The sequence below is a fragment of the Lynx rufus genome, unplaced genomic scaffold (assembly GCF_022079265.1).
Source record: "Lynx rufus isolate CCGP_SWC_20201006 ecotype Redwood Valley unplaced genomic scaffold, mLynRuf1.p SCAF_16, whole genome shotgun sequence".
NCBI lineage: Eukaryota > Metazoa > Chordata > Mammalia > Carnivora > Felidae > Lynx > Lynx rufus.
The window spans coordinates 51629010-51701098 of NW_025814830.1; the positions used below are offsets into that span (position 1 = coordinate 51629010).

Sequence of the window (72089 nt, forward strand, 5' to 3'; positions counted from 1 at the left end):
CATTTTTAAATTTTATAAATAATTACACAACTTACAATCAATGCATATTTATATTTTCTAATGAATTTTTGCTGATTTTTGTCCTCACAAATTCTTCTTGCATGACAACAACTTTGTCTTCATTTTCCTAAGTTCATTCCTTAATATTTCTTTCATGGATGGTCTGTGAAGAATAATAGCTCTTGATTTCTAGGTATGTGAAAAAAAATTTCAATCCAGAATTGTATACCTAAATCAATCTCATCAAGAGTGATTCCATTTCTTCTTTTTTTTTTTTTAATTTTTAAAATTTTTTGAGAAGGGGGAGAGGGGCAGAAGCAGAGGGAGAGAGACAATCTTGAGAAGGCTCCACATACAGTATAGAGCCTGACATGGGGTTTGATCTCATAACCATGAGATCATGACCTGAGCCAAAATCAAGAGTTGGATACTTAACCGACTGAGACACCCAGGCGCCCAATCGTGATTCCATTTCTAAACTTGAGTTCAAAGTCTACCTCCCAGAGGTTTCAACTTGTCCAGATCCTCACAAGAACTACAGTTTTTTTGTGTGTGTTTTTTTGAAGGCATTCTTTTTTTCTTTAGAGAAGTTTTAGGTTCACAGCAAAATTGAAGGAAAGGCACAGAGATTTCATATATGTCCCTCTTTTCCATATTTGCACAGTGTCTCCATCAACATTCTCCTCTAGAGGGGAATATTTTTCACAGTTGATGAACCTGCATTGACACATCATAATCACCTAAAGTCCACAGTTGACTTTAGGGTTCACTCTTGGTGTTGTACATTCTGTAGGTTTGGAAAATATCTAATGACATGTAGCTATCACTGTCATATCATACATTGCCTCTGCCCTAAAAATCTCCTGTGTCCCATCAGTTCGTCCCTTGCCTCCCCCCCCAAGCCACTGATCTTTTTATTGTCCCCATAGTTGTGCCTTTTCTAGATTGTAATATAGATGGAATACAGTATGTAGCCTTTCCAGGCTTTCCTTCTTACACTTAGAAATAAGCATTTAAGTTTCCTCTATGAATTTTCATGGCGTCATTGCTCATTTCTTTTTAACGCTGAATAGTATTCCATTGTCTGGCTGTACCCCAGTTTATTTATCCATTCAACTACTGAGGGACACCTTGGCTACTTCCAAATTTTGGAAATTATGAATAAGATGCCTATAAACATCCACGTGGAGGTTTATATGTGGACATGTTTTCAACTCTTTCGGGTAAATACCAAGGAGTGTGATTGCTGGATCATACAGTAAGAGTATGTTTAATCTTAAAAAATTTTTTTTTCTTTGAGTATACTGACACACAATGTTATGTTAGTTTCAGGTGTACAACATACTGATTCAACATCTCTATATGTTACCATATGCTCACCACAGGTGTAGCTACCATCTATCACCATACAACCCTATTACAATACAGAGTAAGTTTAATTTTATTTTATTTTATTTATTTTTTTTTTATGAAGTTTATTGACAAATTGGTTTCCATACAACACCCAGTGCTCATCCCAAAAGGTGCCCTCCTCAATACCCATCACCCACCCTCCCCTCCCTCCCACCCCCCATCAACCCTCAGTTTGTTCTCAGTTTTTAACAGTCTCTTATGCTTTGGCTCTCTCCCACTCTAACGTCCTTTTTTTTTTTTTTTTTTTTCCTTCCCCTCCCCCATGGGTTCCTGTTAAGTTTCTCAGGATCCACATAAGAGTGAAACCATATGGTATCTGTCTTTCTCTGTATGGCTTATTTCACTTAGCATCACACTCTCCAGTTCCATCCACGTTGCTACAAAAGGCCATATTTCATTTTTTCTCATTGCCACGTAGTATTCCATTGTGTATATAAACCACAATTTCTTTATCCATTCATCAGTTGATGGACATTTAGGCTCTTTCCATAATTTGGCTATTGTTGAGAGTGCTGCTATGAACATTGGGGTACAAGTGCCCCTATGCATCAGTACTCCTGTATCCCTTGGGTAGATTCCTAGCAGTGCTATTGCTGGGTCATAGGGTAGGTCTATTTTTAATTTTCTGAGGAACCTCCACACTGCTTTCCAGAGCGGCTGCACCAATTTGCATTCCCACCAACAGTGCAAGAGGGTTCCCGTTTCTCCACATCCTCTCCAGCATCTGTAGTCTCCTGATTTGTTCATTTTGGCCACTCTGACTGGCGTGAGGTGATACCTGAGTGTGGTTTTGATTTGTATTTCCCTGATAAGGAGCGACGCTGAACATCTTTTCATGTGCCTGTTGGCCATCTGGATGTCTTCTTTAGAGAAGTGTCTATTCATGTTTTCTGCCCATTTCTTCACTGGGTTATTTGTTTTTCGGGTGTGGAGTTTGGTGAGCTCTTTATAGATTTTAGATACTAGCCCTTTGTCCGATATGTCATTTGCAAATATCTTTTCCCATTCCGTTGGTTGCCTTTTAGTTTTGTTGGTTGTTTCCTTTGCTGTGCAGAAACTTTTTATCTTCATAAGGTCCCAGTAATTCACTTTTGCTTTTAATTCCCTTGCCTTTGGGGATGTGTCGAGTAAGAGATTGCTACGTCTGAGGTCAGAGAGGTCTTTTCCTGCTTTCTCCTCTAAGGTTCTGATGGTTTCCTGTCTCACATTTAGGTCCTTTATCCATTTTGAGTTTATTTTTGTAAATGGTGTGAGAAAGTGGTCTAGTTTCAACCTTCTGCATGTTGCTGTCCAGTTCTCCCAGCACCATTTGTTAAAGAGGCTGTCTTTTTTCCATTGGATGTTCTTTCCTGCTTTGTCAAAGATGAGTTGGCCATATGTTTGTGGGTCTAGTTCTGGGGTTTCTATTCTATTCCATTGGTCTGTGTGTCTGTTTTTGTGCCAATACCATGCTGTCTTGATGATGACAGCTTTGTAGTAGAGGCTGAAGTCTGGGATTGTGATGCCTCCTGCTTTGGTCTTCTTCTTCAAAATTCCTTTGGCTATTCGGGGCCTTTTGTGGTTCCATATGAATTTTAGGATTGCTTGTTCTAGTTTCGAGAAGAATGCTGGTGCAATTTTGATTGGGATTGCATTGAATGTGTAGATAGCTTTGGGTAGTATTGACATTTTGACAATATTTATTTTTCCAATCCATGAGCAGGGAATGTCTTTCCATTTCTTTAAATCTTCTTCAATTACCTTCATAAGCTTTCTATAGTTTTCAGCATACAGATCCTTTACATCTTTGGTTAGATTTATTCCTAGGTATTTTATGCTTCTTGGTGCAATTGTGAATGGGATCAGTTTCTTTATTTGTCTTTCTGTTGCTTCATTGTTAGTGTATAAGAATGCAACTGATTTCTGTACATTGATTTTGTATCCTGCAACTTTGCTGAATTCATGTATCAGTTCTAGCAGACTTTTGGTGGAGTCTATCGGATTTTCCATGTATAATATCATGTCATCTGCAAAAAGCGAAAGCTTGACTTCATCTTTGCCAATTTTGATGCCTTTGATTTCCTTTTGTTGTCTGATTGCTGATGCTAGAACTTCCAGCACTATGTTAAACAACAACGGTGAGAGTGGGCATCCCTGTCGTGTTCCTGATCTCAGGGAAAAAGCTCTCAGTTTTTCCCCATTGAGGATGATGTTAGCTGTGGGCTTTTCATAAATGGCTTTTATGATCTTTAAGTATGTTCCTTCTATCCCGACTTTCTCAAGGGTTTTTATTAAGAAAGGGTGCTGGATTTTGTCAAAGGCCTTTTCTGCATCGATTGACAGGATCATATGGTTCTTCTCTTTTTTTTTGTTAATGTGATGTATCACGTTGATTGATTTGCGAATGTTGAACCAGCCCTGCATCCCAGGAATGAATCCCACTTGATCATGGTGAATAATTCTTTTTATATGCTGTTGAATTCGATTTGCTAGTATCTTATTGAGAATTTTGGCATCCATATTCATCAGGGATATTGGCCTGTAGTTCTCTTTTTTTACTGGGTCTCTGTCTGGTTTAGGAATCAAAGTAATACTGGCTTCATAGAATGAGTCTGGAAGTTTTCCTTCCCTTTCTATTTCTTGGAATAGCTTGAGAAGGATAGGTATTATCTCTGCTTTAAACGTCTGGTAGAACTCCCCTGGGAAGCCATCTGGTCCTGGACTCTTATTTGTTGGGAGATTTTTGATAACCGATTCAATTTCTTCGCTGGTTATGGGTCTGTTCAAGCTTTCTATTTCCTCCTGATTGAGTTTTGGAAGTGTGTGGGTGTTCAGGAATTTGTCCATTTCTTCCAGGTTGTCCAATTTGTTGGCATATAATTTTTCATAGTATTCCCTGATAATTGTTTGTATCTCTGAGGGATTGGTTGTAATCATTCCATTTTCATTCATGATTTTATCTATTTGGGTCATCTCCCTTTTCTTTTTGAGAAGCCTGGCTAGAGGTTTGTCAATTTTGTTTATTTTTTCAAAAAACCAACTCTTGGTTTCGTTGATCTGCTCTACAGTTTTTTTAGATTCTATATTGTTTATTTCTGCTCTGATCTTTATTATTTCTCTTCTTCTGCTGGGTTTAGGCTGCCTTTGCTGTTCTGCTTCTATTTCCTTTAGGTGTGCTGTTAGATTTTGTATTTGGGATTTTTCTTGTTTCTTGAGATAGGCCTGGATTGCAATGTATTTTCCTCTCAGGACTGCCTTCGCTGCGTCCCAAAGCGTTTGGATTGTTGTATTTTCATTTTCGTTTGTTTCCATATATTTTTTGATTTCTTCTCTAATTGCCTGGTTGACCCACTCATTCGTTAGTAGGGTGTTCTTTAACCTCCATGCTTTTGGAGGTTTTCCAGACTTTTTCCTGTGGTTGATTTCAAGCTTCATAGCATTGTGGTCTGAAAGTATGCATGGTATAATTTCAATTCTTGTAAACTTATGAAGGGCTGTTTTGTGACCCAGTATATGATCTATCTTGGAGAATGTTCCATGTGCACTCGAGAAGAAAGTATATTCTGTTGCTTTGGGATGCAGAGTTCTAAATATATCTGTCAAGTCCATCTGATCCAGTGTCTCATTCAGGGCCCTTGTTTCTTTATTGACCATGTGTCTAGATGATCTATCCATTTCTGTAAGTGGGGTGTTAAAGTCCCCAGCAATTACCACATTCTTATCAATAAGGTTGCTTCTGTTTATGAGTAATTGTTTTATATATTTGGGGGCTCCGGTATTCGGTGCATAGACATTTATAATTGTTAGCTCTTCCTGATGGATAGACCCTGTAACTATTATATAATGTCCTTCTTCATCTCTTGTTACAGCCTTTAATTTAAAGTCTAGTTTGTCTGATATAAGTATGGCTACTCCAGCTTTCTTCTGGCTTCCAGTAGCATGATAAATAGTTCTCCATCCCCTCACTCTGAATCTAAAGGTGTCCTCAGGTCTAAAATGAGTCTCTTGTAGACAGCATATAGATGGGTCTTGTTTTTTTATCCATTCTGATACCCTATGTCTTTTGGTTGGCGCATTTAATCCATTTACATTCAGTGTGATTATAGAAAGATACGGGTTTAGAGTCATTGTGATGTCTGTATGTTTTATGCTTGTAGTGATGTCTCTGGTACTTTGTCTCACAGGGTCCCCCTTAGGATCTCTTGTAGGGCTGGTTTAGTGGTGACAAATTCCTTCAGTTTTTGTTTGTTTGGGAAGACCTTTATCTCTCCTTCTATTCTAAATGACAGACTTGCTGGATAAAGGATTCTCGGCTGCATATTTTTGCTGTCTAGCACCCTGAAAATCTCGTGCCAATTCTTTCTGGCCTGCCAAGTTTCAAAAGAGAGATCAGTCACGAGTCTTATAGGTCTCCCTTTATATGTGAGGGCACGTTTACCCCTTGCTGCTTTCAGAATTTTCTCTTTATCCTTGTATTTTGCCAGTTTCACTATGATATGTCGTGCAGAAGATCGATTCAAGTTACGTCTGAAGGGAGTTCTCTGTGCCTCTTGGATTTCAATGCCTTTTTCCTTCCCCAGTTCAGGGAAGTTCTCAGCTATTATTTCTTCAAGTACCCCTTCAGCACCTTTCCCTCTCTCTTCCTCCTCTGGGATACCAATTATGCGTATATTATTTCTTTTTAGTGTATCACTTAGTTCTCTAATTTTCCCCTCATACTCCTGGATTTTTTTATCTCTCTTTTTCTCAGCTTCCTCTTTTTCCATAACTTTATCTTCTAGTTCACCTATTCTCTCCTCTGCCTCTTCCATCCGAGCCGTGGTGGTTTGCATTCTGTTTTCCATTTCCTTTAAAGCGTTTTTCAGCTCCTCGTGACTGTTCCTTAGTCCCCTGATGTCTGTAGCAAGAGATTCTCTGCTGTCCTGTATGCTGTTTTCCAGCCCAGCGATTAATTTTATGACTATTATTCTAAATTCACTTTCTGTTATATTATTTAAATCCTTTTTGATCAGCTCATTAGCTGTTGTTATTTCCTGGAGATTCTTCTGAGGGGAATTCTTCCGCTTGGTCATTTTGGATAGTCCCTGGTGTGGTGAGGGCCTGCAGGGCACTTCCCCTGTGCTGTGGTATATAACTGGAGTTGGTGGGCGGGGCCGCAGTCCGACCTGATGTCTGCCCCCAGCCCACCGCTGGGGCCACAGTCAGACTGGTGTGTGCCTTCTCTTCCCCTCTCCTAGGGGCGGGATTCACTGTGGGGTGGCGTGGCCCGTCTGGGCTACTTGCACACTGCCAGGCTTGTGATGCTGGGGATCTGGTGTATTAGCTGGGGTGGGAAGGCAAGGTGCACGGCGGCAGGGGGGGCAGGCTTAGCTCGCTTCTCCTTAGGTGATCCACTTCAGGAGGGGCCCTGTGGCAGCCGGAGGGAGTCAGATCGCTGCCGGAGGTTTGGCTCCGCAGAAGCACAGAGTTGGGTGTTCGCGCGGAACGAGCAATTTCCCTGGCCGGAGCCGGTTCCCTTTGGGATTTTGGCTGGGGGATGGGCGGGGGAGATGGCGCTGGCTAGCGCCTTTGTTCCCCACCAAACTGAGCTCTGTCGTCCGGGGGCTCCGCAGCTCACCCTCCCTTTGTCCTCCAGCCTTCCCGCTTTCCGAGCAGAGCTGTTAACTTATGACCTCCCAGACGCCAAGTCGCGCTTGCTGTCGGAACACAGTCCGTCATGCCCCTCCCCAGAGTAAGTTTAATTTTATAAGAAGGTGCCAAGCCGTCTTCCAAGGTGGCCATACCATTTTGCATTCCTGGGCCACATGGTTTTGATTTCTGCTTATTACTGAGGCTAAGTTCCCCTAGTGGCCACTGGAACATTTCACCTCTTGTTTTTAGGTCTGGCTATATGTTTTTAAACTTGGGGGAATGTCCTGTATCTGTTTAGTCCTCCATCTTGAGCAGACATGTTTATAGAGTTGGGAACAAGCACCACGCAGGCAGAGAAAACAGCATGTACATAAACCCTACTTGGGGAAAAAGGACAGGCAGAACTCATGAGGTGAGATCCAGCATCAGGTCCAGATTACACAGGGCCAGGATAAGGACTTTGGGGTTTATTCTCGGTGTAATGGGAAGCCATAGAAACATTTTCAACTCAAACATGATCAATTTCCAGATTCAAAAATTAATTTGGCATTTATTGCTGGCTTTCTTGTTCACTTTACTCATCCAGCTTCTGAGCGCCCTTGATTTTACTTTTATATACATATGTGTGCTTCCACAACCTCCAAGCATTTACATTTTGAGAATGCCTTGCACAATGTAAATAAAAGTTTCCAGCATTAGTCTGCAAAAAGAAACCATGTCAAAGCACTGCCTTAATTCTGGGTTACAAATTGCATGCCTCATAGGAAGTGAAAATGTAATTTGCATTAGATTTGACCAAGTTTTGTTAAAGTCATTATTCCACAAATGCATTGTGAGCAAAAGAGGGAGATGGGGTAGGGAACCTACAGATTAAAAGAAATTTAAAGAAGTAGCAACCAGTCACAATATACAGACTTATCTATCAGCCATCTAGCATCTATCAGCCATCTATCATCTATCAGCCATCTATCAATCATCTGTTTGTCTGCCTGCCTGTGTATCTATATCTACATCATCAGTAACACTTTAATTTTCAAATCCTGGTTCAGAGATGCTATCTTAGTTTGAGTTCCCCAGAAGCAGACCCTTGGATGAGGATTCAAGTGCAAGCAGTTTATTTTGGGGGTGCAGGAAAATCTTGTAGGGGAGTGAAGAGAAAGCAAAACAGTCAATAAGTTGCCTTATCAAGCAAGTCAGCACTGAGGGCAACTGGAGCTAACGTTCTGGGAAAATTCTCCAAAATGGTGTTAAACACATACCTCACTTACTTCCACATGGTGCCTCCCGAGTGGTGATGGGGTGTCTTGATACTAACTCTGATCAGTGGTTAGTTGAGGCTGCTCCCGAAGGAAGCAACGTCTGAACTCTCCAGCACAGCACTTCCGTGCTGTGCCCAGGCAGAATGCGGAAGGACATTTTCCTACAACTTTGGGAAAGGCTTTGGCACAGAGACATGGAACGTGCAGTTGGAAGCTGGCTGGGGCACCATGACATGAGGACTTGAGGGAAAGGGGCAGGGCCCAGTTTGTTCCTTATACCACTCAGACCTGCTTGTGCTCTGCATTAATTCCCTCCATCACGTCAATGCTTCTTCACGGTGGTGGCCAGTCACAGTGTACAGAATGAAAACTTTCAGTCGGAGGATTAGTGAAACTAATTATAGTCCTTGCTGCAGTTGGGTCTGATGTTCTAATAAACATTCATTATTTCCCTCCTCCACCAACCGTTCTAGATTCCCCTCTCACTTGGCAGTGCTTCTGGTGATCTAGGTCACTTTTCTAGCGAGGTAACAGAGACCTTCATCTCTGAAAATTGCAAACCTTTGCTTATCGTGCCCTTGTTGGGTAACAGTGTATCCAGTTCCCATTTATGGTTTTCCAGGGACATGGAGGTACCATGAAGAGCCCCCAGTGAATTCCTGGGGATACCATACATACTGTCTGTCCCCATTCTGCAGCAGCAACCTTAGAAGGATCTCGTGGGATAGTCCGTATGAATTACTCCTGCTGGTAGAGTGACTCTTTCCTTAGCCTGCTGGCATTATGCTGTACCTCACTCTTCTCATGATGGTGTGAGACGACACGCCTACGCAATGAGATGGACTGAGGAGAGGCATTGTGGTTTAGTATTAGGTTCCTACCGACCTTCTGACTACACGTCAGAAGGATCATCTGCTTCCAGACTGCTGACGACAACAGGTAACAGAGAGGGGGCACCACTGGACCTCTGTGTAGACTACAATGATCTGTTTTACCTGTTGACAGAGTGTCAAACAAAAACCTATATGGTGAAGAATTGGTCCCAAACTTTCAAGGGAGCTATTTTTAGAATCTTCAACTTGAAGCTAATCTCTTCCTGGGCCCCTTGTCAGGAGGTTCAGTGAAGAAAGAGCTTTCCATTTTCCCTCCTCCCTTTCTTATGAAAGCATTTACTCTTCATCAAGGAAATGAAGAGTGAGTTTATATTGGAATTTTTATACTCAGAGTGAATTTAATATGAATTGGAGTTTTGAGAATAAGACAATTCTTTTTTTTTTTTTTTTAACTTTTTATCTTCAAGCCCAACGCAAGGCTCGAATTCACAACCTCAAGATCAAGAGTCACATGTTCCACCAACTGACCCAGCCGGGTGTCCCAAGACAGTACTAATTTTAATACTTTTAAGTATTAAAGCCAATAAACTTTTGGTGTGCATAATTCATATTCATGAGAGAGCTTTTCTTAGCTTCCTAATTATTAGTCATTCCATCTTTGAAATTATTGGTTATATATTTTATTGACTTTGTATGTTGGAATCGCTTCATCTATGAGAAGCAAGCCCAGGGAGACTTCAGGCATTGCTTAGTTTTGCTCTTCTGTTCTCAGGTATAAACTTGGGCAACACTGAAATTGTGATTTGCAAATTGCTATCAATTCATAAGTGCTGGAGGTTGTTTTGAAGCCCTCTGCTGTCATCCAACTCTTAGGCTCCAGCCTTTTTTTTTTCCCATTGAGGCTGCTGACCTAGTGGTCTCCTGCCCCATTCTTCCTGGAGGCCCTGGGGTACTTCTGCCACTTTTGGTAGAGACAACAGTAGCAACCACAGAATTGTGGACCAAGGGATCCAGGCCATAATCAGTGGAGAAATTTTTCTGAAAGAGGCTGCAGCGTTACCACAGTCCCCATGTGAGGATGGGCCAGCCAGCAGCCCAACATTCTGGGATTATTTTCTTCTCAGGAAATTCCTCTCCAGAAATATCTACATTGAAATTTATCCCATTTACCAGATTTCTCCTGGCTAGGTCAGAGAACCGTTGCCCCCCACCCCCACCCCAAACCTTGTCATCCAATTCACAAGGGTGGGGTGGGCAGGAGGGAATCATGGGTATTCAAGAAAAGCTTCTCAGCCACACTAGCAGCCAGAGAAATGCGTATAAGACAGAGATGCCACACAGGTGCACATGAAGATTGGCAAACGTTTTACAGCTGGTATTTGTTATATATTGCTACATTGCTAACCAAACTTAGTGACGGTGCCCTTAAGATTCTGGGAATCCCTCTTATAACAAAGCGGGTCTAGGAGACACCCTCCTGACCTCTTATGGCACCTCAAAATCAGAAAATGGTCTCACAGCTATACCCTTGAGGGATTCCCTCAAAATTTATCCTGAGACCAAATTTTACTGACAACACTGCAGATTTGATCTTTGCAACTTCTTACTTGGAGAACCTTCTGCTTGCTAGAAAGACCAGCCTGGCTGTCAACATTTCTTTAAACTGTGCGGTAGAACTAATCAGTTCCTTCTGTCATTTATCTTGATCTTGTAATTCAACAGAGGCAGCCAGAAGCAGCCATCTGTCCCTTTTAACATTCTGCCTGGAACTTTCCTGGCCAGATCTTCCTAGATGTGGTGGGTCTTGGAGTTCATTTCTGGGAAGAACCAGCCTCAGATGCCTTGTATCTTATATTTGCCAGAAGTGAGTAGAATGTGGTACCTGGATTAAATAAGGGAGCAAGAGGTACATCAGAAACTGTTTTAGATTTAGGACCTGCTGGGGAAAATAGTGAATTCTACTTCATTACTCTTGAGGCTTGAAGATTGTGAGCTTGCAAACATATGCTTGCAGATAGAATTATCTTGCAAAAAACAATGTCGTATGCAAAATCTTTGGGGTGTCCAATATTTGTCAGGTGGACTCTCTGGAGAGTCACTAAAAATGTTTATGTGAGATTGGGAAGCAGGAGAATATTTTCATTCAATTAACTATTATCTATTAAGCACCTATTTTTTTTATAAATCCCCACATGAAGAACATGGGGTTGGAACCAGACAAAGAGTGAGGCATAGTCCCTGCTTTCGAACTGGGTAAGATTTTATGGGATATGATTTACAGGAGTATGTGATCACATATGGCTATATCCCAAGTAAGCACTCATTAAACAATTGCTTTTTTGGGGCACCTGGGTGTCTCAGTTGGTTAAACGTCTGACTTCAGCTCAGGTCATGATCTCAGTTTATGAGTTTGAGCCCTGCATTGGGCTTTCTGCTGTCAGCACAGAGCCTGCTTTGGATCCTGTGTCTCCCTTTCTCTCTGTCCCTCCCCCTCTTGCTCGATCTCAAAAAGAAGCATTTAAAAAAAAAAATGCTTTTTCAACTTTTTCTTGTTACCATAGATCCATTCTTCCTTAATACAGAATCACTAATACCCAGAATATCCTATTTACAAAATAAATCATTCTTGTTGGAAACTGATGGTTAATGTGAATTTAACTCCTCTATCATCTGTAAAAAGGAAATTTATAAAAAAGGAAGTAACTTAAAATGTTGTAGTACAATGATAGAGGTACTATGTATGGGTAGTACAATATGATTCTGAAAGACACTGTTTGGAAAAAAGTATGGACTTATTCTGGGGTCAGGCTATTTTCTGCCTGTTTCCCAATTCTGTTCTTTTGCTTTCCCCCGCAGAGCGACATCAGACAAAGAGCACGGGCTTTGGGGTCAACAGATCTGCATTCAAATCCCAGATCTAGCACTTAAAAGCAGTGTGGCACTGAATGGGCTACTGTAATGTCTCCTATCTGTTTCTTCATGGGTAAAGAAGAGATGATTCTTTACAATCCTAGCCCATAATTCAGTGCCCAGCCAAGTGTAAGAACTCACTATTTGTTCAACGGCACATCAGACCCAACTGCAGTTTTCTGGGCACATGGCTGGCATCTAAGGACAGCCAGCCCCTTGGCAGTGCTGTCATGCTGGTTATTCATTTGGAGAACATTCACCAGAACTGCTTCTACCTTACTTTATTTTCCTCCAGGTAACATGTTAGTCCAACCATTATCAGCTCTCTTCTAGATGAAATACCTGATAGGATCTCCAATGCTCAAGCACGCATTTGTGCTTCACACTCTTGCTGTAGTTCAGGTTTTCTGTTATCATTGCATTCAGAATCTGGATGCCATGAATTACAGGTCTGTGGGCTGAACTGCAGACTTGTTCCTATGTTATTCTTCATTTCTGACTTGTGGCCATCCCCATGAGGTTTAAATGAAGACTCTGAGGTAGGAGCAGAGAGGTGCCAGGTTTGAGGACAGAATCCATTTGACATGGATGTTACATGTGATGAAGTGACCATCTGGTATAATGATCAGGGCAGAGGTCAGAGAGGGGGATGTGGGTGTGAGAGCCTGCTATGAGTGGGAGAGAAGCCACTGGAACTCATAGTCTGCCAATATTTGTCAGATAATCCTATTTTATTACCTGAATGGTCTTGTTTGATCCTGTTACAGTTTTGCAACAGCACAGGGTTACCCCTGCCACTCATGGGCAGGCAGAGTTTTCTCCCATCCATACAATGCTGATGGAATAGACACCAGAGATACCAGCTCCGAGATACCATTCAGATTAAATAAATACGCCTTAAGGAAAACACTGTGACTTTGTACAAGAGAATCTCCCTAGATTCTCCTAATTTTACAATTAACACTCTAAAACCCTGTGTATTTTCTTTCTTGGGGCCAGTGAAAACTCAGGGCCCCACGGAAAAGAAGCAAAATATGTCAATATGTTGGAAAAAAACCTCTAGGATACACAAGCCAGCTGTTGGTTTGGAAAGTGGTGTCCCCTCAGTGCCAATGACTTCTTTGTCCAAACAGAGCTTACCAGGGTATATTTACGGGTTAATGATTTTCATAATAATTAAAATAAAAAGTTGATGATTGCTTTTGACCCATACAAGCCAATTTCTTACAGTTCAACCTAACACATTACCATATTCTAAGTTAATGGCTGTTTTTTTCAAGTTAGTATTTGGATTAAAGTTCCAATACTGAATTAGACTAAAATAATTAATTGAAAGCATAAGAGACAAGAAAAAGTATATGAAAACTTAATTTATTAGAGAATAATTTTTTTTTATTAAGTAAAAGCTTTAAACAAAAACCAATAATTCCACAAACCAACAATGACTCGGTAGCATGCAAGTACTGTAGGCTGGAGAGGCATGTCTGCTCTTGATGAATCTATATACAATAAACCCTCATTATGTTTGATTCCAGAATGTATGCATACATTGGCTTGGCATGATTCATAATTTAAAGTAAAATAGAAACATAAGGGCAACTTAAACACTGGTTTAATTTATATGTGCCAATTCAAGGTCAGTGACGAGAGCTCCATTAAAAAAAAAATCTTAAGTCAAAAAGTCTTTAGGAAGCAGCCACATCCCTATGTACATTTGAAACTCAAAGGCTAAAAATCCATTCTTGATGAACACCATGAAACAAAGGATGTATAACATCCACCACGTATCTGTTTCAAAAATGGAATGTTTCCAAAATTATCCACCTCTTTACATGTAAACATCACAGTTTGAATAACTACAGAGAAGCCATCAGAATGAGTTCCACAATACACTAACCCTCATGAGGCACCCCTGAGCTCTGTCTTAAAGCATCCACTTCAATCCTGGGGCTTTAAGAACATCTTCTTTGCTTTAACTGTTGGTTTTACGTGTCCATTTTCATCTTCTTCATAGTTGACCCGGTCTCTTTTTTTGGCAAACTTTTTTCCAATTGTCCCCACCAAGGTCTCATATCTGTTAAGACGGTATGCAGCACAAGTTTAATTAAATCCAAAAACAAATAAGATAGGAATCAAGTCTTATCAAGAATATCAAACTAAATATTCAGTGAATTATAACAAATATTCAATGATTATAAAAAAAAATCAAAGCTGTGATCAAAATAAACGGATTTAAAATTTATAAACTTTTCTGTGGATGATTAAATTCTTCACTGTGTTTTGTTTTTGCACTATCCTGAATAAACTGAGATGTATATTTTAAAATATGTATTAGAAGCAGTACCGGTCATGAGCCCTCAACTACCAGTGTGTGTGACAGGCATGAACCTGCCTGAGTCCAATTTAGAGAAAGGAGAAAGTCATCTTCCTGCTGGGGCACTCCAAGGAAGACGGTGGGGAAGAAGAGAACCCACGTGAGAGACAAAGAATGCCGGGCCCAGATTATAATGTGGTTCCAAGGTGACCGTTACCTTCTAGCCATTTCTTCATCTGATACATCGAGCTCCACTGTTTCACCTTCAACTTCCTCTGTTTTGTTCTTGGAGTTCATCTGAAGCATTAATTTCTGAAAAATGCAACAGCACTATCAGGGCTGGAACAGGCTTATTAAAGAAACTGGTATCAATTATATTTGAAGGTAGAGAAACAGAAGTCACAGAATCTACAGGAGTCACCAAAATTTATAGGGAATTCTCTGTAATACTTTACTCCACAATGTGCTAACAGAAGTCGGCTCTGAATGAAGAAAATAGTAAGACAAAAAGTGCCACTAGATTAGACTTCCTGCTAATAAGTTTAAATTGTATTTTAGATCATAAATCTTTTTTTTTTTTTTTTTGAAAGAGAGTGTGCACATGAGTGGTAGAGTAGGGTAGAAGGAGACAGAGAGAATCTTAAGCAGGCTCCATGCTCGGTCTGGACGAAGCCTGATGTGGGGCTCAATCCCAGGACCCTGGGATCGTGCCCTGAGCTGAAATCAAGAGTCGGATGCTTAACTGACTGAGCCACCCAGGTGCCCCTTGATCGTAAATCTTATTAGTTCCTTATATCTAAAGCAGGCACACTGCCAACATGTTCTAGTGAGCAGGGGAAAGAAAAAAGCAAACTTTCAAATTTCCTCCAAATGGGAATGAATGGAATACTACACTCAAGAGTAATACTAAATGCAATCTTTAAAAAAATTTTTTTAAGCTTATTAATTTATTGAGAGAGAGAGAGAGAGAGAGAGAGAGAGAGAGAGAGAGAGAGAGACAGCGAGCATTCCAAGAAGGCCCCATGCTGTCAGCACAGGGATGGATGTAGGCCTCAAACTCATGAACCATGAGAGTTTCAGCCCTGAGCTGAAACTAAGAGCCAGATGCTTAACCGACTGAGCCATCCAGGTGCCCTTAAATGCAATTTTTGGAGGGGGGGGGGCGGGCAGCACATTACTGGATGGAAGAACTGGGAGGCTGGCTCTGATATCCCCGGAAGGACCAGCTTCACTCTGGAACAAGAGGGTGAATAATACATTCTACATGATGTCCACGTGCCACGGATCTCTCCTCCATTCTTTTTCTCACATTAACCTTTTCTTGATAGTTACCCCCTGAGAAACTTTTTTTTTTTTTTTTTTTTTTAATGTACAATACCTTCTTTACAACAAAGGCAGGACAAGGAAGGGACAGCAGAAGAGAAACCAGATTCAGGTGCTTTTCCAACATTTATAGGACTGAAAAGAAAATACTTCTGGGAACAGAAGCTCTGTGAGGGCACAGACTTTGGTTCTCTGCTGCACTCCAATGCCTCAAGAAGGCTGATGAACCACAGGTACAGAATAAATATTTACCGAATAAATGAACTCCATGCTAGGTGCCAGTAAAGACACATGCAACATTAAAAATGTGTTCTAAGTACATCCTGCTTATAATGAAGTAAGTGCTCTCAAGTTGGTACCTTTTCATAACCAGCTGTATACCTAAATTTTCTCATGTTTCATAACAGCTCAGATCTGTAAGCCAAACAGTTCAAAACATTTTCCCAGAGAGAATGTATTCTGTGTTTCAGAGTACCAGTCCTGAAAGCCATTTTCTAATAGGCTCCCACATCAGAACCCAAGGGCCAGGCCAACTTCTTTTCTCACTGTACAAGACATACTGTGGAGGGCTTGCCTACCCCCAGCCCCAGTCCCTGGGCATCGAACACTCATAATCTTTGCTTCCCCCGCCTCCCCCTTTACCCCACTGCCCTCTTTCTCTTCCTCTAAATCTTTAAGCAGGCCAAGGCAAGGAAATTACATATTAAAAACAAACACTTTTAGTGTTGATTTTGTGTAAGGTAAATATAACATCTTAATTATCATGCATCCTCAAAAACGGAAAAAAAAAGAAAACCTACAATCTTTGAATAAAGATTTAGCTAATCTGGCGATTAGCGTGGTGAACTCTGGTTCTCTTCAGGCATCCTTATAGAGTGGTTTTCAACCAGGGGTAGTTTTGTTCACCAAGGGACCTTTGCAATGTCTGGATACATTTTTGGTTGTCACAAGTGGGCCATGTGTGTGCACATGCACACTACTGATATCTAGTGGGGAGAGGCCAGGGATGCTGCTAAACATCTCAAAATACACAGACAGCTACAAAGAATCATCTGGCTCCAGATGTCAGTGGTGGCAGGGCTGAGAATCCCTGGCTTCACGTGATAGTCATCAAACTAAAAATTTACATCATAAACCTCCATTTGGTTGGCCAAGTACCTGATACGATGGCTTCTGGTACATGTGCCAGAATGCTAATAAATATTTGTTAAATGAATGTCTGTGCTTCTCTACAAAACTGAGGCATGGAAATTCAAATCAACAGCTCATAAGGTGAATATTTACTTTTCAAACAAACTTTCCAAAGGATTCATTTAAAACTCTATTTACAAGCTCAGATTAAAACCTGTCCATTAAAAAGTCAAATTACTCGATTCTTAAGTAACGTTTTCCATTAGAAAAGATATGTTTCTAGATGCAAGAAAACAATTTTTCATAATAGCATCGCATGAATAAAACCTGGACGTTCTTGTAAAAGCCCGGAGTTGAGATTCTAACACTCATAGAAGCGCTGTCAGGGAGCGCGTGCTGCTGTATTAAATTATCTACTCAACTCCACCACAACGTGAGGCAGCAACACTGCAATTTCTTTAAATAGCTACGGCGGTATTTCAAGACTTGTTATTTTCTATATAATGAGAAGAAATGCTACCCGGTGGGAAAAAAGCTAAACCCAATTATTAGCAGAAAGAATTCAATTGGAAAATTTTAAAATGGGAAGCAATTATATTTAATACCTCAACCTCAGGATTAAATCCTCTGAATGACATTCTTCCATAGAGAAGGTCTTCACATAACAAGAAGCTCTGCTCTTCTATTATGAAACACCTAAGCAGGAAAATAAGCCTGTGTTAATGGCATGTCTTCTTATAACAAAGCACAGCAAATAAAAGTCAGGATTTCAAATGAAAAATCGATCTTCCGGTTCTTAGCAGAATCAAGTAAAAGTAAGTTAAGACTTCTATTTTTTTTTTAATTTTTTTAACATTTATGTATTTATTATTGAGAGACAGGGAGAGACATAGCGTGAACAGGGGAGGGGCAGAGAGAGAGGGAGACACAGAATCCTACACAGGCTCCAGGCTCTGAGCTGTCAGCACAAAGCCCGACACGGGGCTCGAACCCACAAACCGCGAGATCATGACCTGAGCCGAAGTTGGACACTTAACGGACTGAGCCACCCAGGCACCCCAGTAAGGTAAGACTTCTAAAGTAGGGGTAGAAATAAAAACTGATGACCTTGGCCAGCAAAGCCATTAGAAGACAAGAGCTGGAGGCTGCAGGCACAGCCTTGCCTAAACACATTTAATTGGCATAAATACCTACACAACATAGAGACCTAGACTATGATAAACCTGAATTTTCCGGGGGCACCTGGGTGGCTCAGCCGGTTGAGTGTCCAACTTCAGCCCAGGTCATGATCTCGAGGTCCGTGAGTTCAAGCCCCGTGTCGGGCTCTGTGCTGACAGCTCGGAGCCCAGAGCCTGTTTCAGATTCTGTGTCTCCCTCTCTCTCTGACCCTCTCCTGTTCATGCTCTGTATCTCTCTGTCTCAAAAATAAATAAATATTAAAAAAAAAACCCTGAATTTTCCAAATCTGAAGCAGTTTCCTTGATGTTTACATCCCCAACCCCACCAACTTCTTACTAAGTTCTGATTAAATACCCTGAAATCAGAGTCCCGGCCAGCTTTAAGAGAGCGTATTAGCTGGAGCTCTTAGCTATAAACAACAATGACTGACTTGAGCAGAGAAGGAATTTATTGAAAGGATAGCAGGTATCTCACAGAATCTCTGGGATAGCTGGATGAGCAGGAATGGAAAATAGGCAGAAATAAAGGTAGCTAAGTCGTCAACCCCCAATTGAAACATGGTAAAATCTATCCTGGTAAAAATGCTGCTGCACCTCAGGGGGCTAATCTCTGGACAGCAGAGGGCACTGGGCGGCAACTTGTGTTGCCCTGGAAGGAGGATGCAGATGTGTTTCAGACTCCAAAAGGGCTTCCTCTGAGTCACCAGTTTATTACCCCAGTCCCAGGTAAGCATATCTGACTACAGCCTGAAACCATAAAGGGATCAACCATAAAGAACACTGGGAAAGTAAATACCTGGCCATTTTGGCTTCTTTGGCAGAAAGCAGGCCCTCCTTGTCAAGATTCACTCACTTAGCTAACACCTATTAAGCCAAACTGTGTGCCAGGCAGTGTTCTAGAAGCTGGGGGGACAGCCATGAGTAAGTCTCTGCTCTCAAGGAGGTCACATTCGAGAGTGGTGCCAGATGATAAAGATTTACATTATACAGTGGAAAAAAGATGAAGGTTATTTCACTCCTGTCCTTAAGAGAGCAGCTGGTATCAAACTAGTCCTCTGACTTTAGCCAACGATAAAATAGGACTAAGTAGGAAACGAACAAGTCAAAGCACAGTGCTGTGATGCTTGAGAGAAAAAAAACAGATGAAGTAAGTTTTCTGACTAAAGGCAATGAATGCCCACCTTCTGACTGAAGGCAACATCTAGACTGTGGAGTGGGAGTGGGAGCCCAAACTAAGCCCGGTCTTACTGAAAGGAAAAGGGAAATTGAAGTTTGGGGATGAAGTATATGGGTCAAGAGACCAGAGATGGGGAGATATATAGAGGAATTCTGGGATCCTTTATGCAAAATTTTGCATATTTGTTTCCCTTGAATGTTTGGCCAAATACTAGACTGTACACATGCAGGTCAAGTCCAACAGGGTCAGGGGAAAAAAACAATTTCCAGGAGAAGAATTACCTGGTACATTAGTTTCCTAGGACTGCTATAAGAAATTACCACAAAATGGATGGGCTAAAGAAACAAGAAATTTATGCTCTCAATTCTGGAAGTCTGCAATCCGCCTCACTGGACCAAAATCAAGGTGTTGGCAGAGCCATCCATGCTCCCTCCAGAGGCTGCAGAGAATTCATTCCTTGCTTCTCCAGCTTTCTTTTGACAGCCAGCAGTCTGTGGCTTGTGATCACTGTAACCTCTGCCTTCTCTTCTGTCTCCCTTTTATAAAGATACACGTGATTGCATTTAGGGCCCACCCAGAAAATCCAGGATAACCTCCCCATCTAGAGATCTTTAACTTAATCACACCAATAAAGTCAACTTTGCCATATAAGCTAACATAGGTTCCAGGGACGAGGACGTGAATTTTATTTGGCGGGCCATTTTCTAGCTTACCATCCCTGAGAAAGAAAATTTACCCTAAAATTGTATGTTGAACAAATACAAGATTTGCACAAAGGAGGGAAATGTTTCAGTTGTGTCTATCTAGAGTGGGGGGACCAAGCTGAATATCCTGTGACATCGAAAAGAAAGGTCACCCTTCAGGAGTAGGACTCATCTAGCAAGACAGTCAAGGCCATAAAACCTACTCTAACAAAAACAGGGACCAAGCTGATTGGAATGTAAATCAACTGCCTAATGGAACAAATTCAACACTTTATTAAGGAAGGCAACAAATTCCAGGTACTCAACAAGGTAATACATAATGTGAGGCCACAGTAAAAAGTTGCTAAACATGTAAAGAAGTAGGAAAATGTGACCCATAAACAGGAGAAAAACAAATAAATAGAAAAAAAGGGATGATGGAATTAGTACAAAAAGGACTTTAAAACAGTTATATTAAGTATGTTCAAGGATTTAAAGGAACACAGAAATGTAATGAAGACACAAATAAGGAACGTGAATATGGAAATTATGAAAACTTATCAAATAGAAATTTTACAACAGAAAATACAGTATCTGATGTGAAAAATCAGAATTGTCCTCTATCTATTAAAGAAACTAAATTCATTATTATGAGAGAAAACTCCAGATCCAGATGGCTTCACTGGTGAATTTTATCAAAAATTTAAGGAAGAAACAATACCAATTTTACTCAAACTAAGAAATGAGAAGAGAAGGAAGGGACACTTCCAAACTCATGTTATGGCCCAAACTACAGGCATTGTAAGAAACCTACAGTGGAATATCCTTTATGAATACGAATGCAGAAATCATTATTAAAATATTAGCAAACTGAAAGAACTATATATACAAAACATGAATACCAAGGGGTGATTTGTTTCAGAAACATAAGGTTGTTGTGAAACTGAAATCTCAAGATAATTCCCATGTTAACAGAGGAAAGAAGAAAAACCATATGATCAACTCATTAAAAATCATTCGACAAAATACAACACCATTTACAAAAGTCTTCAGGAAACTAGGAAGAGAAAGGAAAATCTCTCATGCTGGTAAAGGACATTTAGGAAAACATACAGCATTTTATATACTTAACAGTAAAATAGTTAATACTTTCTCCCTAAGATCAGAAACAATGCAAGGATGTCCATTCTTATCATTGTACTGGAGATGCTAGCCAACAACAAAGGAAGAAAAGGAAATAAAAGTTTTAATTTTCTTCTCTGTAGATGACAACTGCATATGGAGATAATCTCAAGAAATCTACACAAAACCACTAGAGTTGGTGAATCAATTTAGCACAGTACAGAATACAAGGTCTATATACAACATTTCTACGTACGTAAATACAACAAACAATTTTGGGAAAAAGGCTATTTGCAATAGGAATTAAAAATATGAAATACATAGGGATATATTTAAGGATATATACACAAAACCTCTCCACTCCAAACTACTAGCAATTACTGACGGGTATTAAATAATAGCTAAATAAATGGGTATATCATGTGTATGGACTGAAGAACACAATTTTGTTAAGATACCAATTTTCCTCAGATTGATTTACAGAATCAATGCAATGCCAATCAAAATCCTATTTTTTGGAGGAGGAAGGGAATCACGGAAAGAAATTAGTAAGCTGATTCTAATATTTATATGAGAATACAAAGGATGCAGACTAGCCAAAACAATCTTGAAAATAATAAAAGAAAACTTGCGCTATCTGATTTTAAGACTTCGAGACTGCAAGATTCAAGATTGCAATCCATAGTAATCAAGCCGATAGGACAGAAAAACTTATGGTGCAAAAGAATTGAGTCCAGAAAAAGACCCATACTAATACAGCATATTGCTTTTGACCACAGCATCAAAACAATGAGTAAAGAAAAATATTTTCTTTAAATAAATGGTACTGGGACCATTGATTTTCTATAGAAAAACAAAACAAAACAAAAACAGACCTTGATTTCTACCTCACACCACACAAAATCACACACACATAAAAATCAAAGACAGATCATACATAAAAATGTAAAAGCTAAAATTACAAACATTCTACAAGCAAACATAGAAACTATATTTGCAAACTTGGTACAGGCAAAGATTCACTAGACAGGACCCAGAAAGAACTAACTATAAAAGGCAAAAAAATGAATGAAACAAAACAAAAGCTACTGTTCATCAAAGACAACATTAATAAATAGGCCAGCCCACAAACTGGGAGAAAATATTCCCAATATATACATCTGTTAAAGGATCTGTATTCAAAATATAAAGAACTCCTATCTCTACAGAAGTATGTAAGTTTTACCTAAAAAACAAAACGGAATAAAACCCTACATAATGATATGCATGCTGAAGTGTTCAGAGAGAAAATGTCTGCAACTTACTCTGAAATACACTAAAAATAAAATGGATTGACAGATGTATAGAGGGATGGATAAATATGTAATAGAAGATAGTAGAAAAAAATGTAACTATTTCATTTTTAAAAATGGGCAAAAGAACTGAATAGGGACTTCACAAAGGGAGATATAGAAATGGCCAATAAGCACCTAAGAGTTCTTTAACATCAGTCACCAGGAAAATGCAAATTAAAAAGCATAATGAGACACCACTAGAATGACAGAATAGGTAAAAAGAAAAAGATAACCTCAAATGTTGGAAGGACTGGAAAAATCAGAACTCTTACACTTCTTTAGTTAAAGTGTAAAATGGTGCAATCACTGTGGAACACGGTCTGAGAGTTTCTCATAAAGTTAAATATATATGCCAACCTTACAACCCAACAATTCCACCTTTACCGAAGACAAATTTTAAGCAGAAAGAGCTGGGGGTCCCCAGAAAAAGAAAGACAAAATCACAGCTTTCGTGATACCAGAGAAGTCATTCTAGGCCCCCAGCTATTTTGGGTGATTAATGCCCTACTAGCTCAAGCACACTTCTAGCAGAACTTCCTAGGAGGTGTCAGAATTACAAAGAAATGCGAAATTCTCAGTAAAGATTTTAAAGGAACAAAGAGAAACCAAAAACACACTCTACCAGGCCAGGAAATAGCCTAACCAGAGACAACAAACCACTTGTAAAACTCCCTGTGCTGTTTCAAAAGTAAGAAAGGCCCAGTATCAGGAGCCCAAGACCACCCATCCAGTTTATACTAGCTGTGGGAGCATGCCCATTGGTCCCTTCCCCTCTCCCGACAGTTCCCTTGGCCTCGGAGCACAAGCTTCATTCACATAACATAGGATGCATGTACAGGCATGTTTTCTAAGCACGCCTACACTGCCTCATGTCTGCCTTTACATGCAATGACAAAGTTCCCCTTTCTGAATATTCATCCTAACCCTAAGTAAAAGAAACCCACTTGCCCCTACTTGGGAGAGTCATGGCTTTGGAAGTCATTCCCTGTGATCTCCTTATTTGCTGCAAATAAAGTTTGCTTTGTGGACAACTCCATCTCGTGTAGTCCTTATCTGTAACTCAGCAAGGAGCGAACTCACGTTAGTTGTAGTTTTGTCATTTGGCTACAAAATGAAAATAGGACTCTATGCCAAGTTTGGAAGGCAATGAAGAAGAAAATGTGAAGACAGCTGGGGAAGAGCAGCTAGATAAAGGTCCTGAGAAGGCAGTGTTAAGTGACCTGTCTGAGCAACAGGGAGGAGGCCTCCGTGAGGGAGAAGGAGTGACAGAAGGGAATGCTGGTAGGAAGTCAGTATTATTTTCACAGTGACAGTAAGATGTTGTTTTCTTCACTGTGTTGACCCTTACACAGAGGGTGCAAAAGCAATTATGAGTAAAAGTTCACCTTAGCATGAATTAAAGTCGTGATACCATACTACACTAGTAGTCATTGCATTATTCACTGTTGGTTTTCAAAGCCTTTAAAAAGGGAAAGAAGCCAATAAGAATGTTCTTGATAAAACAGTAAAAAATTTATTTTCATTAATCTCAGTCTTCAACAATATTCTGCATACAAAATAGTAAATATATATATATTATATATACATATATGTATATATAATACATAATATATATTTGTATATATATATGTCACTTCAAAGGAACAACTGACAATACTTGTTGCCAGTAACAAAATTCAAGCTTTCAAGCAAAAATTAGAATTTTGAATAGCTTGTGTATGGCATCTTGGGTTTGATAGCTTCTCAATACTTAAAAGATTTTTCTGATGAAACCGATGGTAATATTAATGAATGTTTTTTGAAATCATACAATGAAATGAGTTAACATTTAGAAAATCTATACAACTCACCGAACTAGTTTCCAAACGAGAAATGCATGATGTTATGAAATCATGCATGGATAAAAGGTCTATTCAAAATGTAAGGTAGACTAATGATTATGAAAAATTTATTGATGCTTTGAGACTCCATGCTGCAGTTAACTGTAAAGAAACTATTTATTGGGTTCTGGAGTAGCGTCGAAGAATTACCTGGAAAAGCTATTATAATACTCCTCTCTTTTCAATTACATCATCTGTGTGAGGGTGGATTTTCTTTATATCCCTCAACCAAACCAACAGACTACAATAGGTTGAATGCGAGGGTTAAGAGAAATCACCCAGAGAATCCACACATCTTCTATTATGCCAGACCCTGAAAGATTTGCAAAAATGTAAAACAGTGCCATTGTTCTCACTAATTTTTTTTTTATCTTGGAAAACAGTTATGTTTTCATGAAAAATATGTTATTTGTGCTAACATGTTAATGAGGCTACCTGTAGAGTGAGCATTTAAAAAATTTCATTTTAATTTCTTACAGAGTAAATATCGACATGAAATAAACTACACAAATGGAATCTCTTCAGGGGTTCCAAATAATTTTACAAAATGTCAATGGTCCTTGAGCCCAAAACTTTGAAAACCTCTGTTCTTTGGGTTCCTCTCTACCTGGCTCTCTAGTCCAGCCAGCACCTCACCTCCTTCAGCACCTCCCATTCCCTGAGACAGCCTAAATTCAGGCACACATTCTCCTGAATTTTTGTTCAGCCTTTTCCACAAATGTGAGATTCCTTCTCAATTGCCTAATCTTGGTCCTTGGCCAGTGCAGCAGATAAAACCTCATCCATCTCCCAAATCAATTACCCCCCTCAGGAAAGCATCATAACTACTCTCACTTCAGACAAAAGAAAGAAGCAGGGGCCAGGAATGGATTCACAGCAGGACCACTGCTCCCTCAGAAGGCCTTTCCCAGGGGTTTCCATTAACACAACAGCTTTAATATAAAAAGGGACACAGATGTTATCTACAAGATAGTTTCAATAATTAGGAAAATTAATAGAGTTAGCAAAAAATTAAATATTCTAAAACTTAACTATAAGCATTCTGTATTTTAATATCCTAATTTTTATTAATGAGGACCCATAATTTTATTTTATTATTTTTTTTAACGTTTATTTACTTTTGAGACAGAGAGAGACAGAGCATGAATGCGGGAGGATCAGAGAGAGGGAGACACAGAATCTGAAACAGGCTCCGGGCTCTGAGTGGTCAGCACAGAGCCTGACGCGGGGCTCGAACTCACGGACTGCGAGATCATGACCTGAGCCAAAGTCAGCCGCTTAACCGACTGAGCCACCCAGGCGCCCCTATAATTTTAGAGTCAAAACACATCCAGGATATTACTGATTTCATCTATTTTTATAGATGAGAAAGTACTCGAAAAAACTCAGACTTGCCCTAAATCCACAAATAACATGCATGGCAAAGCAGGGGAAAAACACCCGGTAGGGAAACAATTCTCTATGGGTCTCTCCTGTGAATGAGGCGTTAATTGACCTTTTGCTCTGGAACATCTTTTCAGGGATGTGTGTATAGTGAGCTGCTTTGAAAGGCAGAGCTACTGTCTTCCTTCAGAGCAAAGTGCAGACTTGCTTAATGTCCAGTATAATAATGTCTCTCTTGGGGCCGAGGGTAAGTTGGCTTGTATTGTATTCCAGTATCAAAGATAACAGGAGTCCTAAGTTCAGGACTTCTCAGCTGTGATGCAAAACTACTGTGGGTACCACAAACAGGTGGGCCTCACCACATCATCCCCCACGGGATCTGGGGAGCAAGCAGGAAATGACACAAAACAGATACCCACACTGTGTGTTGTGCTGTGAGTAATGAAGTCCTTGCGTCTGACCCAAGAGTCTTGTACCTTCCACCAGCATCCGTGAAACTGTGGCAAGCTAACCTGTTAGTTTACAGTATGATCTCAGCTCTCACAGTTCCTAACATTCATTAGGCCACAATATGCAAGCACAAGAAGCATGGTAGCCAAATACATACTTTTAAAGCAACATCCTGTGGCAAAAAAGCAATTAAACTGGCTATTCTCTGCACTGGGGCACATCCTTTGGAGAAAATCAATATGGCAAAAATACAGTGAAATCTCTGATCTGGTAAATTCTTCTAGGGATTTATACCAAGCATCTCCTATCAGGTTCCCTGGAAACAGACTCTGAGACAGAGTTGTGTGCAGAAGTATTACTGGCCGGTGCTGTTTGGGAGATGCCCCTCTATGGAAATAAGGACGGCAGGAGAAGGTGACCAGCGATGTGGTTACACTAAGGCCTCAGCCCTTACGAACAGCTCTGGACTTCGGAAGGTCCTGTGGTTGTTCTAAGTTGAAGCAAAGCAACCAGATCCTCAATCCGCTACACAGTTTAGGCATTGGCCTGGGGTATCCCCTAAGGGGAGATGTGGACTGAATAGCCCTAAATGTCATCACTGAATTGTAGCGATATGGCTGACATTACAAATGGCATCCTCTAGACTTCTAGAGCAAAGTCCCCAATTCCACAGATAGCAGGGACCCTCTGGAATAATTCAGATGATACCACCACCGAAGGATTCGCAAACACAAAAGAGCAAGAAGGAATGGGCGGATTCCATAACAATCAAGTATAAGGAAATACATGTGCCACCAGAGTTTACTGTGCTTTATAGGGCTGACCTGCTGTGGTGAGTGCATCACATATATTATCTATTTACTTCTCATAAGGTATGATACTGTTATCACACCCAATATACAAAGGACATAAGATGAGTTAAGTAACTTGCCCGAGGTCACAAGTAAGAAAGTGGCAGAGCTGGGCATCAAACACAGGTCTGCCCCTTTGCAGAGTCCATGTGCTTAATTAACCAATCCATTCCACTGGCTCCCTATTCGGGATAAAAATACACATCCTGAGGACATACATCCATTTTCCTCTCCACATTTATTTCTCATTATCTTCCCCTACTCCATATCTTGGGAGGCTGATATGAATGTTATAAATGGAAGTGGTCCTTTGCAGTCTGGAACCAGGCTTCCTTCCTGTGGGACTACCTCAGACTGGCTGTGCCGTCTTATGAGGGTAGCAGCTCTTGTAAGATGCACTCACCACATGCCCTGTCTTCCGATTCAGTAACCACTCCCTCCCCTTGATCCTCTGGGCCTGGAGTGGAAATTATTCCCATCACACAAGCTATGATGAATGCACTGTCCCTGGTGGCTTCCCTGTGTCCTGCCCATACCTGTTACACTCTCCTCAAATTACCCAATTTGACAGTGTCATCTTTTCCTGACAACAACTTGACCCAATACACGCATCTATACACAAAACAGGTGCTGAATGATGGCAGAAGCTTATTATTTACCATTGGGGTCTGACTCTTCGTATCCCCTGCAAAATACTTATGTTGAAATCTTAACTCCCAAGATGATATTAGGAGGTGAGGCCTTTCAGAAGTGGCCGGAGTCATGAGGGTGGGGCCCTCATAAATGGGATTAGCACCTTACAAAGGAGACTCCACAGAAACCCCTAGCCCCTTTCACCAGGTGAGGACTTGGTGAGAAGGCACTAGCTATGAACCAAAGAAATGGCCATCACCAAAATATGACCACATCTTGATTATGGATTTCCAGCATCCAGAACTGTGAGAAATAACATTTCTATTATTTATAAGCTACCCAGTCTATGGTATTTTGTTACAATAGCTTGAGAGGATGGAGACATTTACCTCCTAGGAAAGGAACCTAAAGGTCATTTTTCTGGGAATAATATGCTGGGGGGATGGGGGGGGAAGAATACTGAAAACAGGATAGAAACCATCCTGCCTTTCAATAAAAGTAAGTAACAAAATATCTGGAATACTTTGTGTAAGTTTAGTCAAGGTATAAAATTAAATTACAGCTTCTTACCAGTAATGGTCCCTTCCTATGCCACCCTGCCCCCAAATCTGCACAGCCTCTGGCATTATCTTCCCCTCCTTCACTGCCATATTGCTTCCTCTGAGAAGCAGTGGAAAGAAGCAAACAGAGAAGCAAGCAGAAAAACAAAGTACCTTCCTTCCATATCTCCTGGGGGGGACATGCTTTCTGTCTTTAAAGGACACCTAGCCTTCCAGAAAAGATCCAGAGAAGGTCAGCCAAATGAACAAGGGAATTTTAACATGTTAAAAATGAAAAAAATTATTAGGTAAAGAAAATAAAAACTTAAATTGCCTGAATCAGCAACATCTTCAATCATCGGACAAAGTTTCAATAAAACTACTGTCCCATAGAGCTAAGGTTAAAAAAAAAAAAAGCAACGAGAAGAAATGAGAGTTTTAAGAAGAATTTAGATAAAATCAATGCATGATATGAATCTATCACTCCTTCACTGAAAGTTATTTATCAAGCACCAACCAGGAGGAACAATCTAGCATGTTATCCCAGCATTAGCCATGACCAGCTGGTGGACTCTGGGCAAGCTATTCTCTCTTAAGCTTCAGATGCCTCAGCTATAAAAGGGATGGAATCAGAGTAGCCAGCTCCTAAGTCGGCTCTGAGGATTAAATAATTAAGAGATACAAAGTGCTTAGCTCAATTCCTGATACATGCTAGAGACTCAATAAATGTTAGCTAAGATGACTGGTATTAACAGCAGTAAAAATTAAAAAAAATAAAAGAAACAAACCTACAACTCTTGAATTGCTTTTAAGAAGCTCAGCTTGATGAAGAACTCTATTACTCACACAGAACTGGAGAGCCTTAAAGTACACACCTTCAAACTTAATCTTCAAACTTAATATGACAGGGAGCACACCAGAGTCTTATAAAGGCCCCCCAGTTATTATAAGAGACAAGCGGGTTAGATTCATCTATTCAATATAGAAAAAGAATGATGTTATAAATGAGGGCCAGTAAAAATGTATAAATCCAAGTAAAACTTATATAGATTTAATAATTTTAGAAAACTATTTGCAAAGCTTACTCAAGAAACCGAACAGGTATTATTTTACAGGCTTTGTGTCACTGGAATGAACATGTCATATTTGCAGGGATTTCCCTCTGAATGCCCAAAGCATCACTGATATAATTTCTACTAAACCTACTCCTTTTCTTTAAGCTCTGGCAAATCCAAGTACCAGTGCTCTTCACTAATGATTTTCTTTTCTTCCTCTTCTAGTTGTCTCTTGGTCTCTGAGTCCAGTCCCCTTTGCATGAACTGTCAAAACAAAACAAAATCAGTGTCAGCAACTGGTTTTCCCAAGTTAGAGTGGAGGAAAACACAGATAACTTTATTCTTCCACATGCTTTCCCTCGTTTCTCCAAGAATCCCATCTCAGGGGTGAGGGTGGAGGTGGTGTGACCAAAGTAGCTTAGCTCCGCCCTAGACGGCATCACACCAGACTAGCAGGGAGCTGACTAGAGCACACAAAAAAGTATGTGGACTTCCTACAGAAGACTTCAGAAAGATCTTTACCACACTTTAGTTTGTCTAATTTAGTAAAACGAGCAATAGAAAACTGTATTCAATCAGTGCCCCTAAATATTTCAGTTTTACATAGTGGCCAGTGGGGAAAGGCTAAGACAAAAGACAGATCATGACAGGCAGGGGGAGACAGAAAGTGAGAGGGGCCAAAAGAAGGTGAGAGACTCAGTACTTTCTGAATCTCTCACCGACTCATGGAGCCCAATGGTCTTCATACCTGCTGATCTTAGTGTGGAATGGCCTTTCTCATGCTCCTCCACCTGGCCAACTCCTGGCCCTTCTGGTATACGAAAAACTACTCCATCCCTGTGAAATTATCTCTGATACCTGTAAGCAAAATCGGGATTTCTCTCCCAGATGCTTCCTATGACACCCTCAAATAGTCTCACCACATTTTAATTCCTTGAGCATCTGCCTCTTCTGGAGACCTTGAGGGCAGGGACTTTGTCTAGATTGTCTCCTTCCTCACTTTTACCATGATGAATGATGCATAGTAGGGGCTCTGTAAACACAGACCTGCTCTTCACGTATCTCTATCCTCTGAAAGGCTGCTCATCTCTACAGCTGCTCTTTATTCTAAAATGTGCAAAAGTACAATTCAAAATGGGGCAGTAGAGAAACCCACAGTCCAGCTGCTGGTCTCTTCCCACAACAACTACATTTCCTCAGGGGAACCAGTGAACACACTAAGAGGTTGATCACAGCAAACCAATAATTAGCTCTTGTCCAAGCTCTATATTACTTTTCCCTTCATTCCAACCTTCCCCCAAACATAAGCATTTTTAGGTATAAGGGCTTTGCCAATGAATGCTAAATGAAATGACGAAACTTGAAAAACATTTACAAATAAAATACAGTGATAACTTCCAGTTCTGCTGAGGACGTAGTGAGGCTGAATCACTCATACTATTGCTGGTGAGAATATGAAATGGTACAGCCTCTGTGGAAAACAGCTTGACAGTTTTGTACCAAACTAAACATGCACTTACCATATGACCCAGCAATTGCCCTCTTGGGCATTTTATCTCAGAGAAATGAAAACTTATGTTCACTCAAAACCTTATACAGGTATATTCACAGCAGCTCTACTTGTTAATAGCCAAGAACTGAAAACAACCAAAATATTCTTCAACAGGTGAATGGTTAAGTCCTAAGGTACTTCCAATGCATGCAATACTACTCAGTAATAAAAAAGGAAGGAACTATTGATATACTCAACAACTTAGATGGATCTCAAGCGAATAATACTGAGTGAAAAAAGCGAACCCCAAAAGGTTACATCTTATATGATTCCATTTACATAACATTTTTGAAATAACATAAGTAGAGAAATGGAGAACAGACTCATGGTTGCCAGAGCTTAGGGAAAGAAGAGACTGGGTTGGCTACAAAGGGACAGCTTCAGGGAATCTCATGGTAATGCAACAGTTTTGTATCTTGAATGTGGAAGTAATTACATAAATCTGCTCGTGACAAACTGTATGGAAATCTCTCTCTCTCTCTCACACACACACACACACACACACACACACACACACACACACACACAGAAAACAGTAAAATGAAACAGACTCTGTGGATTGTACCACTGTCAATTTCCTGGCTTTGTACCGTACTCTAGTGATATAAGACAGGGAACAGAAGAGTACAAAGGCTCTCCCTATACATTTTTTGCAACTTCCTGTGAATCCATCATTATTTTATTTACTTATTTAAAAAAATTTTTTAACGTAAATTTTTGAGAGAGAGACACACAGAGTGCAAGCAGGGGAGGAGCAGAGAGAAAGGGAGACACAGAATCTGAAACAGGCTCTAGGCTCTGAGCTGTCAGCACAGAGCCTGATGCGGGGCTTGAACCCACAAACTGTGAGAGCATGACCTGAGCCGAAGTTGGACGCTCAACTGAATGAGCCAGCCAGGTGCCCCTTTCATAATTTTAAATAAATGTAAAAGAAATGCTTGGACTCTAAAGTGTTTTGTAGTCTTCCTTTCTCCTTTTACCTGTGTCTATAGCCTCACCACAGGAAAGAACTGGCAGTTTCTGGAATACATATTCTGTACTTCCCAGTCCTTCTGTCTCTGCTACTCAACATCATGTTTCCATTTTCTACTCAGCAAAATATCAACTTGTAAAGGCCCAGAGCACATGTCCTTTGAGTCTTCCCTGACTGTGTTTGGCCAAGCTCTTCACCGACTTGTTCCCATAAAAGAGTACCTTTCCCTATGTCTAAAAGCCTTATAAACACTAGCTTATTGTTCATTTTGCTTCGTCTGTGTCTCCCAAAAGACTGAGATTCTGAATAGCAGACCATGTCTCTTATTATAACTAGGACTCTGGCTGCCCTTGGTACTCAGGAAGAGTTCAATAAAGGTTCTCTGAATGTAAGTCTGGACTTGCTTTATTTCTTCAGAGTCTCTTTCCTGGGTGGTTCTCTTTAAACCCAGATGCCTCATTTCATCTTATATTCTTGGTAATACAACTCACCAATCCTGCCCAACTGCTTTTTTATCTCCTATTTTTAGTCAAGTAGTATTTATGGCATACAAAATAGCTATCTATATATGTGTGCTCTGTGCACATGGCAAGGCTAGAACACCCTGTGAATATAAAATCAAGCAACTCGATTTAGGTAGCAATCCAATTCTCCTGACTCCACAGCATCTAAGAACACTCTATAAAGCTTAGTGATTTGGCTTTACGCACAACAGAGGACCTAGAGCTGGTACCACAAACTATAGTCCTTAGGCTGGATGTCTGGTGGTGTAAATAAAGTTTTATTGGGACAAAGATACGCTCATTTGGTTCTGAGTTACAATGGCAGAGGTGGGTAGTTACAATAGTGAGTGGCCCAGAAGCCTAAAGTATTTTTCATCCGTCCCTTTACAGAAGTAGTTCAGCAATTCCTGTCTTAAGAGTCCAATAGAGCTAAAATGACACTGGGAACTGCCAACTATATCCTTCACTTTCTACTTCCCCCATCATCTCCAGCTCCTAACAGCTGACCAAGTCAGAGGATTTCAAGTACACCTGAAAACAACTGTATTAGTATTAAATCCTCAACTCTTTTATTCTTGCTCTATACTTTGCTCTGGCTGAACAGCTACACTGGATACAGCAACCTAATGCAGCTGCTCCATTCATTCTCGTAGGAATGGATGTGCATTATACTCCACTCTGTGCATAGTATCTCCTGCTGTCCTGCCAAAAAGCTCTTTTTCATCAATGATTGAAGCTGATAACTCAACTAGAAAATATGTGTAACCTTCTCCCCCCTCTTCTTTGCTTCCAATGTCCTGTTGAGTGTTTCCCAACCACTAGGGTAGGGGTTGATACTTTTTTAAGGTAACTTCTTCCTTCCTAACTCTGGAGTCAGATCTTTGGTCAAAGTCTTACTCAGCATATCTTCATTTGATGCACCTGCTTTGCCAATCCACTCCACTGCTCTGATTATAAACGAGAAGTCAAAGAAGACTCTGTTGGGTAAAAATTCAAAATTTGCTAATATGTATGAAAAAAGAACTTCAGAAATTATAAATGATATGACTTACCCTCCACCCTCACTCATCCTATCCATCCCTAGTCATACCCTAGCTCAACCCCATTCGTTTCTGGCACATGCAACATTTACTCTTCAATCTTTCGAAACATTATTTATGCCTTGCTTCCTTTTTTCTGGAAATTACTCTTTAAGCATGATATCTAACACTGCGCAGTAGGGTTCAGAGACAAGCAGTATGCAATAGTAGTTATGAGCAGGGGATATGGAGCCAGACTGCCTGGGTTTGGTCCTGTCTATACTACTTATTAGCTGTGTAACCTTAGGCAAGTTACTTCTCTTTTTCAGTGCTTCAGCTATAATAGAGGAAAAATAACTAAACCTACTTCACAGAATTATTATGTGGATTTCATGGGTTGATACATGCACTTAGAACAGTTGTCTGAACACAGAGCAGAAAGTATAAATCTTTGTTATTATTCAAGTTTGAAGGCCTGGTTGTTTCCCGTTTTAGTTCCTGTATTCATTTTATCTACACTTGTCTCTTTTTTTTTTTTCCTCTCTTCCACTTTGAAATCATGCTTTTAAAAAAAATTTTTTTAATGTTTATTTATTTTTGACACAGAGAGAGAGAGACACAGAGCATGAATGGGGGAGGGGCAGAGAGAGAGGGAGACACAGAATCTGAAACAGGCTCCAGGCTCTGGGCTGTCAGCACAGAGCCCCACGCCGGACTCAAACTCACAGACGACGAGATCATGACCTGAGCTGAAGTCAGACGCTCAACCGACTGAGCCACTCAGGCGCCCCTAAAATCATTTGATTGTTAAACTGATTCAATTTCGAATCTAAAATCAATTTCGCTTAAAGCTGACATTCACCTCAACTGTTATAATTCTCTCCATTCCCGCTGCCATGGCAACCAGACCATCAGAGCTTCTTGTTTGGTCTTTCCGACTGCAATTTTGTCCCTTGTCAGGTCTTTCTTTCACCAATGTAGTCTCTACAGGGCAGTTAAGGTAACTTTGAAAAGTAAGAAGCACAGCTAAGATGCCGCTCCCCCTGCTCAAAAGCTTCCTCATCATGTTCACAAGATAAAGGGAAAAAATCCTTCATCTGGCCTAAAATTCTTCACATGTTGTGGCCACTGGCTACTTTTCCAGGCCCACATTTTGCTACTTGTCTTCCAAGCACATCGAGTTATTTTTAGTTCTTGGAAACCTCAACAGATGTTGTGGTCTTTGCGTCTCAGACTTCTGAAGTCGCTTTCCCCTCGGTTTGTGCTGCCATGCCCCACCCTCCCACCGACCCTTCAGTCTCTACCTAAGGGCCCGTTCCTGCCCAAGCGCAAGTAAGTTCCCAGGACTCCCGGGGCTCTGAGCATCACCTCACTTAGTGCTGCGCCACCCTGCTTGCTTACGTGTCTGTCCTATCTGTCCGCGCGCTTTATGAGGGAAGCCGCGGGATTTATAACCTAGCTCCCCGTGCCTAAGGCAGAGCCAGCGCTAAGTGAATGAATGAACGTCCGAACTGGAGGCCCTCCGTGGCCTCCCCAGTGGCCCCGCGCGCCCTCCACCTCGGCCCCGGCCGGGTCGCCAATCCCAGGTACCCCTGTCGCCCGGCCCGCCTCCCCGGCGTCCCCACACCTTCATGCGCAGCAGGTTCTTGGACAACTTCGTCTTGCGCTCTGCCGCCATGTTGGCTCCTGCTCCGGGCCGCGGGCCACCACCAGCCCCCCGCCGCGCACGCGCACTGCTGCGTGCGTCGCGGCGTCGTCTTACGCAGCTCGCGTCGTCCCGCCCCGTGGTTCCGCCCCGTTTCTCGCGCTCCGGCGCGTCCCCGGAATCTCCGCGCGTCGCCTCAGGGAGCGCTCGCCTCACGGAGGAGCTCGGGGTAAGGACGCGGCTAGCGGTGCCGGGGTGAGAGGGACTTGACACGGGGAAGGAGACGTCTGAGGGCCTGGAGGAGGTCCTAGCGCCGGCCGCTGCGGCTTCAGCTGGGCCCTTCGGAGCGGCCCGCGGCGGCCGGTGGCCGAATATCGCCGCTCCTCACGGACTCCGTCCTGCCACACGTCGCCGACTCAGTCGGGCCGGCGAGACCTTTGAGACGCTTGCCCCACCGTCCCGGCTGGACCGAGTCTATCACGTATACCACTTCCTCCCACGTTCACGGTCACCCCGTGCGGCGGCTGGGTAAACTGAGGCACGGGGAGGCCGCTCAGCTGGCCCAGAGTCGGAGGGAGGGAGGGAGGCAGGCGTGTGCAGACCCCGCCCCCCACATCCGGCTTCGGCAACGCGTGGGAAACTGCGCGGGTGTGCGCGTCTTCGAACCCGAACGAGCCTTCTGTGGAAGCGCCGGGCGTGAAAGCGAAGGCGCGAGGACAGGGCGGCCACCTGTCTTAAAGGATTGGAGAGACGGTGGCCTCGGCGCTGCGTGGCCCGCCCGGGGCGAGCCCCACACCGTTCGCAGGTGCCGCGCGCTGGAACACACCCGGCCTGACAATACCATTTCGGCGGGCAGCCCGCGCGACCCCGGGTCCTCCGCGCTGGGTGCTTTACCTGCGCGACCTCACCTAATCCTCACGAAGAAAATGTCGTCGTCGCGTCGGTAGGGAACGTGAGGCCCGGAGACGTTCAGGGACTTAACCAGAGTTCACACAGCCAGGAAGTGTTAGAGCCGAGATTCTGGAAACTGGGGGAAAAGATGCCCCCCTCCCCCTCCCCCCGCAGGTTTTCTCAGCGGGGTCGGCAAAGCCATCCTAACATGGTAAGTGGTTACAGAAACTCATCCGTGACGAAGTGCGCGACTCTGGGCTACAGCCGCGGATGAAGACACAAGACCTCCCTGCCCTAGAGCCGCCCTGAGGGGGTGTGCCGCGGTAGAAAGAAAAGGACGATGTGATGGCGTGACTTTGAGGGTTACTGTAGGTCAAGTGGCCCAGGATGGCTCTCGTCAGATGATAGTGCTATAAGGATTAAAAGTTGAGGAAAACCTGTTCCGTGAAGAGTTGGAGATAGAGTGTTCTAAGAGGAGACCACAACTGTAAAGGTCCTGAAGTGAGAACAAGACAGGAGTTGTCGTAATTTACCCAGTGGAAACAGCAGAGGCAATCATGTTACAGGTCGAATTGTGTCCCTCCAAAACTAATCAAGAGTTTGGTCTTGGAATGGGACTGCGTTTGGATATACAGGGCCTTTGAAGAGGCGATAAAGTTACCGTGAGGCCCTTAGGGTAGGTCCTAATCCAACCTGACCGGTGTCCCTGTTAGAAGAAATTTGGACACCCTAAGAGACCCCAGGGTTGCATGCGTCCGGAGGGAACACCGTGTGAGGACACAGAAGATGGCCATTTGCACACAAGGAGAATGGCCTCAGAGAAAATCACTTCTGCTGACGCCTTGGTCTTGAACTTCTAGCCTCCAAAACTGTGAGAAAATAAAGTTTTGTTTAAGCCACCCAGTCTGTACTACTTCGTTGTAGTAGCTGGAGCAAACTCATAGGCCACATAATTAATGACAGATAACAATTGTGATAAGAACCCTGTAAGAAAAATACGGGGTTCATGAGAGTTTGACAAAGGCACCTAAGCCTTTCTGGCCTGGTAAAGCAGAGACTCCTAAAGGTGTGATGTTAAAGTTGAGATCTGCAAGAGGAGGAGCTGGCCCGGGGGAAAGCCTTCCAGTCCATCTTAGTTTTGTGCTACCATCACTCCTACACATCCATGGAACACATTTGTGGGCCTGCCGACAATACTGATTCCCATCTCGTTCATGTTTCCTTAGTGACCTATCTTGGGGTTACATATTCCAGGCCCCTTGGAGATGAACATACATACCTTAGAAATGCCCACCAAGGCTGGGATGCTTGGGAGAGGCTTGTTTCGGCCTCCCATGAATCTCTTAGAGATAACATAACCTCTCCGTCCCACTTTTCAAAAAATGTTTGTTTATTTATTTTGAGAGAGAGCGAGCATATGTGTGTGTGGGGAGAGGTAGAGAGAATCCCAAGCAGGCTCCGTGCTAGGAGTGCAGAGCTCAAACTCACCACCTGTGAGATCATGACCTGAGCTGAAATCATGAGTCAGACGCTTAACCGACTGAGCCACCCAGGCGCCCCTCTTTCTCTTCTTGATACAGGTGGTGCCAACAGATCCTCTTAAGGATTATCTGTCAGCTGTGTGCAAGCTGTTTGAGGTGCATTTGAACCCTTTCATCTCAGTACATTGCTCTTCTGCATGTCCCTTCCCTTTATAAATTCAGTAGACTAAGGTTTGGATTTTGCAGAGAATAACTGTGCAGCTGCTGTGGGTCATCTTCTGCCCGATTCCACCTTGTCAGTAAGTTACCTTGAATAAAACTCTGTGAACTGTATGAAGTGGCCTGCTTTGTTTTCCATTCTCAAAGTGCCTTCTCGGTTTGGGGGGTATACTTTATTGTCTCTCTTCCACCTTATAACATTTCGTCTCGCAGAACTGAAATTCTGTACCCATTAAACACTCTCCATTCCCTCCTCTTCTGTAACCACTATTGTATTTTTTATCTCTGATTTTGACTTCTGTTCAGAATTTTGAAAGTTCTTGGGAGCAGAGGTGAAGAAGTGCCCCAGTCTCCTGTCTGCATCCAGGAAACAATGCTGACTCTGAACTAGATCTTGAAGAATGAGCACATGTCTTGACAGCTTAAGAGGAAAACAGTTCCTGGCAGAAATAAGAGCATATATACATCAGCTAAGGGTGCTAGAAGCTCCACACCTTCCCTATGGACTTCTGTTGCACACCGGATTCTGATTCATTTTCATAAAACATTGTCTTCATCATGTCACTCTCCTGCTCCAAATTTTATAGTAACTGTTATTGTCTGAGAGATAAAGGTCAGATTCTTCAACCTGACACTCAAATTTCTACATTTTTATTTGACAGTGAAAATACATATAATTAAACTAGTCCCCAAAGTCTCTTCCCACCCATCAAAATGTAATGAGAAGTGATTTAAGAGTAATAGTGTAATTTTAACTTTGAATTAAACCACCTGACTGGGAAGATAACTCCTGGATCGCTCTATGTTCCTAAGTTCTGGAATACAGAGAATAAGTCTCACACTCAGTATGTGTTAACCTGTTTTAGTTACAAACCCAAGGAAATGTCATTTTGGGGAAGAGATTTCTATAGGTCTTCACACAATTCTGAATCCTTTCATCATGGAATTTGTTTGAAGTGTGAAAACTTCTCATTTCTTCCGATTACTGGATCCATCAAGAAAAGGTCCCTTGAGTGTCTTTGCTCTTGTATGTAGCAGATATTATCTAAGGCTGTACAGCCCAATGTAGTAAGCCTACTTATATAGCTACTGAGCACTTGAAATGTGGCTGTTGTGACCGAGGAACTGAATATTTAATTTTAGTTAAATTTGAAAACTAACAGTGTAAAATATTTTCTCATTATACACATTTTATTGTTTTGGAAGGACTGCATTTCAATTTAACCTTGGAAAATTTAGTATCCCAAGTTTAGGTGAGCTATACATGTAAAATACATGTTGTATTTCAAAGACTTGGAACAACAAGACAAAATGCAAAATATCTTAATGTTGTTTTTCAGATTGATGACATGTTGAAATAATAGTTTGGATGTATTTGGTTTAAATAAAATCTAGCATTAAACTTAATTTCATTTGTTTGTTTTTTAATGAGGCTGTGATAAAATGTAAAATTACGTGGCTCACATTTCTCCCTCTCTGTTTTTCTATTTTTGTTTTTTTGTTTGTTTTGCATGTACCAAAAATTGATAATGGCTTATTAAATAAAATGGGAATTTAGTAGAATGATACTGGGTAGTCCCTAGAAGTAATAACAGCCTGAGAACAAGGCCAAGTTAAAAGGTCAGAAACCAGGGCAGCCCAAGGATCTCAGAAGCAGGAATTAACTTAGTGCCCCCACAAGAATGACAGACACCAACAGATTTCTCTGCTGTTAGGGCATTCAAGATGTCAAAGTCTAGGAGAGCGTCAAGGCCTGGTTTATAGTCCTTGCAGGACTATACAGAATGGAGGAGGGTAATTCTTTAAAGAAAATTTGGGTGCTGTAACACAAAGAGATAATGTTTGTAACAGCCAAAACAGCAGTGTTAAGGACAAATACCTGTTTGAGGCAGGAAGGAAGAGGGTTCTATTGATGTAGTCCTGAAGGACAAAGAATTCAGTTGGGAAACTCACATCCAGCATCAAATCTACCCTTCCTCATGTGCTCCTTCTTACTGCTCACCTGTTTAATAATCAAGTGTTTATTGGCCGCCTTTTATATGCATATTGTGACTAGGTCAATGGGCCAAAAAAATCTCATTAGTATAATACATCCTTTCTGTTCTTACATTTAGTTGCTTGCCAAGTCCTCTATCAATTACTTATTTGTGGTTATCTTGGTTAAATTAGAATTTACTGCTTAAAGTTACCTTATAAGACATCCAGGTAAGTAGTTCCTAAACATTGGTCAGATGTGGTTATAGAATGATCAGGAAAAATTAAAACATTTCAAAACCAAAAATCATTCCTTATTCCTGGATGGTTCTAATGATCAGGCAGGTTTTGGAAACTGCTGAGTTAGACGAGTCTCCTAACTGTGTATACCAAATTGCATCAACTCAGAATTCAGGTTTGTGAACTTTGCATTTAGCTTTGTTTTTATCGTGCCCTAGTCATCCTTTCTTTTCCATTGTTACGAACCTATCCCTGGACTTACTGGCTAAATCTTACTACTTTATGATTGTGTGATAGCCATAGACTCATATTTTTTCTACCTCCTGTCTTTTTCACTCTTTAACAAATATTTTTGAGCATCTGCTTTGCTCCTGGCCCTTTGGTTGGTTCTAGGGAAACCACTCCTCCCCTGAGGACATGCCACAGACAACATACAGGTCCTTAATACTGAGAAAGATGGGTTATGGCAGGGAAACGAATCTGGATTTGAGAACCTTGGAGAGCCTTTCTTGTGGAAGTGACATCTAAGCTGAGACCTCAGAGCGGGTTAAGAATATGCCAGACAAACAAGGAAAAGGGCCAGGAGTGAAGGAGTGTTTCAGTCAGGTGGAAAGGGGTTTGAATGATGCTTATTGTGTAAGTGACAAGTCTGGAGAGGCAAGGGCCAGACGTCTAAAGATCATATGTTAATTTGGTAGAATTTTGAAAGATGCTATGAAGCTAGTGTCTTAAGCAGGAGAATGACACTTCAAAATTGTACAATAGAGTTATGTCATTCTTGAGATCACTCTTGCTGAAAGTGGAGTAGGGAAATGGAAGTAAAAACAAAACAAGGCAGGGAGAAAGCCTGATCCTTAAGTCATCTCAAATATTCTCAAGATTATTACTAATTTCTTCTAGATTAATTTCTTACTTTAAGTAGTTAATCCTATTATTTTAGTAAAGGCTGGTGGTCAAGGCTTCCTCTGTCTTCTAGCCTTGTCTAGCCTTGTCTTCTAGCCTTCTAGCCTTGTCTCCTAGCTTTTTAGCCTTGTCTTGTATACCTCAATTTAGTGTCTTCTAGCCAAACAGATCTAGACAGTGTGCCTATACACATTCCACATTTACCCAACGTGTAAATATTCATACTGCCTTTTATTTCTGGAATGATGCCTGGAATGCCTTTCAACTTTTCAAATCTTGCCCATCTCTGAACCCAATTCAGATTTTGCCCTCCTCTTACATCAACTGAAAATGATGATTTCCTTTTTCTTTCCAAATGCTGATAGGGCTGTTTTACAGTTTCAGTTATTGTTACCTAACATGATTGCAGGTGCTGGGGGACAGTTCTGAGTTTTATAGTTACCTGAATCTTTCACAGCTTCAAGCAGTTAATATACTTAATAAATACTTATTGAATGAATAAGTGAAAAACTGCTCTTTAAAATAGGCGAGACAGCATTTTTAAAAAATATTCACATTCTTTAATGTGTAAGCCCCAGAATACCTAACCAATTATATCTAGCTGAATTGACATTAAAAAAATTTTTTTTTCATTTTGCAAAACAAAAAAATAATTGAAAGGCCAAGGATGTGGTAATGAAACCAGCTTATTTTCCTGTACTAATTCTATTCAAAATATTCTATTCAGTTAAAAGATACGATATCTTTGGACTTTCTGTGGAAGTTTCCAAAGGAGCCAGTTGCCATGGGGATTATGAAGAGGAAAAAATTGAAAAAATATGACCAATTTATACAAATGAAACCAGTATGTCCAAACTTGGAAGACTTTTGTAAAGGACAGAAGAAGTTCTCAGAAAGAAAAAGAATGTGGAAATAAAATGTTAGGGGAACATGCTATGATTGTGGAAGTCAAGCCACAGCTAAGATGGACATTTATTTTTCCCCAATGGGAAATTGTGCGTTGACTAATAATAAGGAGGAACAAAGGAAAGGTCTTAAAGCAGAGGGCTGGAGAGACTACATAGTCTTCATTTTTACCCATGGCAGGTTCTTCTTCCTCATAAAAAAGAGAGCTCTGGTTACAGAAGTCCAAGTCTGTAGTTGAAAAGGAGGCTGTTGGGAATTTGAACCAAACCAAATCATTGGCTCTCACTGTTTTATATCCCCTACCACTCTTAAGAATATGAGTCCTTTTTTATTTTACAAAAATAAAAAGCCCATTATTTTTCTTACAAGGATAGTTAATGTTTGTAGCCTTTCTGTTATTATTTGTAAATTTTGCAGACATTATAATGCGTTTTGCCTTTTGGAGGAATATTTCCTGTCACAACTTTAAAATTAGAAAACAAGTACCTACTCTCCTAGATTATTACCTGTTTGCTCTGAGTATGCCTGAAAAATCGATGGCAGGCACATTCAGCACTGTACCCTCACCTAGATGGCATTGGTTGATGGAGAGTGAATCCTTAATTCTGATGCTGCTTGTGAGTCTTTCTCTGGTGTTCTTGTCACAGTTGGAAATTCCTGGCCTAGAGGACACGAACAAGGCAGGGCAGGGGGTTTTGTTTCAAAAGTGAACAATTAAAAGAAAGAAAGGAAGTTCTGTTTTTGAATCCCTTTAAAGTATAAAAGACGAGAACTATCAATGATGTTTGTGATAAAAAGGAAAAGAATTAGATATTAGATTCCTTTGATTAAAAAAACTCCATCAGTTTTCCAAATTACAATGTATTAAAAAAGTAATATATTTCACTGTAGCCAATACAGAAATACAGAAATGTATTAAGAAAAAGTCACAGGGCACCTTGGTGGCTCAGTCGATTAAGTGTCCGACTTCAGCTCAGGTCATGTTCTCATGGTTCATGGGTTCAAGCCCCACACTGGGCTCTGTGCTGACATCTCACAGCCTGGAGTTTGCTTCAGATTCTGTATTTCCCTTGCTCTCTGCCCCTCCCCTGCTCATATTCTGTCTCTTTCTGTCTCTCAAAAATAAATAAAAATTTTGAAAAAAGAAAAAAAAAAAGCCTTAGCTACTTTACTCCCCCAACTCCCATTGCTCAGAGGCAACTTCGGTTACATCCTTTGGCTTTAAAAGTTGGCAATAAAAACAAAACAACAAAAAACCCTTAGAAAAAACTTTGTATCTTTTGAATTGTTTTAAGAAAGAGATGTGGTTTTGATAGTAAGAAGGCATTGCAAAGTGTTATAATCTCTTTTCTTTGTCAGATATGCTTGCAGCTGTTTCTTTGTTTCATTGTTTTTCTCAGTTTCTGGAGAAGATTTGGCCATGACCTACTACCACCATTGGGTGGCAGCCTGAATTGGAACCCCTTAAGAAGTGAGTTCATCCTTGTCATTGGGTGATGTGCATTTCACCTTACAAATGATAACTTTGCACAGATGTTTTTAAATGAAGTGTTGAATAAAAATTTCCTCTTGTTTCGAACAAGAATGTGTGAGAGAGCGAGAGAACACAGCAAAGGATATTCCTAGTGACCAGATGTCTGGAAGAAAATCCTCTTTTCCATTAAGCCATTTTGCTCTTGCACATCTATTTGCAACAGCTCAAGAGCCACCAAACCCTCTTAACTCTGTGAGGATCAAATGAGATAACATATGTGAAAACACCTTACCAAATGCACAAAACTGTGCAGATGTGAAAGATGGTTATTCTTACAGCACAAATGCAGGCTGCTTTTATAGCCACTTTTATTGGCATGGTTGCTTTTTAAATGGAGTATTCTGTATGAATTAGCAAACACAAACTAAAATCTATATAAAATAAATTGCATGTCTCTATTTAAGTTCGTTTAAACCCAAATGTAAGATCTCATACTTCTGGGCTGGCAGGAATGAACTAAATTTATTAGTGCTGTCCTGTTCCAAATGTGCAAATGTTCAGGGTCTTAAATGCTGCTGCGAAGCATAGTTAAAAATCTCTCTGGGGGCGCCTGGGTGGCGCAGTCGGTTAAGCGTCCGACTTCAGCCAGGTCACGATCTCGCGGTCCGTGAGTTCGAGCCCCGCGTCGGGCTCTGGGCTGATGGCTCAGAGCCTGGAGCCTGTTTCCGATTCTGTGTCTCCCTCTCTCTCTGCCCCTCCCCCGTTCATGCTCTGTCTCTCTCTGTCCCAAAAATAAATAAACGTTGAAAAAAAAAATTAAAAAAAAAAAATCTCTCTGGTTACTGATCATTAGGTCTCACTGGACACTATGGAGATGGCCATTGTTCAGCCAGCTTGATGCTTTTATGAATGTATGTATATATGTATGTATGTATTTAGAAAGAGTGAATCCAAAGCAGGCTCCACGTTGTCAGCTCAGAGCCCAATGTGGGACTCAATTCCATGAACAGTGATATCATGACCTGAGCTGAAATCAAGACTCAAATGCTCAACTGACTCAGCCACCCAGGCACCCCCAGCTTGGTCCTTTTAGATTCTTCTTCACTGTTTCTAGTCCATGCTTGGTGCTCAAAAATCTTTGAAGGGACTGGGGGCCAAGTGTCAACCTCTCTGGGTGCACCACATAGACTTCCTTGCCTTTCTAGGTTCTGGGTCTCACTGGGCCTTTGGAACCGTGACCTCTTTCCGATATTGAGAAAACATTTCCTCTTTCCTTTTTCTGCCCTAGAAGTTACTTTGGCTATCCCATCTGCCTCCAGGCCACATAGATATACCTCTTTAGTCAGTGTCAGCTTTGACAAAAGTCTGGAAGAGCTGTAGAATCCATGCAACTTCTGCTCTGTGCCCTGTTAGATATTAAGGGCTTGGTTGCCTTCTTGGAAATGTTGTAGTGTGCCTAGAGTAAACACAAACTAAAAACTCAAAAAATTATTATGCTCCTCCAGCAAAATAAAGACTTTCCCTTGGCTTCAGCAGTGCTTGTATGTATCCTTGTGTCTGGGTGAGTAGAGCATACATTATCTTCTTGATTTCTTGATTCTACATAGAGTCTTAGAGGACTGTTTTCCTGTTTTCATTCAGTTGCAATAATTCCAATATAACAGCAAAAGGAGAACACTTCCTCATTAACTCTAAAAAGCAATAATTATAATATTTTATAATTTATACTTGTTGATAAATACCTCCCATAACATTAGTGAACATTGCTTCTCTGGGCTGGTTATTGTATTTGGATTTTTATAGTCACATTCAAACTACAAAGAAGCTGAGTTACTTTCTGTTTGTGCTGCTTAGGGGATAGGTATTAGGAATGATTAGTTTTGCTGATTAAATTATCTAATCAGAAATTAATTGCTGTGAATTGAATACATAGTTTGGCACTTAATAAATTTTAAGGATAGAAAATGTTTTAAAGTTTTTTATTATGGAAAACTTCAAAAATATTCAAAGGTACAGAGACTAGACTAACATTCATGTACTCGTCAATCAGCTTTATTGTCAACTCATGGCCAATTTCGTTTTACTTATGTCCCCCTAATTTCCGTGTTTCCACCCCTCTTCCAATTATTTTGAAGTGAATTCTAGGCATCCTATAATTTATCTGTAAAAAATTCAGTAGGTATCTCTAAGTGGTAAGGATTTCAAAAAGAAAAAAACACACAGCATAATCACAATACTGTCATCACTCTTAAAAGTTAATGATGAAAGAACACTTTATTCTTTTTTTATTTGTATTATTTGTTTTTTAAAATTTAATATTAAATTTTATGTCAACAGTAAGTCTAAACATATTAACGTATCCTGAAAGATATCCAGGATATGTTGGGAAGTGAAAGAGCAAGTAATAGAATAATTTTTGTAACATGGTTCAATTTCTTTTTTAAAAATTATATCTATTTTTGTTTAAGCAAAAATTAGAAACATACTTCAAGCCAAGAACTGTTGTTACCTTTTTTTACTTAAAAAACATTTTTTTGTGTTTATTTTTGAGAGAGAGAGCAAGCAAGCAGGGGATGGACAGAGAGAGAGGGAGACCCAGAATCCAAAGCGGGCTCCAGGCTCTGAACTGTCAGAACAGAGCCTGACACGGGAGTCAAACTCACAAACTGTGAGATCATGACCTGAGCTGATGTCGGATGCTTAACCAACTGAGCCACCCAGATGCCCCTGTTGTTACTTTTTAGAGTAAGAATAATCAGAGTTGGTATTGGGGATGAGAAAAGGGCTCTCACTTTTAACCTATTCTTAAGTGGTTTTTATTGTTAAAAATGTGTATTAGTTTTGGAAGTAAATTTTGAAAAAATAACTTATGAAAGGAAAAACTTAAACAAATTAACATGAGAGACAGTTTCAGGTATGTCCTGTCCAGATACTGTCTCTCAAGTTGAATAATCTTACTCCTGGGTTAATAAGAGTAGCAGTTACCAGGCACTTTCACAGGTCCTTCCAATCTGATTACTTATTTCTCACCATAACTCTTTGAGGTGAGTATTCCCATTTCACAGATGAAGACGCACAATCTAGAGCAGTTAACTAATCTGCCAGAAGTTTAGAAGAGGCTGACCAGGCTTAGGAACCTAGATCCTGGGGCTCCCCTGCCCATGCTTTCATTACTTCCATGAAACATTCCACTTCCCTTGGTTTTGAAGTTCTCACTTCACAGAATGAATTTTATTATTTCAATTCGTTCTGGTTTGACTCTTTTTTTAAAGTTCCATATTAGCTTTAACTGCTCTATTTTACTATAAACTCAATGCTCAGACAAGGTAGAAGAGTAATACCTCTCATTTTCCGCCATGTCCATAGAATCTGGCCCTGAAGGACTAAAGGGAGAAACAACACAAAAAGAACTTCATGCTTTTCTGGTTTAAGAAACATTTAAATGACAGGCAGATGGTTCTTGTCATTAGTGCCTTTCTGTGCAGTTCTCCAGCTGCCTAACCTTTCTTTCTTGGTGGAAAATGTCATAAAGCTCTTCTTAATTTATCTATTCTATAAACATAAGACAAAGAGATTACAAGTGTATGAGAATAGAAATGCCCAGCACTTTTATTTGTAGTACATTCCAAATCATAAATGTAAACAAGCTGTAATTATCTTTTTAAAAAAGTTGTTATAGATTAGTTCCTGCATACTTAGCAAACTTACTGTGTGCCCAAAAGAAAACTGTCTTTAACCCAAATACATTTGATCCTTACAAAATTTTGCTAAAATTATTCAAGTGATTATTTAAGGTGAGTAGTTTGAGATTTTCTACCCTTTGAACTCCTTTCCTGTAGCCATCCCATCAAGGGTCATAGGAATTCCAGAGTCTAGGTTGAGAAAATGCTCCTCACAAGACAGAGTCTTCCAGAACTTAGACCACTTGATGTCTCTCTTTACACACAGTGAAAAATATAGCAAGTAGGAACTACTTCACTGACAGCAGGAAGATACTGTCCAATCCTGCTTGTATTATAAAAATAAGATTACAGGGGCACTTAGGTGGCTCAGTTGGTTAAACGTCTGACTCTTGGTTTCGGCTCGGGTCATGATCTCATGGTTCATGGGATCAAGCCCCACTTCAGGCTCTACACTGACAGCGTGGAGCCTGCTTGGGATTCTCTCTTTCTCTCTCTCTCAAAATAAATAAATAAACATTAAAAAAAATAAAATGATTCTAGATTTTGATCACTTAGATTTAAAATTTTGCCTGGGTTTGGGATTCTCTCTCTCTCTCCCCCTCTCTTGCTCATGTTATCTCTGTCTCTCTCAAAAAACAAAAACAAACCTAAAAATTCTGCCTTCCAGACAAGCTGAATTACAGGTCACTTTAGTGGATAGTTCACAGGGTTTTGAGAAATAAATTTAATATTGATTCTTCTGCCATGTGTAGCTATACTCTGTGTCTCTGTGTCTGGGTTCCCCAAAGAGGATATTTGAGGAATCTCATAAGTACTAGTAATTATGTTTGGTGAGATGGTTTAAAATAATTCAGTTCTAACTCTTGTAGGAGGCTCTGACAGAGGAGAGACTTTTTGCTCTAAGGGGGAAAGAATTTTCCACTGCCTAATGTCCAAAAATATTGTAGCATACTTTGGCAGATTTTTGGTTAATTTAGAAGCCATATGGTAGGAAACCCCACTCTTTAGCCTGCCTTCTAAATTAGGTCTCTCACCAGTGTCTGGGGCAGTTTGTGAAGTTTGGTCTGATAAACTGCAACCTTGTTCCTCCAAAGAGTTGTATTTTCCTGTGACTTATATACCATTGTTGGCTTTTTAGTTTTTTCTTCCTCTGGATCATCTTGCAGTTGATGTTAGTAGAAAGTGTCCAGACATGTGTTTTTTGTTGTATATGATAAATGTAACTTTATAATTTTTTTTTTTTAACGTTTATTTATTTTTGGGACAGAGAGAGACAGAGCATGAACGGGGGAGGGGCAGAGAGAGAGGGAGACACAGAATCGGAAACAGGCTCCCGGCTCTGAGCCATCAGCCCAGAGCCCGACGCAGGGCTCGAACTCCTGGACCGCGAGATCGTGACCTGGCTGAAGTCGGACGCTTAACCGACTGCGCCACCCAGGCGCCCCATGATAAATGTAACTTTAATATAAATTATTTGGCAGAGAAGAATGTCTGTAAGGTCACAACTTTCTTGACACTTTGTTAGGGTTGGAAATTTTCTTTTTTTTTTAAAAAATTTTTTTTTTCAACGTTTATTTATTTTTGGGACAGAGAGAGACAGAGCATGAACGGGGGAGGGGCAGAGAGAGAGGGAGACACAGAATCGGAAACAGGCTCCAGGCTCTGAGCCATCATCAGCCCAGAGCCCGACGCGGGGCTCGAACTCACAGACCGTGAGATCGTGACCTGGCTGAAGTCGGATGCTTAACCGACTGCGCCACCCAGGCACCCCTAGACCTCTTATTTTCTAATATAACAAAAGACATTATTTAAGCCAATTTTACTCAGCTTTCTTTTTTCTTTTTTTTTTTTTTTTTTAAATTTTTTTTTTCAACGTTTATTTATTTTTGGGACAGAGAGAGACAGAGCATGAACGGGGGAGGGGCAGAGAGAGAGGGAGACACAGAATTGGAAACAGGCTCCCGGCTCTGAGCCATCAGCCCAGAGCCTGACGCGGGGCTCGAACTCCCGGACCGCGAGATCGTGACCTGGCTGAAGTCGGACGCTTAACCGACTGCGCCACCCAGGCGCCCCATGATAAATGTAACTTTAATATAAATTATTTGGCAGAGAAGAATGTCTGTAAGGTCACAACTTTCTTGACACTTTGTTAGGGTTGGAAATTTTCTTTTTTTTTTAAAAAATTTTTTTTTTCAACGTTTATTTATTTTTGGGACAGAGAGAGACAGAGCATGAACGGGGGAGGGGCAGAGAGAGAGGGAGACACAGAATCGGAAACAGGCTCCAGGCTCTGAGCCATCAGCCCAGAGCCCGACGCGGGGCTCGAACTCACGGACCGCGAGATCGTGACCTGGCTGAAGTCGGACGCTTAACCGACTGCGCCACCCAGGCGCCCCTGGGTTGGAAATTTTCTTAAAGATCTCTGCCCAACTCTCTAATTCATTAGGAAACTGGCTCTAACAAGGTCAAGAAATTATTGGCAATTGCAGGACTAGAGAGGTTGTATTGTACTATGGTTAAGTGCCTTGGCTCTGATGTCCCAGGGTCTGGGTTTGAATCCTGCTTCTGCCACTTATGAACTCTATGACCTTGTGCAACTTACATCACCTCTCTGTGCCTCCATTTCCACATTTGAGAATGGGATGATCATAATACATAGTTTTCAGGGCTATTATGAGGATTAAATAAATGAATATGATTTAAACACTTGGCACAGTGCCTGGTACATAGTGAGTAGTGAATAAATGCTATTAGAATTAGACCTCATGTTTCCTACCTCTCAGTTGATTGCTTTATAGTTGCACCACATTGTTTCTCCTGATATCCCTTAGAGTAAAATATTTTAATAGAGTTATTTCTCATTAGAGTTGATTAAATATTTCAGAACAGAACACATACTTAACGAATACCATCTTAACCATTTTTTTTCCCATTTGAGAGATGGACATGTAGTAAATGAAGAATTTGGAATGAAATGAAAAATTAAATGATGTATGTCTGAGTATATTCAGGTAGCCATTATATAATAAATTAGTTTTTAATACAGCTCTGATTCCTAATTTGCATAAACAATTGACCACTTTAGTGGCTCGTTAGATAAATTGAGCCCAACTAACCAATACAAATGTATCACAAATGCATATCTGGAATGTGAAACTTACTGGAAACTCATTGGAACTGAAATTTCCAGTAAGGGGAACCCTTGATTTTTTCAATAAAAGAGGAAATATCTATTCTGGGTTCATGTAGAAGATATGGATTTAGCAATGATTTGTTCTTTGATTATAATCACTTAGTGCCTTTTAAAGAGATTTGCAGCTCTCTGTGAAGACCTACTGTTATAGCAACAGTGGCCAATCTTCTATGCATGATACTGTCTACCAGTTACACTGTTAGTGCCAGCTGTATACATTAAGATGTGTGCCGTGAGTTCAGCCCTATTGCTAGTCTTGTTAGGTAGTCACTTGAGGCTCTCTACTTCCCTGTCATTCTCACTAGCCTTTTTCTTCCTAGTAGAACCCTATTTTTTCTCAAATATTGGGTGGCCATGAGCTTTAGGGGAATTTGGGGTTTCCCTCAGCCTTCAGGGGGAAGTGAATCTTGAATAGTCCAAACCAGATACTCCAATTCTAATTATTACCCTTCCAGTGATTGATCTAGACAAATTTTGGCCAATGAGAACTGGAGATAGTCTTTGAGGAGGACAGTGCTTCATGTAAAATTTATGTGTATAAGGAGACACTTCTGTCTCTGATTATTGTCATATTTATATACTGCCTGGAATTGCAGAAACCATCTTCGTACCCTGAGGAGGACCAGCCTCAGGGGACAAGCCGACATGCTTATAATTGACAGAGTGGACAGATGGAAAGGACCTGGGTCCTTCTTGATGTCTATGAATTACCAAGTGAACTCTCCCTGAAGCTGCTCTACCTCTAGACCTCTTATTTTCTTTTTTTTTTAAATTTTTTTTTCAACGTTTATTTATTTTTGGGACAGAGAGAGACAGAGCATGAACGGGGGAGGGGCAGAGAGAGAGGGAGACACAGAATCGGAAACAGGCTCCAGGCTCTGAGCCATCATCAGCCCAGAGCCCGACGCGGGGCTCGAACTCACAGACCGTGAGATCGTGACCTGGCTGAAGTCGGATGCTTAACCGACTGCGCCACCCAGGCACCCCTAGACCTCTTATTTTCTAATATAACAAAAGACATTATTTAAGCCAATTTTACTCAGCTTTCTTTTTTCTTTTTTTTTTTTTTTTTTAAATTTTTTTTTTCAACGTTTATTTATTTTTGGGACAGAGAGAGACAGAGCATGAACGGGGGAGGGGCAGAGAGAGAGGGAGACACAGAATTGGAAACAGGCTCCCGGCTCTGAGCCATCAGCCCAGAGCCTGACGCGGGGCTCGAACTCCCGGACCGCGAGATCGTGACCTGGCTGAAGTCGGACGCTTAACCGACTGCGCCACCCAGGCGCCCCTCAGCTTTCTTTTTTCAACAGAAACATGCTAACTGATACAATGTAAAATCATGTAATTATAATTCTGGTCTCTTTATATTTTTTTGACTGTAGTTGCCAAAATGAGCTGACGTCTGGAAATTGCTCAGTATGACCAGGCATAGCATGGGCCTTGTCCCATGGTTTCACTCGCCAATGTCCAGTCTCTTGAGTTAATGTTTTAGGTACAATTGTATAAATAGTAAATGATACGATTATTAATCTCACAGGGTTCCATTTTTGTTGCAGTTTCTTTTTCCTCTTTTTAAAATTACTTATTTTGAGAGAGAGAGAGAGTGAGTAAGAGCAAGAGTAAGAGTGCACACATGCACAAAAGAAGGGAAGGGGCAGAGGGAGAGGGAGAGAGAATCCTAAACAGGCACTGCATTGTCAGCACAGAGTCTGATGTGGGGCTTGATCTCACTCACAAACAGTGATATCATGACTTGAGCTGAAATCAGGAGTCAGACACTTAACTCACTGAGCTGCCCAGGCACCCTTCTTTTTCTTTTAAGTTCTTTGGTTACCCTCAGTACACTGAAGGGGCACAGTACACTGGAGCACAGTGCACTGAAGGGGGCCAACATGAGTGGAGGATCACCTCAGTCAGAGCAAGCAATGCTGTCGACCTTTTGTGACGTTCACACAGCCATCTCCTTTGGGCTGACATACTGTTTTCCTAACAAAAATGCTAAATTTAGATGTCTTAAAAATGAACTTCCCTCCTTTTTTTAAAGTCTTGAGCACAGAATCGTGCAATAGCAGCTGAAATTTAGAAGACTGAACTTATGTGAATTGGGATTCATGTTGTGATAAATGAAACGAAAAATTAATTTGATGTATATTTCAGTTATATTTAATTTTTCTGCTAGGTGATTATTAAACATAGATGTTAATTCATGTAAATCACCAGGGTTACAGTTTATAGGTGCCTTATAAAATGAATGCAGTTGGATAATGATTAAGCCTATAGGGAGGTCTTACCACCATTAGAAAATCATTTTCAATTAATTTCACTCCCGAATAAGTTGCTACCATCCCTGGCCTTACCAGGTACAGTTGCTGACATAATAGTATCTCCCTTTACTGTGAGCGTAATCCTTTGAATGTTGTGGTTTCATCAGATTTGTCATTGGACCTGTTAGGGACCAAACCATGAATGTAGAGGATGGGGGCTCAGTTAAGGATGACACTAGGCAGTCAGGGATTTCTGTCTAGGCAAAGCAAACTGTGAATGAACTGAACAGATGGCCTGTTCAGAGAGACCCTTAGGAAAGTCCCCAGGTGAGTCCTTAGCCCTTGACATCTTATGTAGTGATCTCTTCATCTCTTGGTAATAAATAAAGTAATAGACTGTGATCACTGTTTTTAATCAAAGAACTAAGACCTATTTTCTTTTCTGGTAGACAGGCTACATCTACATTGAGGAGGAAAATAAGAAATATCTACAGAAAGCTTTAAAAATACTTGTGTAATGCCTATTAATTTACAACACCTGCCTGCCAGCACTTTTTAGTTGATACATCTGTAGAGAGAGAATGGCAAGGAACCTGTTCTTTCCTGTTCCATATAAGACAGAACAAAGATGTAACAGGATGTTGCTATGTGTTTCTGATTTTTGCCCATAAACAAGTAAAACCTTTTTTAGGATTCTGTCTGTTTGCTGCTTGCTTCCTCCAACTCATTCCTATAGAAACTCACCAGTAGGGGTGAAACTCCTTTCCACTCTCCACTCCCTAATTGAACACTGCAAGCTTGGGATGATAAAAGAAAAAAAAAATCTCACCTTTAGTCAGAATGCTGGAAGTGGTATGATTAATATTGAGATATTTTTGGCATTGGATTTTATAGGAAATAAAAAGTGCATGATATCCTTTTATGAGTCTCGGTCTCCTGGCATCCTGAAATTTCCTCCCCATCACAATATAAAGAATTAAAGTACAGTTTTATGTTGGAGATGAGAGACATCCCTAATTTTGGAGAATCCTAGGACAAGACCTACAAATTCTGTCTTTAATGGCCTTCATAAGGCCCGCAGCCCTCAGATTAATGTTGAATCACTAGCTCTTTTGGGGAGTAAGAATGTGAATATTGGTGAAGCCACAATGGTTGTGTAGCTATTGTGCCAGACTCTATAAGCTTGATTGCTTTTATGTATCTTTTTTTTTTAAGTTTATTTATTTTGAGAGAGAGTGAGTGTGAGTGGTGTAGGGACAGAGAGAGAGGGAGAGAGAGAATCCCAAGCAGGCTCTGTGCTGTCAGTGCTGAGCTGACCTGGGGCTCGATCTCATAACCATGAGATCATGACTTGAGCTGGTATCAGTAGGTGGATGCTTAACCAACTGAGCCACCCAGGCACCCTGCTTTTATGTATCTAATAAAAAATGAAATAATGAAGTCTTTTTGAAAATTGTTGTATGTTTCATTTGTATTAAGGAGTACCAAGAAAATTGTGTGTGTGTGTGTGTGTGTGAGAAAAATCATAGGGCAGAGCTGTGGTCACTTCGTCAGCCCCTCTGTCCTTTGGGAACAGCTCCTTCAAGTGCTGAAAAGTTGTTTTTTTTTTTTTTTAAGTTTATTTATTTTGACAGAGAGCATGAAAGGGCGGGGGGGGGGGGGGTTGGTGGGAGAGAGAGACAGAGAGAGAATCCCAAGCAGGTTCTGTGCTGCCAGTGCAGTACAGAGTCTGATGCAGGGCTCGATCCTGTGAACTGTGCGATCGTGACCTGAGCCAAAACCAAGAGTAGGATGCTTCACTGATTGAGCCACCCAGTCGCCCTGTCAGTGCTGAAAGCTTTTAAGTTTTGTTTCATTTTAATAAGGGAGGTGTAGTTCTAATGTAACACACACAGCCCTATCTAATTATATAATAGATCACATTTGTTTTGACATTTAAGGTATTCTTAACATGTTTTGCAAGCATTTTTTGGTCCAGTTTCTACCATATATTGTGAGTCCTTTGCATGAACATATTTTCTATATTCTAATTCTTTGTATTCTTGTATGTGACACCCACTGCAGATTGCAGGGATTCAGTAAATCCTGGTAACTTGCCAGTTTTAACTAGTAGATAAGATAGTTCTTTCAAGGTTACAAAAAACTTTAGCAATTAACAGCAGAAGTGGTCTTAAGCTCTTTTCTTTCTTTTTTAATGAAGATATTTTTATAGGGGTATATTACAGACATATAACAATATATTAGTTTTAGGCATACAACATAATGATTTGATGTTTATACATATTGTAAAATAATCACAATAAGACTAGTTAACATCCATCACCATACATACTTGTAGGTTTTTGGTTTTGTTTTGAGGGTTTTTGTTGTTGTTGTTATGAGAACTTTTAAGATTTACTCTTTTTAGCATTTTAAAGTATGCAATACATTATTAAGTAGTATTATTAGAGTCAGTATTTAAGCTCTTAAGGAATACATTTAGGGAAAGATGTGTATACATTTCTGTTGATTTGGTAGCATTCTTCCTGTGATTTCCACTTCTTCTTTTTTTTTTTTTTTTTAAATTTTTTTTTTCAACGTTTATTTATTTTTGGGACAGAGAGAGACAGAACATGAACGGGGGAGGGGCAGAGAGAGAGGGGGACACAGAATCGGAAACAGGTTCCAGGCTCTGAGCCGTCAGCCCAGAGCCCGACGCGGGGCTCGAACTCACGGACCGCGAGATCGTGACCTGGCTGAAGTCGGACGCTTAACCGACTGCGCCACCCAGGCGCCCCTTCCACTTCTTCTTAAAAACTTTTTTTTTCTGTTTAAACTTACTTATTTTAGAGAGAGAGAGTGAAACAGGGGAAGGGCAGAGAGGGTGGGAGGGAGAGAGACAGAGAGAGAGAGGGAGAATCTTAAGCAGGCTCCACACTCAGCAGCTCAGCACAGAGCCTGACACAGGGCTGGATCCCATGACTCTGGGACATGAACTGAACCCAAATCAAAAGTCAGATGTTCAACTGACTGAGCCACCCAGGTGCCCTGATTTACACTTCTTAAAGAAAGTGATAGGGACACCTGGGTGGCTCAGTCTGTTAAGTGTCTGGCTCTTGATTTTGGCTCAGGTCATGATCTGGGGGCTCATGAGTTCCAGCCCCAGGGCTTGGGGCTGACAGCGTGGAAACTGCTTGGAATTCTGTCTCTCCCTCTCTCTGCCCCTCCCCAGCTCACGTGCTTTCTCTCTCTCTCAAAATAAATAAATAAACTTAAAAAAAATGGTTAAAAAAAGGTAACAATAGATATAATTTAAGTACTTTAGCTACTGTCATTGTCTAATCTATTAAGCACATAATTGCTCCGTGTATGCTTTTAAAAATACATCCCGTTTGACCATATCTTACTTCATATTTATTTTGTTTTTGAACAACCTTTCATTGTTAGTTCAAATGATAGTTTTCCTGCCCAGTCAAGTAGATGTTAAGTACAGGAGGGAGGCTGGGTCTCTGGAGTATCAAGATTTCTCTTTTCCGCTGGCTCCTTTGATCCATTGTTTGCCTTCTATCTCTAGAGTACCCACCTGACCCACAATTAGCATTTGATAGCAACCGTGGGACCCAAGGCTGCAGCTGAAGCAAGAAGTAAACACACCAAAAACAGATAGATCTGCCTTGGTTAATGAAGATCACAGATGGAAATACTTTTTTTTTTTCTTTCCTGTGGACATGGTGGGATTTTAGAACCGATGCTATTAATCAATCTGTCCTAAAACAGAAACAGTTGCAAATATGTAATATAGAGTATCAGTGGAATAGAAAACAAACCTTTAACTAAGCCTGATTTTTTTTGAAGTTGGAAAATGTTGCCAGCCTGTTTTTTATGTAATTGAAAATGTTTAGAAGCTTTCCTGAAGAGTTGATTAATATATCGGAATCAAAAAAGGCAATTTTGGGTCTAATTTTGTTTGTTTACTGTGTAGTACAGGATTCTTGGCTTTGAAATTCTGCCATGCAGGGTGAAAAATGACTGTCAGTGTGAAACAAAGTAGTCTATTGAAAAGAACATTGTGTCTAATAGGGAACAGCTGATACCAGCCCAGTGCATGCTCTCTGGAATTACAATATCTCAATCAGTCTGATTGGTGCCTGTGGATAAAGGAGAGTCCACATTTGGCCAACTGTGGCAGAGGTTGGGGGTAGGGAGGTAGTCTCCCCACCCACCCCCACTTCTTGCTGCAAGAATCGCACTATGGGTAGTTGATGGGGAGGCACTCTGGTCTAGGCTGGAGGAATTAGGATAGTTTGGGACCTTGAAAGGCTGCATAAACTCCAGTATCCCCACAAAGGTCGACATGACATTGTGAGGGATGGGTTGCATAGTTTCTGTAGGAGGGCCTGGAATTTTACTCTGGTCCTAGAAGCTTTTCTGAGGACGTCTTGATATTCTGAATCTGAATGAACTAAAATAGGTAGTTGTATTTTGGTACTCAGCTTTTGGAGGAAGAGGCTATGGTTCAACAAAACTGCTAGAAAAATAATGAGTGAACTCTTAACTAAGAGTTTCTGCCTATTTGGTTAAAACAGCACTACTCAAAAAAAAAAAAAAACAACAAAAAACCAAAAACAAAACAAAATAAAAACCCAGGATTACTCAAAGAGACAAAAATGCCTGTCCTGGAGTGATTTTACATCCTGACTTTCTCAGGCAAGTGCCAATTTCAAATATTTTCCCGTTATTTCAATCATTGACATCTTGCAGAAACTCCATACTTTTGTGGCTAATAGTACTATGCTTGCTAGATGGTCTTTCAAACTCAAAAGCAACACCGAAGTGTTTTTTAGGATCTCAGGTCTTGGTTTGGCGTTCAGAAAATAAGGTCACTGTATGAGGTTGGACTGAAAATCAATCCATACCAAAGGGGTGTTTCTCATGCCTTTGGGTAGATACTAAAGTATCTGGGCCAGGTTGTCACATAGCTGCTGCTTGAGTATCTCCCCTGATAGATTGGGAGCTCATAGCTCAGAAGGCATCTAATTATAAGTAAGCATTGCATCTGTAGCCAGACCTGTTTCCTGTAACCTTACTCCTCAGGGCCAACAGAGAATGTCCTCCCTCTGGTTTTGTTGTGATGGTTCTTCAGATATGCAGGGAACTACTTTAACCCGCAACCTGCCCCCCCCCCCCCCCCCCCCCCCCCCGTCCCGCTGCTCCCCCACCAGTCAATCCTCTTTCAGACCAAGTTTCACCATGCCCTTTAATCTTTTCATTCATAACAAGATTATCACTACCCTAGGGCTTTAACACTACTTTGGCTGTGATTTTCCTGATCTGGCTTGTGTAGAGTAAAACGATTCCCACTCCCCTTTAAAAGCCTCTGATAATGCAGTTTAACATACTTTTAGTTCATTTGACAACCATAGCTTAATGTGGATTCATACTGAGCTTGTGATCCATTGATGCCTCTTGGTCTATTTCAAATAAATGACTGTTTCCTCCTGACCCTCACCCCCACTGCACCTCCACCATATGTACCTGGGCATTTGATTCTTAAAATTGGCATATGGGACTTTACCTTTATACATACTATGTATATTTATATTTTGAATTCTGACCTGCCATTCAAATCCATCAAATTCTTGTAAAATCTCGATTTTTCATCAAATGTGCTGTTTTTTTTCTGCCAGCTGCAAATTTACAGAGCTTTTCCATGTCTTCATATGTGTATCATAGTATTGTAAAGAAGCATGCACTTTGTAGTGAGCCAGATCTTGGTTTTTAACCCAGCTTTGTGTACCTGATGCCTGATGTTGGCATGTTACTTAAACCCCCCAAGCCCAGTTTGCTCCCATGAAAATGAAGAAGACAGTACTTTCTTTAGGTTTGTTGTGAGCATTTATAATAACACAAGTGTCTAACACATAGTAGGTGATGGTGTTAGTAATAATAAATGTTTTATTGACATGGACTCAGAATCAATTCTCTTACTTTCTTTATCCTTATCTGGGTCAGAGTTAATATTTTGGATAGGGCCAAGGACAGGGTTGTGTAGCCTCTAGATACCATTCTCCATGTTGACATCCATTGATTAGACAAATATTATTGAGTGATACATATTTATTGAGCTCAACTATGTTTATGTACTATTCTAGTGATTAGGGTCACAGTGGCAAAAAAAAAAAAAAAAATACGGTAAAGTCCCTGTCCTTATGAAGCTAGCATTCAAAAGGACAGGGCTACCACATAATGTAGGGACATCATTCACAGAGAATTTGTTGGCTGTGCAAGAGGAAGAAACAGACATACGGAGATACACACACACACACACACACATATGTATCATACATAGTATATATAATACAATATTTAGATAATGGTAAGAGCGAAAGTATATAATATGTTATCAGAGAATGGCAAGAACTGTGTAGAAAGATAAAACAAGGGACTCAGAGTTTAATAGGGGGCAAATGCTATCTTATATCAGATAGGTTGGTAAAAACCTCTCTAAGAAGGCAACATTGGGGAGAGTCCTTGTGGAGGGAGGAAGTGAGCTATGCATGAAGGGAAAGGTTCTAGTCACAAGGGCATTGATTCATTAATTCAAGCGTTTTTGGTATGAATGGTCAACCAGGTATTTATTTCTTTAAACATACTGTCTTATCCACCAGGTCCCAAGAATATTAAGATTTTTTTTTCTAAATATGCTTGCCCTCATTCATATAAATGTCACATGGGTCTGACATTGTTTGGGGGCTATGGGGAGGCACAGCATTTGTATTTCCTTGTCCATATGAAGGCCTCTCTGCCTCTGGTGTTTCTCTCTGAGTAAATGTGCAAGTTCATAAGGTGTAAAGCAAAGAGGACCCATCAGTCATCCTGATCCTCTGAATTGACCCTTGTGGTGCACAGGGTGATAGAAGCCTCATCCAGGTTGCTCTCACATCCCTAGCTATGGGTGCAGCACCCCACGTTCACCTGTCCTTACACCTGTGAAAAAGAGGCATGTAGGATCTTTATTATTTCCCCCCAGTGAATCCATCCTGGTTCCTCATGATCACAACTTCCTTTTCTAAGGACTCACACATCATCTGTCTCACCATTTTAGAATATTACCATGTTTCACAATCAAGCTTGCACGTCTATAGATCACAGAATAACACTTTTCTCTCCTCATTTTGAGAAACTGGAATACTATTTTTCTAACCCCATTGCCCCCAGTACCTTTTCTCTTCTCTATGATTTCTTAAAGATTACTGACAGGGACTCTTAGATTACATCTGCAAAGTCTCTCCCACACTCTGGGATGTAATTTGTTTAGGCCTGGAGACTTGAACTCATTTAAAACAGCAAGATGGTCTCCTGCTATCACTTTAGTTATCTCATACTTCAGTTTCTTCTAAGCTACATTTATTCAGCCCTCCTGAGCTTAAAGATCACTCTCCTTGATACCAAAGATGGAAATACAACAGAAGTTGTGATCTATGACTTTCTCTTTGTTGTTTGTTAATGTTATATCATCCGTCCCAAGAAGTGAGTGTGTTTTTAAGGTTCATCTCTTTTACTTTGATTGTAGCTGATAAGGGGTGTGTGTGCTTCCAGGTTTGTGGATGAAAGCCTTAAGCGTGTTTCACGTAGGCATATTTCACAAGAGGACATTGAGGGATTACCCTCCTATCATGTTATTTCGGTTTAATACTCCTGTGCACATTTTTCTCTTGTTTAGTATGCAGTTGTAAGTGAGGGCTTGAGCCACAACCAAGGGCAAATCCTGGCTGTTGCACTTACTATAGCAGTGAGACCATGGACAGCTCCGTTAGCCTCTCTGCATCTGAGTTGCCTTGTCTGTAAAGTGGAGATAATAATGCTTACCTGGTAGAATTTGAGCGTAAACGATTTAATACAAGGGGCTTAGAATAGTATCTGGCACACCTTCACCATCATCATTTCTAATGTATTCCCATAATATTTCAAATATATTTTAAAAATTCTGACCTAATCAGAGAGTTCCTCATGAGCCACAGTTTGTCCTGTGGTTAGGGCACATTCAATCCAATTTTTCATATGTTGTATCTCTTTGTGTACCCCATGTCAAACAGTGAGAATTGGTATAGACAGTGATGATGTGAGGCTCTCAAAGACCACGAATTAACAAAGAAAGATGAAATTACATTTAGTGTACTTATGGCAGGAGCAAAATAAATGGACGCATTTTTATAAAGACTCCGATTTGAGTCTGGTTTGAAATAAAAAAGAACTTTCTTCTCAATCAGAGAATCCAAGTAGCCAGTGCACCCATTTCCAAGCCTTCTGGCTTAGTTTGAATGATAAAGGAAGACTTATCCCAGATGAGGCCAAACAAGTCTGTAATACCTCATGGGAATTGTAAAATATTATTTCATAGCAGTGTGAAAAGGTAAATTTGCAATCACCAAGGGAACCCTGAGCCTCTCAGATCTTTGGACCATATTAGGGCCTTTGGAATCTTTGATAGAAGTTGGTTGGTTGCTGTATGGGAGGATTCTTTATCCTCCTGCCTTTATGTTTTCAAAATGGATTTTCTTTGGCACGACAGCCGTTGCATTCTTGGCCTTCTCTGATTGGAGAAAGAACTAACATACTTAGGCTTTTCTTCCTTGGAGCTCTCCTTTCTACAGGATACTGACTCCTGGTAGAAACTTACAGAAGCAGCCACTGCTTGGGTGGGGGAGGTCCTACAGTAGTGTAGTGATGACTATGATTGGTGGGTCAATCTGCCTAACTGAGAAGCAGTATTAGCAAGTCTCTTCTGTCCAGACCTCAAGCCAAATTCTCTAATTAGTTTTATCAGTAATAATAATAAAGCTGACACTTTGATTTCTGTTTGTCTCCTCTGTCTTGTTTCTCAAGAGATTCTTAAGAGGCAAGAGGGATGTTATTTATTGATTCTTTCATATCTCAAACAATGCAAACAGTAAGAGTGAAGGTAAGCAATATTCGTTAGCTCCCTTCTTTACATGTAACCAAGGTGTGAGCCAAAACAGTCTTTTTTTTTTTAATTTTTTTAATGTTTATTTTTGAGACAGAGAAAGACAGAGCATGAGCAGAAGAGAATAGAGAGAGAGAGGGAGACACAGAATCCGAAGCAGGCTCCAGGCTCCGAGCTGGTAGCCAGAGCCCGATGCGGGGCTTGAACTCATGAGCCGGAGATCATGACCTGAGCTGAAGTCGGACACCCAACTGACTGAGCCACCCAGGTGCCCCTGAACCAAGACAGTCTTTAGGCAACCTGTACAAAAATTATCTGATTGACTTCCCCCTGGGTAAATCTGCCCTTATTTCTGTCTTTCATTGGGGTCAAACAAATAAATAAATCTGGAAACTCATGATGGAAAAAGAGCTATTGGCAGCAACTAGGTGGAGGGAAAAGCTAGAAGGAATTGATTGGAAAATGACTCTCAGGATTGGGGCGGACCTCCTGTTATTTAGAATAGAAAGTAGCAGAGTGTCAGTGCCCTGGGGCCAACGGGAAGTTTGAGCAAGATCAAGAGCACAGGTAATATAGGTGCAGAGAAGCTAGGATGAGAAATTTCTTAAAATTGTTGTCTTGTACAACAATCCATGCTGTTCCCAGATACGTTTGTAGTTCCCCCTTAACCGCTGCATACCACATTTTATTCTTGCTGAGCCAGAGAGAGCTATGGAGTCAACTAGAAGGTAGAAAGAAAGCAAAATGTGGCCTGGATGTATAGGAGATGAGACATAGATATAGATGTTGAGAACCCCAAAAGTAGAACCAGGTTTAGAAACTGGTTAATGAGCACAATTGGAACAGATTAGCTAGAAGAGAAGACGTGCCAGGCAGGACCTTCCAGGAGTAGAAGGAAATGAGCAAAGGAGAAATTAGAGTTCTCAAGCTGAAGAGCCAAGGAGAACTCTGGGGAACCACAAAGTTAATAGCAGGAAAGCTTGAAGATAGTAAGTACTCTTTGGGATTTGGATGGAAGATTGGTTTTCCAAGGGACCAAATACCAGAGTGGACTCTAAATCCAAAATTCATGAAATACTTACTCATTGATTGCTCTGTGACCGTCACAGTACTGGGCACTCGTGAATGAACAGTAGGCAATATGACCTACTCTTTTTCCTTTTTTTTTTTTTTTTTGACTCACTTCTTGCTTTTTTTATTTTTGAGAGAAAGTGAGAGAAAGTGCATGAGTGGGAGGGAGGGGCAGAAGGAGAGAGAGAATCTTAAGCAGGCTCCGTACGGAGTATGGAGCCCGACATGGGGCTCAGTCCCATGACCCTGGGATCATTACCTGAGCTGAAATCAAGAATTGGTCTCTCAACCCACTGAGCCACCCAGGCTCCCCTGTGATATGACCTACTCTTGCTCACATGGGGCTTACAATCTAAGGGGAAGTAGAGCCAATTAAAAAGAAAAAGTCGCAGGTGCTACCTGGTGCAGGGTGCCATGGCAATGCAGAGGCTGTACCTGACCTAGCAGCTGGGAGTTCCATCTAAACTGAGACCTTCCTGAAGGACAAGTCAGAGGTAGGCAATCAAGGTAGAGCATTCCAAGCGAAGTGGGTAGGATGTGACAGGGCCTTGGGGTGGCCAAGAAAGAATTAGGCATTCAGAAACCTGCAGGTGGGTTGAAATCAACCACTCCAAGTGCTTTTTTTTTCTTTAATGTTTTTTTTATTTTGAGAGTGAGAGAGTGAGCACAAGCCGGGAGAGAGGGAGGAAGGAAGAGAGAGAGAGAGAGAGAGAGAGAGAATATCCCAAGCAGGCTCTGTGCTGTCAGTCCTAAGCCTGACGTGGGGCTCAATCCCATGAACCATGAAATCATGACCTGAGCTGAAACCAAGAGTCGGAGGCTTAACCAACTCAGTCAACAAGGTGCCCTCAGGTACTTTTTGTAGATAATCACTTTGCCTGGAGTTTGAATCTGAAGAAAAGATGAAAATGGGCCTTAGCAAGGTCACCAGGTAGAAAATGTCCCTTGGTGTCTGTTCCTTGGGGTGCCAGCAATAGAGCAATAAAAAGTAGCCTTGAGAGGGGCCCAGGTGAGTGGAATGGGTGCTGTGAGGGTCTCTGGAAGCCGAGGCAATGGGCACGGCGGGGGGCAGCATGCTGCCAGATGCAGAAGAAAAGAAGAATACTGCCTAGGAAAGTGGACCTTGTGCGTAGCCAGGAGGGAAAAAAAGACAATTTAGTTTTATATGTTACATTTTAATAATAGTCATTTGTAACTGCATAATGAAATTTGTGAACAAAAGTTCATTTCCAGAAGAATAATCTCTAACTGATATGCAATGCCTCAGTAGGATTTGGCCAGGTTTTAATTTTAGCTTGAATAAATAATGTAAGATACTAGGCTGGGTGAGATAAAAGGAAATCTTCGTACTTTCATCTCTCCATGATGGAAATAATAACTACTTTATTTCAAAACAAGTTTCCAATTAGTTTCTGTGAAATATTATTATCCCCTTTTTCCAGATACTGTAGCTCATTTTGAAACTTAATTTTGATAATATATAAACATTTTTTAAACTTACTCTACAGGAATGACAGTTATATTTGGAGAGAGGAACGCTGTTGGGCTGGAACTATATTATTTGGGACTGTTCTAAATAATAGTAAAAATAACAAAAGAGAATTAGTCAAAATGTAATCTCTTTCATGACTATTCATGACCTGGCATGGATTTCTCTTTAGACCATATCCTTTAAGGTTGTTCCATGGACTTTTTTCTTCAAGACTAGTAACGTGTCACTTAAGGTTATATACTCTCTTGTCGCCTTTTAAAAAGCTGGTATTATTTAAATAATCAATGAGCTCATTCAGTAAACACCTGAGTACTAACTGTGTGCCAGACCCTGGGCCAGGTGCTGGGGCTTATGTAGTGAATCTGGTAAATATGACATTTGCCTTTGTGGTGCTTACTCTAGGGCTACCTGAGAAATTCTGAGGACACTTTGGGGGAGAGGTCTTATAGAAATAAAGACCCATGTTTTAATTTGTATTTTAAGTCAGGACCTGACCATTATCAATGAATCATTCCAGATGGATAAACTGAGGCACAGATTATTCGGGCTAAACCTGTTAGTAATAAAGCGGTGACTTCAGTTGAAAAGTTGGTCCCCTGTTGAGTCCTTCACTCCCTAGGCCCCATAAGCTCACTTTCCTACAATTGCCGTGTACTGTTCACTCTGTTTTTCTTCCCTCAATGTAGAAAGGCAGACTGGTGATACTATTTTTCAGATGAAGAAAACAAGGCAGGGGGAGTTTTACCCAAGGCCACTTATCACTTTTATGGAGGAGCCAGCATCACAACTCCTACCCTTTGAGTTTCCAGGCCGTTGCCTAGCTACCAAACCTCCCTGCCTCTTCCACTGCACAGCAGCCGAGCAGGCGCTTAATAATCATAATTGATGGTGCTGGCTAAAAGGGAGAGCTCAGAGTGATTCTGGGGAGTTTGTTTTTACATACCAATGAATTTTCTTCTTCTTGTGGTCAATAACCTATACCCATTTGTTTTAGATAGCATCCCTGTCTTAGTCCACAATGAAGCTTTCTTATCTACACTGATGATTTCTCTTTTCTCTTTTTCTCAACTATTCTTTCTGGGGGAATCTAGTTGCTGTTTACAGGTATCACACATTTTAAAGAAATATTTGTCTTAAAACAAAACGAAACAAAACAAAAAACAATGTCTTGCTTCCCACAGAAGAGCCTCACTATAGCAGTTTTAAGGAATAGAATGCAGTTCAGTGAAAGTTAAATAAATTCCACCAGAAAGTAACACTTCTTAAAGTATTAGCTCCAATAGTTATTTAACTATGTTAAAAATATTTGAGCACCTGTTTGTTCCAGATACCATCGTGAATAAAAAGATAACTTTGTTTATCCTTTCAGTGATGATTTATTGAGTGCCCAACATGTGCAAAATAGCGTCCATATGCTGGGGATTCTGTACTTGTCCTTATGTTGCAGATAGTCCAGGGAGGAGAGTCAGACAGTCTGAGAGGATCACATGAGTAGATGATTGCAACTTTCACATGTGCCTCAAAGAAGGAGCACATGATGCTGTGAGTGCCCATTATGGTGGCTTTAGCAGTCAGGGAAAAGTGGTACTCCAGTTGAGTTGTGATGAATAAGCAGAGGGAACTAGACAAATAGGGAAGGAAAGAGCATTCCAGGCAGAGGAAACACATTCAAAGGCCCTGTGGTGGGTGAGAACATGTGGAGTCCAGGACCTGTAAGACTAGCATGGTTTGAGTAAAATAAGAGGTTGAGAGGAAGCTGGAAAGGCAGGTAGAGGCCAGACTGTGCATGGTATCAGATGCTTGTACTGTGTTACCTCATGGCCTCAGCCTGCTTTCAGCCAAGGCTATGTGGATCGTGCCATGCAAGCTCCCACCAATTCTGTGCTGACCTCATTCCAAGTGTGCCTGGGGCTTCGCTGGTCCCCAGGCCTACTTCCCTTATAGGAGACCACTGGCAGTCACATGTGAGCAAGTCTCAAGTGCCAGGGAATTAGCACCCACAGGCACCCCCCCCCCCCGCCCCAGCCATTGGTGGATGAAAGCCTATAGGTGAATGCTTCTCCCCTTTGTCTCTGGGGGCAATTCTGAAATGCATTCCCCACACTCCCTCAGAAGTTCCCTTTGGATTGATCACAGCTGCTCACAGGGTGGTCCACTTGCTCATTCATTTCCTCCCTTTCCCTAAACCATGACTCCTGTTCCTTGGGGTCACTTCCCAAATGAAAAAGCACAGGCAAGCTTTTGTGTTCTGTTGTTTGGGTTGGGGGGGGGGAGCCAGAGAAAGATGCCATGTGAAGGAACTTGGAATTTTGTCTTTGTCTTAAAAGCTGTGGAAAATGATTGTTTTAACAGGATGGTGAATTAGCACTTTTGCACTTCAAAGAGATCGTTTTGGCTGCAGTGTGGAAAATGGATTGGAGGAAGGCCAGGGTAGGTGAGGGTGGAATAGTTCATGCACTGTAATAGTCTAGGCAAACATAGTTGGAACAATAAAGATGGAGAGAAATAGATTTCAAAAATATTTAGGGCTCCTGATTGACAGGACTTGGTGACAGATTGGCTATGGCAAGTGAAGGAGAAGGAGGTATTTGAAATGACTCCTAGGTGTCTGACTTTCTTAGCTGAATGGATGATGATGCGCTTCCCTCAGATGGGAGACTCTGGAAGGTCAGGTGTAGGCGAGGGAGTACCAGTTAAGGTTTTGTATGAACCTAATAGAAGCTGGCTTAAACAAAAGGGGGATTAGTTGGCTAACAGAAATGGAAAAAAAAAAAAAAAAAAAAAAGGTAGACTGGCTCTAGGCAGGACTTGTTTAGGGACCAAACAATGTGACAAGGATCAGTCTCTCAGCTTTGCTTCCCTTGGGTACCTTTGGCTGCTTAGGGGGGAAGCAAGATGACCACATTCTCATGTGACCAAGTACAGGAAGAGGGCTTTTCTCTCCAGGAGCCAGCTAAAGCATCATGGTGACTCCTTTGCTCTGATTGGATTATATGCCCACAGGCCAAGAGACACCCTGTTTGGGGGGATAGGGTATGTGGATTGGTGTAATCACTGCTTACCCCTGGTTGTGGATGAGGGTGGGGTCAGTCTCATGGAAACTCATTTGGCCCAGAGTGGGAGGGCTGAAGTCCTTGAAGGAAATTGAGATGTTGCTGCTGTTAAGTAGGGGAAAATTGGTGCCAGGAAAGTAACCAACAGTTCTCAATACCACGGAGAAAGTTCCTGAGTTTTGTTCTGAACATGTGTTTGAGGTACCTTTAAAGATCTTCAAAAGACAATGGATGCATGGAGTTAATTCAGAGGAGAGTTCTGGGATGGATGTAGCTTGGGAATAATTTGCATAAAAGTAGCCCTGAAACTGAGGGAATGGATAAAATTAACTAGGAGAGGAATACATACTGAGAAGAGAAGAGGACCACGGACCAAAGATCAAGTGTGGAAGCATTCCAACATTGAGTTGGAATTCTCCTAGGTCAAGGGTAATTAATCTGAAAATAAAGAATAAACAAAGAGGTAGGAAGAAATCTTGGAGCACTGACTTATTTAATAAATAATGAATGTGACACATAATAGCTGCCTCCTTGGAATTCACAGTCCAGTAACCAGACTTGAGTTCAAAATTGATGTAGAGAGAACTTCAATTTCCACAAGTTAACAGTTGTATTAGAGGCATAAACCCCCAGCACATCCAGTGGGAGCACAGAGAAGAGAATGGCTAATTGTTCTTGGCAGGGTAAAGGGATCACGTGAGAATCTTAAGAGATGAACAAGATTTTGCCATTTGGAGAAGGAAAAAGTTCAGGTCCAAGTTCAACTTACATAGAAGAGTCGGGAAGGAATCAGAAGTAAGGGATGACAACCTAAGCCATGAGAAATTTAGGAAATAGGCAAGGACCTAGTAAATCTGTTGGCTAAGGAGGAAAAGCTGGGGGTATCATTTGGTTATGTTTTGCGATGGCTACTTATCTGTGAGCTTCACTGTATCACTCTATCACTGCAAAACCCAACTTTACTGGCTTTTATCCTGGACTGGCTGGTTGGTTGACATATTATGTTGGTTTTGTTTGTTTGTTTGTTTGGCATTAGAAAGACTCTAAATCTAAAAGGTTTTTATAGTGGATTTTGACTAATTGCTTTCTATTACTTCCAAAGTGAAGACAGAAATAAATGATTACCTTTCAACAAAGGCAATTTCACTTAAACATTAGGAAGTGTTTTCTTATCAGTGAATTTCTTTTACTTGTCTGCATCAGCCTTACAACTTATAGACTCAGTCAACGATCATAACAGTCAAAGAAAGGAGGCTGTACAATAAACAAACAAACAGAAAACCAAATAAATAAAATCGGTAAGTTGACTGGGGATGGAAGAGTTAAGAAAATTACATATGGAGCAGTAACCATAACATTCCAACTAACTAAGGCATGTTTCTGAAGGAAGTATGATTTAGGGATCTGATTAGCCAGAAGAGCTTGGGGATGGGGCACACTTTCCAGGCATTTCAGGCAGAGGGTAGCTGTGACAGGCACAATAATGCCCTCAAAGATGTCCACATCCTTATTCCTAGAAACTGTGAATATATTACTTTACACGGCAAGGAACAATTCAGGCTGCAGATGACATTAAGCTTGTTAATCAGCTGACTTGAAGAGAGGGAGATTGTTCTGGATTATTCTGGTGGGTCTCATTTACATTTTTTTTTTAACATTCTTTCATTTTTGAGAGACAGAGAGACAGAGTATGAGCCGGGGAGAGGCAGAGAGAGAGGGAGACATGGAATCTGAAGCAGACTCCAGGCTGTGAGCTGTCAGCAGAGAGCTCCACGCAGGGCTCTATCTCATGGACTGCGAGATCATAACCTGAGCCGAAGTCAGACGCTCAACCAACTGAGCCACCCAGGTGTTCCGTGGTGGGTCTCATTTTAAATCATAAGGATCCTTTAAAGTAGAGGAAGGCAGAAGAGGAAGTCAGAGAAAGATCTGAAGATGCTTTGCTGCTGGTTCTGAAGTTGGAGGTAGGGGCCATGAACAAAGGAATGCAGGCAGCCTCTAGAAGCTGGGAAAAGGCAAGGAAGCACATTCTCCTCTGGAGTCTCCAGAAAGGAGGGTTCTAACTCTGCTAACATCTCAACTGTAGCCCAGTAAGAGCCATTTTAGACTTCGGAGCTGCAGAACTGTAAGGTAATACACTTGTGTATTTTTTAAAATTTTGGTTTTAAAACTTTGATTATGAAAAAATTGTGCAAGAATTAAAATCATTTGAACAACAATAACAACAACAAATGGCACTCTGATTAAACTATATTTTATAGCCTGCAGGATGCCTTGGGCCAGCTTGGTTTTCACTAGAGATTTCTCTGCCAGCCTGCCACCCACCTCCCACCCCTCCCAGCTTCTTTCTTCACCAACATGCAAGTTCTTTTCCTTCCTTGTCAGCCAGAGAGGCCCATTGGAGAGGCAGGTTCAGCCTTCCTTGCTAGTAGTTCTTTGACTTGAAAAGGGGGCAGCACAGTCATTTAAACTGGATCCAACCTCTTGGCTTCTTACAAAGTTAAACAGCTCAGGGGCGCCTGGGTGGCGCAGTCGGTTAAGCGTCCGACTTCAGCCAGGTCACCATCTCGCGGTCCGTGAGTTCGAGCCCCGCGTCAGGCTCTGGGCTGATGGCTCAGAGCCTGGAGCCTGTTTCCGATTCTGTGTCTCCCTCTCTCTCTGCCCCTCGCCCGTTCATGCTCTGTCTCTCTCTGTCCCAAAAATAAATAAACGTTGAAAAAAAAATTAAAAAAAAAACAAAACAAAGTTAAACAGCTCAAAGAAAGGTGATAAGAAGACAATGCTTGTGGAACAGACAGTATGTATTGGCTTGCACGCCTCATTACAATTCACCTGCTTGTGGCTCCCATTCAGTGGTTTCTTCTGAAGGCAGTGGATTTTTCTCTTGCATTTTTATCTTCTTCAGTTTATATGTATCGAATTTCTCAATCTCAGCCATATGGGGTTTGTCAGACATAGTTGTAGAGGAAGCTGAGTGAGACATGTGAGCTGGCAAAGTCCGATCTGTGCAGTGGCCACTGAGTCTGAATTTGTATGGTTTTTTTTTTAATTTTTTTTTCCAACGTTTATTTATTTTTAAGACAGAGAGAGACAGAGCATGAACGGGGGAGGGGCAGAGAGAGGGGGAGACACAGAATCGGAAGCAGGCTCCAGGCTCTGAGCCATCAGCCCAGAGCCTGACGCGGGGCTCGAACTCACGGACTGCGAGATCGTGACCTGGCTGAAGTCGGACGCCTAACCGACTGCGCCACCCAGGCGCCCCTGAATTTGTATGGTTTTAAGCCAAGTGGCTGAAATAGTCTAATGGATGAAAGACATAGAGTTGGTTTGCTTCTGGAATAGACAAAAGCCAGTTGGAAATAGGGGAGGCCATGCACTCAATATGTTATTATTACCTCTCTTTGGTTAATTAAAAAAAAATTTTTAATTTGGGATAATTTCAGACTTTTAGAAAAGTTACAAAAATAGTGCAAAGAATGCCTAAGTACCTAATTTATAACATAAATTATAACATAAGTACCTAAATTATAACAATTTAACATATTTGCTTTATAATTTTCTCTCTCTACATAAATAAATATTTATATGAAACATATAACTACAACGTATAGTATATAAATATAGTAAATATTCTCTCTAATATTTCACTATGTGGATATTTTATATTATGTATTATATATAATTTATTGAACTGTTTGAGTAAATTGAAGATATGGTGTCCCTCTCTTCCCCAAATACTTCAATGTGTGATTCCTGAAAAATATAACCACGGTACAGTGACCAAAATCAATAAATTAAAAATGACACAGCATTATTAGGTGATATAAAAGCCTATTTAAGTGTTGCCAGTTGCCTCATTCATGTCTTTACAACAAAGAGAATATTTTTTTTTTCAGATCCAGGATCTAACCCAGGATCATGTGTTGCATTTGGATCTCATATTGTTTGTCTCCTTCAGTCTGGAGCAGTAATTCAGGTTTTCTCTGTTTCTCATGATTTCCACATTTTTAAAGAGTACAGCCAATTATTTTGTAGACTGTCCCTCAGTATGGGTTATGTAATGGTCTTTTGTGATTAAGATTCAGGATATGCTTTTTGGCAGGAGTTTTCAGCATTGGTACTGTGTCCTTCTCTGTGCATGATATCAGGAGGTACTTGCTGAAGATAATATTGCCAGCTTCACTGTAAAGTTACTATCATTCTCTTTATATTTAATAAGTGTCTTGGGGAGGTATTTTGAGACAATACAAGTATGTTGTTTCTCATTAATACTTTCACTTGCTCATTTTAGCATCCATGATTCTTGTCTGAAACAAGTAATTCTATGGTGGCTGCCATTTAGAGATTCTCCAATTATTTAAACTTTAGATCTATGAGTCTAACAGGTGGGATTTTTTAATTTTTTAATTTTTTTAATTTACATCCAAGTTAGTTAGCATATAGTACAACAATGATTTCAGGAGTAGCCCATGTATTTAGCCCATCCCCCTTCCCATAACCCCTCCAGTAATAAGAGGTGGGATTTTTAAAACATAACCCCAATACCTTCATCTCATCTAAAACCAAATGAACAATAATTCATTAATTTCCCAATTATCTTACAAATTTTAAAAGCTCTTCATTTTGAGATAATTTTAGACTTACAGAAGGATTTCAAAACCAGTGTAGAGGGTTTCTATATGCCAGTAATTTTCTGTTACATCTGTACATCACATTTGGAAGAATTGACAATTTAATAATACTGAGTCTTCTAGTCTATAAATGTGATTATTTGGATCTGCACATATTCTGTTATATATTATAACATGAATGACATATATAGAACTAAATTTCATTTTTGGAGTGCTACTAAAAATGGTATTTAAAAAAAATTGAATTCTAATTTGTCACTGCAAGTGTGCAGAATTGACTTTGTATCCTGCAGAGGTGCCAAACTCATATACAAGCTCTAAGAGATATGTCTGGTGTATATTTTGGGATTTTCTATATAGACCATCATGTCATATGTGAATGGAGATGATTTTCTTTCTTCCTTTCCAATTTGTAAGCCTTTGATTTCCTTTTGTTGTTTTATTGCACTGGCTAGAATGTGCCCAGTATGATGCATTCAGTATGGTGTTGAATAGGAGTGGTGAGAGAGGACATTCCTGGTTTGATCTAAATGGGAAAGCATTGAGTTTTGGGCCAATTGGTTGTCCTGAGACCTCATTTTCCAATGAGTTTGAAAAAAAAAAATTGAATTTGAAGATTTGTAGTTTCTGGCATTTTAAGAATATATTTTTTAAGTTTATTTATTTTGAGAGAGAGAGAGAGAGAGAGGCAGAGAGAGGGAGAGATGGAGAATCCCAAGCAAGCTCCACACTATCAGCACAGAGCTCAACATGGGGCTTGAACTCACAAACCTCAAGATCATGATCTGAGCCAAAATCAGTAGTCAAATGCTCAACTGACTGAGCCACCCAGGTGCCCTTGCCTTTTTCCTTTTTGGTTGTACTAAGTGTGGGACTGATGTTCAGTCTAGCTGTCTATAT

The 72089-nt window shown here is 40.8% G+C and overlaps 1 protein-coding gene across 4 annotated transcripts; it reads right to left on the reverse strand.

Annotated features, from left to right (window-relative positions):
• Positions 1 to 13380: 13380 nt before the first annotated feature.
• On the reverse strand, positions 13381 to 34826 carry MPHOSPH6 (M-phase phosphoprotein 6). 4 transcript variants are annotated; one of them, XM_047078832.1, is made up of 6 exons: positions 34753 to 34813; positions 29999 to 30111; positions 29230 to 29342; positions 17399 to 17489; positions 14557 to 14651; positions 13381 to 14099 (listed from the first exon to the last, which is right to left on the reverse strand). In XM_047078832.1, exons 3-6 carry the CDS (start codon positions 29337 to 29339, stop codon positions 13964 to 13966), a joined length of 432 nt encoding a protein of 143 aa, XP_046934788.1. In that variant the 5' UTR covers positions 29340 to 29342; positions 29999 to 30111; positions 34753 to 34813; the 3' UTR covers positions 13381 to 13963. The 4 variants fall into 4 exon arrangements, with proteins under 4 accessions (XP_046934788.1, XP_046934787.1, XP_046934786.1 ...); XM_047078831.1 differs by lacking the exon at positions 34753 to 34813 and adding an exon at positions 33988 to 34109; XM_047078830.1 differs by lacking the exon at positions 29999 to 30111 and having other exon boundaries at positions 34753 to 34826.
• Between the last annotated feature and the right edge of the window lie 37263 nt (positions 34827 to 72089).

Excerpts from the sequence above, each read along its gene's own strand:
- MPHOSPH6 (XM_047078830.1), bottom strand. The coding sequence starts at position 34,803 with ATGGCGGCAGAGCGCAAGACGAAGTTGTCCAAGAACCTGCTGCGCATG. Across the intron at positions 17,490-29,229 it reads CCAGAGCTTAAAGAAAAGGA|GTGTTTCATAATAGAAGAGC; the intron begins GTAGGTTTAGTA and ends TTTCCTGCTTAG. Across the intron at positions 14,652-17,398 it reads GATTTAATCCTGAGGTTGAG|AAATTAATGCTTCAGATGAA; the intron begins GTATTAAATATA and ends TGCATTTTTCAG.